The sequence below is a fragment of the Tauraco erythrolophus genome, chromosome 14 (genome assembly GCF_009769465.1).
Source record: "Tauraco erythrolophus isolate bTauEry1 chromosome 14, bTauEry1.pri, whole genome shotgun sequence".
Lineage (NCBI taxonomy): Eukaryota > Metazoa > Chordata > Aves > Musophagiformes > Musophagidae > Tauraco > Tauraco erythrolophus.
In genome coordinates, this window is record NC_141478.1 from 15,571,424 (window position 1) to 15,629,394 (window position 57,971).

The following is a 57,971-nucleotide window of genomic DNA, read 5'->3' on the forward strand; positions in this document are numbered from 1 at the left end:
TAAAATATGGGACTTTCATACCCACTGGAGGCTAATATTTTAAATAAGTATTTGAACACCATTAGGCTTTTTTTTTAATAGGAAATCCCAAAACTGAAAGGCTCGAACAGCTTTGAGTGCCAATTTTCTTGGTTCGCAGTTGATTTTAAACGTTTCTGTCTCTGAAAATGGAGTTAAAGTACAAATTTGGTTTGGAATGTTGTGATTGCCTCAAGCAGTTCAAGGCCATGTTGCTGCCAAAACAGGTGATCTCATCATTCTCCTGTGCCTTACTTGCTGATCTGATAGAAAACAGCTCATTTTTTTGCTGGATCAGTAAAGCTGTGTGACTGCATGGTTTCTGGCTCACAGAAGGAGCAGGGAGCATAGTACAAGCTGAGATAACGGGGTGGTAGAACCATTGCTTTTGGGGATAATGCGTTATGGCCTACATTTTTTAAGTCAGTTGGTAACATAAAACATTGAAGTGAACTAAATGTCTTTCAAACCAATCTATTCAGAACTCTTTAAAGTGCTTGATCCTGTAGCCCGATGCAACTGGATGTGACCACTCAGGGACTACACGTGGCTTTCCAGGCGTTTGAGAGAGGAAAGGCCTATGTAGATACAAAGGCTTAGGCTTGTAGTCTTAGGCTGAGTCTATGGTAAACTCATTAAGTCAGTTTCTCTCAGCTCTTGACAGCTTTCAAGAGAGTTGGTTGAAAATTACTCTTTTGCTGAAATTTCAAGTCAAATAACTTATCTGGGGAATACAGCGAATACACTCCAATGATATCCGTAAAACTTAATATCTTACTTAGTGGAGTGAATTTGTACCCGACTGTGTTTCCTGGGTCTTTAGTTTTGTGTTCTTTTGGACTTGCTCTAGATGATGACTGGATTTACTGAACTTGTCGATCAGTAAATGTAGCTGTTTAAGTTCATATGGTGTAACTGTAGAAAGTCAGTCTGTTTGTTTTCTGGACTGTTTGCAAATTTTCAGGTGAAGCTTTGCTGTTCAATAAAATCTGGTTTGATATGAACAGCAGGTAAACTTACCAATCAGAATATTGGTTGATATACCTTCATTGTTCTAAACTGCAGCTGAACTTTAAAGCTCTGAAAGATATTGATGGTTGTATGTCCTTGACTTTATTATCTGTTGTTTTAGCAAGTAGAGTATTTAAAAAAAAAATTATTGAAGTAGTTATTTCTTATATCCTGATTAATTTAGATATGCTGTTGTGATACTTGCTTCACAAATAGGAGATAAGAACTGATTTTATAAAACAATAGAATGATAGTCTTTTACCTGAGAACTTATGCAGAATCATTGCTTCTGTTTTCTGAAAACTGTATTTTTAAACTCCTCTGAGACAGTAAATAAAATTACTAGCAAGGCTATATTATTTAAAAGTAAAAATACTAGTTTGGCAGAAAACCTGGAATTAGAATTCTTATTACCATATATATATATATATATATATATATATATATATATAAAAAGAGCTTCAATTTTTTTATAAGTAACTACAAGGAAACAAAAAGCAGCCCAACAAACATGGTGAATCTCTTCCTAACTGCTGTTTAAAATATCTAACCTCTTTTTGTAAGCTTAAGAGTAAACAAAATGTTCTGTCATAACATTTGAGGGCTTCAGTAGACTTAAAGAAGATTAAAACTGGGCAGCTGTAGCTGTCAGTGCCCACAGCTGTCAGCTCCTCCACTGTATCAGATGCCAGAATTTTGGTCGTTAATAGTATGGAACACAAGGCTGACTGCATTTACCTGAAAGTACCAGTCTGCAAATTTTCATGGCTGAGGTATATCCTTAGCCATCAGACTCTTCACATGTTCTCATTTTTGACGTGGTGACGTGTATCAGAGGAGTGGGACAGACAGACGGGAGAGGAACAGCTTCATTTTAATCTATTGCTGTAAGCATGTCAAAGCCTGAGATGCCGACTGTGCATGTGTGTGTGGAAATACGACTGTAGCTGTAACTAAACAAGTAACATCGGCAGTGGTTTGTGTGAGGAAAACCAGCAATGCTTTTTTAAATTTAAAAATGTTTACAACATTATAAAACCAGTGTTTTTATGTACTGTAAAATAACTTTTTGAAATTATGTCGTTCCTGGGAGTATTATTCATTGTGACTTAACATCTTACAATATAGGATCTCCAAGTAAAGCGTTCAACTGTATGAACAGTAGGGCCAGCTGTCTTATTTTCTTGTGGATGTAGTGGAGATTTATATGTAAAACTTTTTTCATAGTTCCGGAGAGATAAAATGTTTTGTTTTAAAAATTGTTGGTTTAACACTTTGATTTCTACAAGGTGTTATCCTTTTGTATAGTAAAATTGGTTTATTAGGGTAATGCACATGAAGAAGACAAATACACTTATTTCTTTATAGTTTTAGAGACAAATTAAATACATTAATTGTTAATTTAAGGTAGATTATTAGTCTAAATACTGTTTCCACTATACACTAGCGGTTTGGGGGTTGGTTTTTGGGGGTTTTGGTGTTTGTTTTTTGTTTTGTTTTTTTTTTCCCCTGGTTATTTAATATTTTTAGCAACTTTGCAACATGTTTGAATGCACAGCTTTTGCAGTCACCCTGAAATTGACATACTGTAATTTATTGTTTATCTATTTTTTTATGCTGATTGATTTGAATCCTTTTTTTAAGGTTTATGTTTATTTTATTTTGACCCTTTTTTCTTGTTTGTTAATTGTTACCACTATTGGCAAATTCAGATGAACTTTACTCTTTTTATAGGTCTGTTAATACATACAGCTTTAAAGTGTAGTGTGATCTTTCATATACTAAGTAATTTAGCTAAACTTATCGGCGGCATTTCTAATCTTGCTAGAATTGCTACGTGGAGAGCCTTTTTAAAGACGTTCATGTGTTCATCTACTGCAGATGTATGCTACCAATTACATATAAATCATGGCGTCACATGGAAATATGCCATGAGTGATTTTAACTTACTTGGGGTAGTATCAGAACACTGTACTCTGCAAACTAGATTTTTCATAAAGTTAGAGTTCTGAATCATTTGTATTTTCTAAAAACATTAATTGAGACACTTTAAATGCTTGCTTTTTAGAAGAGAGAGAATTATGTTGTTTTTTTCACAGGCTCTTTGAAGTTTATTTGTTAGTGATTTTCAGTTACAAAAATCATGTTTTGTTAACACTTTTTTCCTAGACAATCATGCAGATGTCGTTTAAAAGTCTGAGAAACTTTATTTCATCATTTTTATTTTGCTAAAACTTGAAATTATTTTAATTCTTATTATTTCATTACATACTCATAGTACTAACTTCAGATCAACATTGTGTAATGTAACTAATATAAAAATGGAAAGCGTAAAAGCTTCAAAATGCTTACTTTATTTGGAAACAACTTTTGAACTTATTTAAAAATACTGCTTTATTGTTACCTTGAGCAAACAAAGAACAATATTTAGACATTGATGAATGCAGCTGGACCCACTCAGCAGTTTAGAGTGGAGAGCTTGGTTTCTTTCCCACCTGCGGCAACCATTCATTAGATTAGTGTGGTCTGATTCCCTTACAGTGTATGCGTTAAGTTACAGCTCTGCACAGTGCTACCTCTTTTCCTCCTTTGCTTTCTTAGCCACCATCAGTGCAGCTCAGAAGCTGATTTCGGTGCCCTAGTCAAAACCCCACCAAATCAATGGAGATCTCTTAATTGACTCTGTGTGATTAGAGTCAACTTCTGCTATTTTTGCTTTGTCATTTTTGTCTCAGCTTATACATTGAAACAGTGTAATTAATGTGAGATGCTATGAGTATTCAGAGAAGAAGGAAAAAAAAAATATGGAGAAATATGTAGAATGGAGGCCCAAAATAATGAAGTGTATTGGTTCTTCCTGTTTCCTTCCATTGTTCTTGTTCCTTCATTTTTCTACTTCCCTTAGCTTTCTCTGTCTCGTTTTTGCTTTTCCGTTGTACTATTTCTCTTCCTACTCCAGGAAGACTTAAGTGGAGATCAAATTCATGGTGTCTGTTTACTTCTCTTTACTAAGTGAATTTAACCCCTGAATTAATTTTGGTGAATTTAACTAGTTCACCAAATCTTTCAATATCTAAGGAATACTTTGACAGTGAGACCTCTTTTTTTCTGCATTAAAATAATCACTTGATATTTAGCATTGTATTGAGAGAAAGTTATGCAGATTCCTTCAGAGAAGTAAGTCTACTCTTGAGAGGAGCAGGAATTAGTTTTTAGGGAGAGGAAGAGGTTTTTGACAGGAGCTATTCTGCTAAAAAGAAGAATTGGGTGGAAACTAGCATAGTATGAGTATTGGCTGGAAACTAGCATAGTATGAGTATTGAGCCAAACTTTTTAATCCACTGTCAGGAAAAAATGGTAACTCTGCTGTTGATTAGAATATCTGAGAGAGATGGTTCATGCTGAGATACACACAAGAGTGAAACTGGCTGCAGAGGTGTGTTTTCCATGAGACATCCTGTTGTTTCAGTTTGCTCTTGATTATTCACCGTCATTTAGTGATCTTAGTTTTGTCAGGCTTCAGTGATTGCTCAGCACTCCGGCTCAGTTCAAAAGTTTATTCCCTCGGGGTTTTGCATCAATCTGACAGTCTTGCATTCCATTCTTTCATAGACACAGCTCTTACTGTCGCTGCATTGACTGCCACTAAACAGTTGGCTCATAATATGCAACAGATAGTAAAGTAAAACTACCTACAAAACCAGCCCTTACAGAAAAAAAGAATGGCCTTTAACATTAAAAGTGCAGGTAGAGTCCGATTTATTATTTTCTAAAACTGAAACAGTTTTGACACATGGAGGGTGGAGTTAGCATTCCTATTGCTTCTGAAAAAGGTACTATCAGCCTTGGAAATACTAGCAGTAGTTTTCCATTTCTGTTGCACAGCAAAGTATCTGTTTTAAAATAGCTACTGGAGTTTTCTGGAACAAGCCCGCAGTTGGATGATTGTTAAATTAATCTGTAGGAAAGTTTGTTCTTATGGATGACAATGAGATAATAAATGAAAAAGTTTATTTTCATATGTCTTTAGAAACGAATATTGAAAACCAGGTACATAAAAGTGCAACTCAAAGACATGAGGATATTAACCTTCCTTGCAGTGCTTTACTTACCTAAAACTGCCTGGTTGTGTTTTGCTCTCCTGAGCTTATGTTTAAATGTTTAATATGGCTGGTACTAACTGCTTGTGAAGAGTACAGTCTTTCAGTAAATATGGTGGAGATACCCAAAATAAAAGCTGCTTTGGTTAAAAAAATTGCACTAGAATTGCTTATATTTGAAGTAATTTGATTCTAAAGCAACTAACAGCTCTGTGTAGGTAATCTTAACTGTTGTTATTTCTTAACATTTACAGTCATAAGATAACATTACATTGATCCAGAATCAGTCAGTTAGACATTTGTCTTTGTATCACAATGCATTAACTTTGGGCTTTGTATAGCTTGTATATTGGTTTCTCTGCATGTTACTGTTAGTCTTCGTAGTCACACTGAATGGTGGAATAAAATAATTAATGAAATAATCTAAAGTATTTAAAACAATGACTTTTTAAAATTTTTCTTCTATTCAGCTATAATCCTCTGATAATCATGGAGCCATATTTTGCTGGTTTTAAGCACGTGCAGCGAGACTATGAAGTCACTCTTGAACTCGCAAGTGAGGAAACTCAAAAAACTAGAAATGCACAAAATTCTAGGACGGGGTCTTACGGTGTCAGTATTAGAGTCCAAGGAATTGATGGACATCCTTATATAGTACTAAACAATACAGAAGGATGTTTGTCAGAAAATCCTTCTTCTGGAAAAGAACAGCAGGTCGTTTCTCAGACTGAAAGCAAGCCAACCGCAGACTCCAATACTGCTTTTAAGTTGGAGGACGAAAATAGTGAACACACAAACTTTTCTGGAACCCAGCACGTGCAACCCTGTATGCTTAAAAGCCTAAAGATAACCAGCCTGGATGAAAAAGAAAATGGAATATCAGATTTTAAAGATGAAACAATGAAATCCTCCAATTTGTTGAACTTTCAAAGACATCCTGAACTTTTACAGCCTTATGATCCTGAAAAAAATAACTTGAACTTGGAAAACTACCAATCTTCTGCGTGCAGTAAATCTAAATCTTTTGCAGATGAAGATAAAACTGAAGCAAAGCCTTGGATTTCCTCATCTAAAGTAGTGTCCCTACAGAAAACGAATATATATCTTGCAGAACCAACCAAAGCAAATTCAAAAAAGATACATTTGAACAGATCAGTAGAAGACCAAAATAAGCATCCGTTGGATTGTTCTAGTAGTACGATCAGCCCCAATGAAGTGTGTGTTTCAGAATCATTTTCATTTTCAGGAGGATCCCCATGTGTTAGTCCCACTGCTTATCCGGAGACAAGAAAACCTAGACCAGATGTTCTTCCCTTCCGTAGACAAGATTCAGCTGGGCCAGTGTTGGATGACTCACGAAGATCTTCGTCCTCATCAGCTACTCCCACTTCTGCAAATTCCTTATACAGATTTTTACTTGATGACCAAGAGTATGCCATCTATGCAGACAATGTTAATCGGCATGAAAACAGAAGATATATCCCATTTTTGCCTGGAACTGGCCGTGATATTGACACTGGTTCACTTCCAGGAGTAGATCAGCTAATTGAAAAGTTTGATAAGAAAGTTGATCCTCACAGAAGAGGTAGGTCAGGAAAAAGGAATAGAATTCATCCAGATGATCGTAAAAGATCAAGAAGTGTTGATAGTGCCTTGTCGTTAGGGCTTGATGTAAATTCAGATTGTTTAGGTGAATTCAGTAAAAGCTTGGGTAAGTCAACTGAGCACTTGCTGAGACCATCTAAAGTTTGCCTTCACAGGCAGTTATCCAGAGATCAAAAGTCACCTTCCAAAGAGGTGAAGATTTCTGCTCGAAGTATTGGAAAACTGCAAATGCCTGATAAAGAGACTCAGAACAGCAACTTCAATTCTTTGCAATACCATAAACAAAATGGAGCTGATACTGAGAGCTTGATGTTTAGGTCATCTACACTCCCAGGACAGAATAAAAGAGAGGAAGCTGGAACAGTAACTTCTACTTTGTTGTTGCCAAACCGAATCACAATTCCACCTGATTCAGGAGCCAAGAAGATTTCTGTAAAAACATTTTCATCCATCCCTAATACACAGGTGATTTTTAATTTACTCTTTGTATTTTGCACTCTGGCATACTAAAGCTTTCATATTGTTAAATGCAGAAGTTTTTGCTTTTCGTAGAACAACTTCCCATCACACCATACTTCCAAATGGGATAGCAGAGTTGTTCTGGAAAAATGTAAATACAAAAACTATTCGTGTAGTTGCAGGTACAGATAGCAGGTGTAGATAACACTGTTTATAAAGCAGTATATTCTTGGGTGGGTGAAGGAAGATGGTGGGGCCAAAGAAGATTGTTGTTAAGTGGTGTTAGGATGGTTCCTAAGCATAGATGCACAAAAGTAGAATGCTGAAATATATGTAATTCCATGCAAAATTGTATTTTCTTTCTTTTGGTGTTGGAGTAAGCTTTCTTATTGCACTAAGCTGAAACTCCAATGGATCTTTGTGAACTTTAGGTTCACAGTATGTAAATTATTTTGTAATAGAATAGAATGGAGATCTTCAATTGTACAGCTTGTATTTACAACCCTATAGGATTATATTTTTTGATATTTTATCTTGTCCTTTTAGGCAACTCCTGATCTTTTAAAAGGGCAGCAAGATCTTGCACAGCAAACGAATGAAGAGACTGCTAAACAGATACTTTACAATTACCTTAAGGAAGGGTTAGTAAACGTAGTTAACTTTTGCAGAGGAGATTGTATTTTCTCAGTGTTTGTTTTCTGTTACATTTGAAATGTGAAACTGTAAAGTCAAAGCTATAACTAAATGAAAGGTATGTTTCATAATTCTTTCTCATCTGTGTCCTTTAAGGCATTATAGGATCTCAAAATACCTAGGCAATCAGGACTTACATAAGGTGTTGTACAGGATTTGATTAAATGTACTTGATGTTTGTGAATCAGAATATACTTTATTTTCAATACTTACAGAGTTAAACTTCATGTGATATGGATGTTCATGAAGAATTCAAGTAATATGTCATGGGAGTTTAATTTTGTGGGTTTTTTTAAACAACAAAAATGTGTTATCTCTTAAGGCTTGACAGAAGCTCTCCTTTTGCTATGCATTTAATCCTTTGTCCACTTTTAACTCTTTTAGTTGGTGTTTTCTAATGATAACTTATTTAAAGCTGAGGGAAGGAGAAATGAATTAAAATATGCACGATGCACTTAAATTTCTTTGCATTCCTGATGTGGCAGGTTTCTTTGCGTTCTTGATGTGGTAGGTTCTGGGAGCTGTTGAAGTGTTATTTTATGATGCAGTAGTCAGGACTTGAAAAACTTAATACTGATTTCTTCTAATTTCAGTATGTTTGAATAATACACATGCTGAATACCTGTCTTTCCAGATGTATAGACTTGACGAAGAGAGTTGTAGTTAAAGAATTTCAGTGATTTTTAAATTATTTTATTTTTAATAAAACTTTTGAAATATGAACAGGAATATATAACAAACTTTCTTTAAAGGGTTTAATGAAATCACAGTTGATTTTTGACTTGTTCATATTAGATTTTTTTTTAATGGTAATGATTTTCAATAGTTTAGACATTGAATTTGTTTTGATGTTAACAAAATAGTACCTTTGATCATATTGTTGCTTGGTTGTACTGTCTGTGTTTTAGAAGTGCTGATAATGACGATGCCACAAAGAGGAAAGTTAACTTAGTTTTTGAGAAAATTCAGACTTTGAAGTCAAGAGCTGCTGGAAAGACACAGGTAAATTTTTTTTTAAGTTGCTTTGACTTGTTTCGTAGTGATACAGAGTATTTTAATTTGTAATTTAGAAAAGCAGTAATCTAGGATATTGTTTAAAAGCCATATTACAATGACAATCTGCATGCTGAAAACTTTTTGTTTCCTGCTATGTGGTGCACTGTTTTTTCAGTTATAAAGCAAAGTAAAGAAATGCCCAGTTGTTGCAGTGATGGCATGAGAAGGATTAAATTCTTACCTTTGATGATTATTTTATCCTGGGCTATAGTTAGTCAAAATGAAAATAGAAAACACATCTTAAGAAATTACCAAAAAAGCAGTGTTTGAAAATCTGTCTTGACATTCGAGCGTGAATCCCTTTGATGTCTGTTTTGTGTAATTGATGATATCTTAGATTTGGCCCCAAGTACTTGTGATTTAATTCATATGTTGCCTAATTCGATTTTTTTTTTAGGTTTGTATATTTTCTGATTTTTGGCAACACGCCTCACGTAATTACCAAGAAGTTTTATGAAAATCAAATCATGGTTCCTTTGAAAATACTAGCTTGGCTTGATGCATATGAAAAGCGCCTGGTGAGCTCAGGCAGTTGATGCTTCACTTTATTAGCCTTGCTTGCAGCCTTACTTTAGATTTTAAAAAACAATTGTCAAAGAACATCTTGGCTTGTGGGAATAAACATCTCTGTTTAATTATAGGTTTCGAATTCTTCAGCTGAAGTAAAAGCATTAGTGGAACAAAAAGCAGAACTTGAAAGGAAAGTGGAAGAATTAGAGAAAAAACTGGATCTAGAAATTAGGGTACGGCACTTTGTTGTTGTAAAGCGTTTGACTGTTTCAAATATACTTTTCTAACTAAGCGACAACTGATCAACCAGCTGAATCTTTTTTGCTTCATGTTCTTTTTAATCCAGATATACCTGTGCTTTTACAGTGGACTGTTTCTTTTAAATGTAGTTGCTCGTAGTATAGTTTAAGAAATCTCCTTCTTTTTAAGAAATCTCCTTCTTTTTAAGAAATCTCCTTCTTTTAGTATTTGAGAAGGTGTTTGGAGCAGGGAATAAAAATTTTAGGCACATGCCCTTAAAATTTCTTAGGTGTCTGCAGAGGTAACTGTCTGTCGACTGCAGTGAGACAGACATGGAGTGACAGACAAATTGTGTTACTCATTAGCTGCTGTTTATTAATTACAGCATTATTTTTGCAGTGCTGAATTCAAAGTAATTAAGTACAGCCATGCTCTGAAGACATGAGAAGGACAGCTTGATTTCTTTTGATTCACATTTTGAGTCTGTGATAAGAGTCAATATAATTGGAACTGATTAGATAGTACTCAGGAAATTTCACTTCTCACATTACTAATAAAAATCAAAAAGCAATACTTTGTGTGTTTTAATAAACATTCCAAGCTTTCAATATTTGAAAATTAATAAGCACTTCTACAAGTGAAAAATATTAGTGTCTTGAAATGACTTCTTTCATATAATAAAAAAGAGCCTTTAATTTATTTATGCTTATTATTAATTTATTTATTTATGTATATTATCTTGCTTAATTTTTTGTGTACAAAATTCAGAATCAGCAAAATTCCAAAGAAGAGAGAGATGCGACACGAGCAAGCCTGAAAGATCTTCAGTTGCAACTTGATGAAAGTATATGTGAAAAAGAAGCCTTGAAAAGGCAGCTGGAAGAAAGTGAGAAGGAACTCAGGCAAAACCTAGAGGAGTGAGTTAATTCTAAAGAAGTTATTTATTGGAATTTGTACTTTTTCTTAAACCTTTTAGATTAAAAGTACCTGCATCTTCAGAATATTTTGATGGAATTAGAGTGACATTTGTTATTGTAGGAAACATTTTTACCATTTAAAAACTGCATGTTTTTTAGAATATCTGGAAGGAAAAGAAAATTACTGAATTTACAGTCTTCCTCTTAGTGCTAATTGCTTTTAATATTCTACAGTCATAGTATATAATGCAAGTTTTCAAAATAGAAAACACTTGAGTGCTTTTGTCAAGAATAGAGTAAAAGGTTTAAAATAAAATAGAACTTTCCTCTTAAATATCTATTTAAGAGTTCTCATTTTTACCCCTCTAACATTTCATTTTTCTGTCTCATTATATCCCATTCCCTTGTGGGGTATATAAGAATAGATACTTGTATCTCTTTAGTAATTGAAAGAACAAATTAGTATTTCTACAAATTAAAAAATCCTGTCTGATTTTTCCTGATGAGGCTTTTTCAAGTGAAGATGGAGCAGGAGCAACACCAGACTGAGATCAGAGATCTTCAAGACCAGCTCTCTGAGATGCATGATGAACTGGATAACGCAAAACATACTGATGAAGGGGAGAAAGAGGTTCTGATTGAGGTTAGTTATAAAGTACGAGAAGGAGGATGAAAAAATCAGAATTATTGCATAAAAAGTGGGAACCAAGATACAGGGAGAAGAGATACATGCCTTAACTTTTCCCATTCTGTCAATCCAAAACAATATACCTTTATTAGGTGACCTAAGAAAGCATGTTCTAATAACTACATTAACACTGAAAGGAATGCAAAATATAAGTACTATTGTTTTACAGAATAGGAGAAAAAATAATATAATGGTTGAGGGACGGCTGTGTTATTCACTACTGCCAGGTAATAATCTCAGTCAGTTTTAACAATGAGATAGGATTCTGGATCAGAACAGGGAAGATCAGTTTAAAGAAGGTGTGCACACTAGCAAGGCCAAATGTGATTCAGACAAGAAAGTTAAAAGAACTCACCAAAGCAGCTCTAAATTGTTGACTCCCTGTTCATGGGTCCAGGGAGAGAAGAGAAGAGTCTGAAGAGGAACAAAAGAGTTATCAGTTTTCTGTCACCTTGGGATAAAAGAGGAATTTGCTGTAGCCCTGGTTATAGTAATATACTGCTGATGAAATAGAGAACACTGCTTATTAAAATTGTTGATAAGAATGTGTAAGAGTATCAGTGCATAATGGTTCAAGAGCAAGATTAAAACTCAGAGTTATCTTAATATTTTGTAGTACCAAAACAATTAACTTCTCTTAACACTAATGCAAAGAACTAGCTTAAGGAATGGAAGTTAAATGTTGAAATGCAAAATAGAGAGCAAAAGCATGGACAGTAGATCTCAGGAACATTAAAGAAAGACGTTTGTATGCAAGACATGCTGAGTAGAATAACTACGTTTTTTTGTGTAGGTGAGATTTGATTACTCTCTGAAATTACAGTCTTAAATCTCAGGCGCTGCAGTTGAAAGTTGTACTTAAGTAGGGGAATATCTGGAATGATGGTGATAATACTGAAAAACATTACCTGTGAAGAAGGACTTCAATCTGAATGGAGGAGCAAGAGAAGAGTCAAAAGCGTATCTTATATAATGTTGCTATAAAGGAGATAGGGATTTTTTTTTTTTTATTTTGTCTGGAGTTAAGAAATAAGAGACTCAACTGCAGAGATGTAAAGTAAGTGTTGGAAAACATTTTCTACCGATATGGATAATTAAACAGTGGAACATGGCTATCTGGGATGGTGGTAGAATCTCTTTAATTGTAGGCTTTTAAGGACAAAACAGATAATGTGTGTCAAGAATGGCTTAGAGGTACTGATCCTGCTTCAGTGCAGGGGAAGTTTATGTTCTGTTTTAAAGTGTGATTATTCACATCTTGAGAAATACTGAATTAGATAATTCTTGAAGCTGTATGTTTTTGATTGTTGCTGTTATTTTATTGTATGTTTGTTTACATGAATGTGTGTGTATTCTTCAGATTCACTGACTACTCACTTCCTTCCCAGCAATTTGGAGAGGGCAAATGACTTCTAGGGTAAATGTGCTGGGAGGAGGAAGGGTGTAAAGGCATGGACTCAGTTGGGAAGCACTTGCAGAACCTTCATTTGACTCCTGCTTTATTTATAGAAAGCATAAGATACACCATCAAAATCTTTCCATAGTTTTGCAGCATCAGATATCTTGACCCAGTATATCAGCTGTATATTATACTTTAATAATTAGTGTTTAGTAAATTTTTAGCTTACTATAAAAGCCACAAAAAATACATCAGTCATATGAAACAAAGTTGGCCTTGAGGAGCTTATACTTAGATGCTTTCCTTCTCTGAAACACAAACAGAAAATCCATTGAAGCTATTTGTCATGCAATTTTGTTTAATTTTGTTCTTTAGGAGCTGATGCAAATGAAGCAGGATCTGCAAGATGTATTAATAGCAAAAGATCAACAAGAAGAGGTTTTGAGAAAGAGAGAGAGAGAGCTTACAGCTTTAAAAGGAGCCTTAAAAGAAGAAGTATCTAGCCATGACATGGAGATGGATAAACTTAAAGAGCAACATGATAAAGAATTGCTCAACCTACAACAGAGCCTGGAGAAAGCAACAGAGGTGAAATAAGTGATTACAATTAATCTCTGCAGGGGAAATCATACCTCTCACAGATGTCCCATACTGGATGCTTTCAGATACTAGTATTTTCTTAGCAAAATAAGTAGGTGAAGTATTGAGCTAGGAGATTCTTGGCTGCTGATAATGTTTTATTTTGTACACTTATATAATGTTTTGATTGTTTGTCCCAGCTGAAGTTAAACTACGATGTATGCTTAGAAATGTCCATGCTAATTTGTCTTTTACCCACACCTCATCGGTGTTAGGTGAGTTGCAGTTATCCTACTAGTCATGGCCAGAAACAATGTAGAACTGAATTAAAACTAAGCTTGAAACTTGAAAAAAAGTTTCCAAAGCTTTATATGCTGTATGAGTGAAATAGGAGCACATATGGAAGACGCTGGATAGATAATGTATGAATCAATTCTGATAATGAGTATTCTTTTAAAGGATTGTTTTTAAGTGTGCAATTTTCTTCACTGTTTAGAAAGTTGATATACACTGGTTTGTTTATGCAGCCTAGGACTTCTACTTGAGATTGTTTGGCTTTGCTTAAATGTGCTGTTTCTCTTTGTTTACATCATCATGAAGATATTTGACTCCTGAGAGCTGCTTGAACTGAATTCATTTTTCTCTTTGAGAGAAAAGTAGAACATTTAAATTATCATTTTTTATTATACAGTAATTGTAGTGACAGCTTAACCTCAGTGAACCATCTTTCAAAGTTACTGCATGGTAATTTACTGTATTTCAATTATGGAACTGTAATTACAACTGACAAGAAATGAAAGAGTAGTCTGTTTGGCATAACAATAACACAGTCTGGGAAATGGCGCTCTGACTGGGTTGCTGTGGCTTAGAGATAGTTATAAATAGCATTTATTTACTTGCATGACGTAGTCTATCTAATAGTAAATTTAATAAGATGTTCAAAAGTGAAATTTAATTAATTGATGTTGCTCTAAGCACTAGTTCTGCTTTTCCAATTATACTTTAAGTGATTTTTATTGTTTTTATTTAAAGTAAAACTTTATCACACTTAATTGAAAGGTGATTTTTTTTTTTTAAATCTTACCGGTATTAGTACCCTTAATGACTTTTTGAAGCCCAGCATTATCTCTGCCTGCTGGCTGAGATTACTTGTTGAGTTTGATATGTCATCTATCAGAAAAGTATAACCAGTCTCACAGAGGGCTAGATGAGTGATCTGCTGTGATCTTACATGTGATGTTAATTATTTTTCTTATAACTAATCTGGAATACCTAACAGTGTGTGTGAAAATCATGTTTTATACAAAGCTGCTTGCCCTGTTAAATTATTTTTTATATTACTGCAAACTGGAAAGATATATATTAGATGGTGAGATACAATAAATTTACATCAAAGATTAGTGGAAAGGGCCATACTGTTGTATTAATGAGGAAAACAGATGTGTAAATGCTGTAATAGTGGATTATGATACAGAAAATGTGGATACTGATGTTTGATAGCTCAATTTGTATCAGAGTTTGTATGTACAAGGTTGTTAGTTCTTATGTTGCTTCCATACCACCCAAATTGGTATGCTGAATAAAGGTGTTTTGTCATATGCGTTAGGCGAAAAAGGAAGTTTTGGCAGGGAGAAAGGAAGTGATTTTTGTGCTAGCATTAAATCATCAGTTTTTCAGCTGCTGGAGATGTCGTATAGGTTGGCAAGTAATGTACAGTGCATTTAGTCTGTGATTAGAATGCCACGTAGATCTGTTTTGAAATCATGTTAGAAACATACCCAAGGTTATGTGATAGGAGAACAGAGCGAGGTTATTTGTCATGTGCGATTCCGTTGTCATGCTCACTGATGTGGTGGTAGGTTGGGATTCTTTTGTGTGGGTTTTTTTTTCTTTTAATAGAGATTGTGATATAAAGTCACAGATATTAAGATATTAGTTTGCTACAGTTTACCTTTTTAACTCATTTTTGTGTTACATCTTTTGCTTGTGGTGGTCTTGAGATGGCTGTGATTGTTCTTACCGTCATTGTTTGGTTATTAAGACTGAGACCAGGCTAGTTCTGTTTAGCAATAGTAAAAGTTTTACTCTTCCACATAACATACCTCTGTGGGGTAATTATTACCTTTAATTTAATAATAAATTAAAAAATGAATGCCTTTCTAATTAAAAATAAATTTCTCTGTCATTGCAAGTGCTAAAGCAGAAAGGAATATGAATCCCCTCCTGGTTTTAATGTAGTACAAAAATTTATATTATTTAATCTGACCCTACAGCGTAACAGGCCAGAAATGTCCTACTTAACCATGAGTGCTCTGTTGCTATTGCAGTAAAATTTGGAAATAACTTCTGGAATGTAATACTCTAGGTAAAAGGTTGTTGCAAATTGCAACTAGTACTGTTCAAATTCCACTGAAATTGTATCAGCTCAGGAGTGCAGTTGCAAACCGCACAGCACTGTCAAATTTATATCTGTTTTGAGAAGCAGTCTGCACAGATCACATTGTTCAGAAGAAGCTGTAATCATCACATTATGAAGACGCTTATCTAAGCCTGACCCTGACAGATTTTTTCAGAGTTCATACTTCTCACTTTGTCCTCAAAATGATAAAACAGAGTTTAGAAGCTGATTCATTTATCAACATGTTTAAGAATGCAACTGGCATTGTTGCATTTAACTGACATGTATGTGTTAAGACATGTGGCATGATTAAAGAGAAGAAGGAATTTTACCAGAGCAAATGATAGGAACAGCAAAAGTGATTATCTTCTGCACATTACGAACAAGAAGTGTACTCCTTTAAAATAAGAAAAGTCTAAAATTTTTAGTATTGTAGATGAGAAGCAGCTTTGGCTTTGTTTTTGTTTTTTTTCCCCTCTGTCTGTATGCAGTGATTGTGAATTTAGCTGAATCTAGCACAGAGCTATACAGAAGTTTGAAATGAAAGTGAATATTGAATCTTTTTCTGCTTAACCTGATAATACGATATTTCTTCTTCAAAGCTGATAAAAATGTGTCACATAGAGCACAAGCTTAAAAAAAACTAGCTTAAGCATTGTAAATGATACTGATACATGCTCTGTGTGCTTTTCTTGTAGAAATGGCTTGGCATATATAGTTTAAATGTAAAATGAAAAATAACCAAATTTAGTATATTCTGAGAACCTATTTTGGAATACTACTGTACAAACACCAAACAGTGGTTACCCAAATTACTCAGAGTAAAGTGAAGACATAACTGATTGTGGAGCTTCGCAGAGACACTTCGGTACATAAAATGACAGTGAAATTTAATGTATATAACTGTAAAATTACATATATGGAAAAAACCAATAGTATCCCAACTAACTTGTGCCACTCTAAGGTGAAATCTTGGCGTTATAATAAATAATAGCTCTATAAAAACATTGTCTTGATCGCAGTGAAAGAATCAAATTATATGATAGAAATTACTTGGACATAAGAACATCATTATGCCCTTATATACATACATCCTTACTTGTTGGAATCTGCACCCTGACAGCTGTGTCTGAGTCTAGTTTTCACCTCAAACAAGGTACACAGCAATTGGAAAAGATTTAGAGAAGATGAACCAGGATTTCAAATGCCACTGGTGGGTTTTTTCTTTCCTCTGCTTGCCTGAGGCAGCTTTTACCATGTTGAAATTACGCTTTTTTTCCTGTTTCAGTGGTAGAACTCCTGGTTGGTAACTGATCTAAACTGTATACAGAATCAAAAGAGCAGTGGAGTGACTGGCCCAAGTCAATGTTTCCTCTTTCATCACTTGCCTCCCTCTCCCTTTCATTTTCTGCCTTCCTTTACCAACTCTCTAAAAGCCTGTTATGTTTTTTGATTGATTTCTGTTGTGATCCTGCAAACACAGATGGAGTAGGGAAGAGAGAGGGAGGTGCAGAGACAGAAGCGTGATGGTGGAAGGAAGGCTGCAGACACTCGTTAAATAGGCATCATTACTCGAAGCACATATTTTAGAACTGTGTATGGAAAATCTGGGAGACAGATTTGATTTCTTTTGCTGTAAGTATCTGTTCTGTGCATGCAAAGAAGTTGTTTGGTAATAGCATCACACATGTTTTTAGGCCACCATTAAATGAAATACCAAACAAATTATGGAATGTTAGCAGTGTTGTCAACAAGAATAATAAACATGCCTCTAAAGCACACTGAAGATGTAACTTGGTGACTTTGACTTCGGTGCTAAAGCAAGCTTTTTAAGTTCCAGCACCTCTGGTCTTTCATTTCTGTGCAATTTATTCCTCCATTTATTTAGTGGAGACGTGTTTGTTTGGATGCAGACCATACCATGAAGCTACAACTAAGTGGTTTTTATACTGTGTGTAAAGTATAAGAAAGCCTCTGAACCAAATTGTCCTGCAAAGTTCTATTTGAGTTGGATTGGGCCACATCTAAACAAGACAAAAAAACCCCCCTAGACCTGTTTTATCTGTAATCACTTCACCATTGTGAACCTTATGCAGCCAGGACTATTTCAGTTACTCTGAGTTGAGAATGGAGATTGCTTGTTTGTGGAGGTTTTTTTGTTACTGAAAGTTGGCAAGAGCCTGTGCAGTCAGATACTTCTTTAATACCATCAGGAGGACCTCTAATCCTTAATAGCAGAAGACAGTGTATATATGTTCAGGTGGTTTGTCCTGTGAAAGTACATGTTTGTTTATGTATGTGTGTGAAGAGTTTGACTGTGTAAGTCCATTCAGTAGGGTACAATGTGAACACAGAACTAGTTAATATTTCACTCTAGTCTTTGCAACAACTTCTGACCTTGAAAAAACTGTTAGTATAAGCCGGTCTCAGTATGTTATAATACATAGCTAGGAGGATAATCTGACATTGATATAGCTACTGGTTGAGAGGTTAATGCTTTCCTGGCTCTGGATTTTATAACTGTAAATGTTAGGTCATGCCTGAATTGGGCATTTTTATTTAATATGCTCTGTGTTAAAAAAAAGAGTGCATTCTCAATTTTAAAATGTAGGCATTTAAATTTTTCGTTACACCTCAAATGAAAACCTAAATAGTTTTGGAAATAAGGATATAATACAGTTTAGATCAGTGAGAACGGCCTTGCAAGAAAACAAGTCTTGTCTCTAAACTGTTACAAGTGAATAATTTTTAGCTAGTTAATAGAATGGCTCTAGCTAAAATGGAAGGAAAGACGGTCTGACTTGCTTGTAAATTTGTACACTTGCTTACTGAATAATCTCTTGAAGTACTGCTGAGAATTCGAGCTGGTTGCAGCATACCTCACTAAGATAAAAACACACTGACCCTTTTAATAAGTAACTAATAATAGTTACCTTTCAAAGGCATAGCCATGTCTTTAAGTAGGCTAGGCCTCATTTTGAGATGATGGGAAGGAAGAATTAATGTAATCAGTTTAAGGTAGAAAAGCAGTAAGTAAAGGCATTTAGACCATTTAGTCTCTTTCCCAGAAGTTTTGGGCTTTTTTGTTTGATTTTATTTGTTTGTGGGCTTTGTGGGTTTTATTTGGGGGGTGGGGGAGCAGCAGCACTGAGCGGTGTGTGATTGGTAGCCTAAAACTCCGTTTTGCTTTTAAGGAGTTTTCACATTCCTTTTTTAGAGGTATGAGATTTTATTTTCCATGCTATCCAATGTTACTGTGTTATTCATCCCAGGACTTCCAACTGACTTAAGGAATAGTGTCTGAAGTTAGAAGAATTGCTTAAAGGTACAGAGTGGGGAAAAACACTGGAACTACAAACAATGCTACAAACAGAAATAAAGACCTATTATTTGCATTCATGAGCTTTAAAAACTAGATTACTATATCTGAACAATACTGATTTCAGAAGCTCTCTTTACTGAAGAGCTAGTAAGGATTACAATTAAAGAGCTGTCGCTATGTTGAGACTCACTATGTTTGTCTTTTTCCTTGGGTGTCAGTCTTGGAGTGCAGGTTGCTTTTGTTTTTTTCTTTCTTTGGAAATCACCTGAATGTTACCTAGGGAAGTCAGTGTCTGGTTGTTTTGTTTAAACTTGATTTGTTTACACACACAAAGGAGAGGAAAAGACAATAGAAAAAGATTTGATATCTCCATCACTATTACCCCCTCAGGATCATCTGAGGGAGGTGGGTATACTGAATCCCTGAAGCCACGTGAAACTTTTTACATATAGTTCAAGAAGTTAGTCCAGTTTCAACCTGAAAGGTGGCTCATTAGACTTTAGAGTTGGTTTCAGCAGACAGTATCTTTCTTGATACTTTAAGTGTTTTACACCAGGAACAGAATGATGTGAGCAGCCACACTATTCCCTTTTTTAAGAAACTTTTGGAAGATTATCATGGCATTTACTTCGATTCCACAAGTAGGAATATTGAAAGAATATTTGGAAATCTGTTACTTCCCTTAAAAAACCTGTTTGTGCTCTAGCTCGTTTTGAATGGAGATTTATTCTTTAGATTTGTACTTCTAGTATGACAATTAAAGAACAGACAATTAATTGGTTGAATTCTGGTTTACTTAGTTGAACTTCATTCTGAAATTAAATCTAAAAGTTTTTAGAAAAATTGACTGAGTTGTGCTTAATGAACGTTAAATCTAGCCGAAAGTTAACAATTCTAATAAATTGTAAATGTGATGCTTAGCTTCCTCTCACTTTAGCTCTTCCTGCATTTTGTAAAAGGACTCTAAAGGTCCTGTACTGTGCAGTCATTGCTAGAGGGGAATTTCACCAGCTGAAACACTGAAATCAGCCAAACCATTTTTTAATGATCAGTTACACAACCACTCTCATGTCTTTGCCAGTGTCAAGGGTGTGGTAAAAAGAGGTGTGGAGCCACAGAACATTTTCTGCATTCCTATCCAAGAGGGTTTTTTTTTCTGTTTTCAAGTTGAAATAGAATATTTCATTTGCATCTCGAGGATCCTGTTTGTGTGTTCTGTTCAGTTTCTTTGGGTTTTCACAAAAGAGAATGGTGGGAAGCATTTCGATGCCTTTTGTACTAATTGAGCTTCATCTCTGATACTTTAAATCTGTTCACTGCTTGCACCAAAGTTGAGCATAAAATAGCATATAAAATAGATTTGCTTTACCAAGATTTCTGCATCAAAGGAATTGGAACAATATTTATTGCTTTATTTAAACTTGGTCTTGACTAATTTTAATATATTTTAAAGTATTTCTGGCAAATATAGAACTATATACAAGGACACAAACCCAAACTTTTAGATTCATTTCTTGTTAGGCAAAACACCTGAAAGGAGCAGGATGAGAAATGAGGTAACTGAATTTCACTGCTGAAGTTCACTTATGGAGAGTAATTTCCTTAGGCCCAAAGCTGAAACTAAATGCTGCATGCACTTGAACTCCAGCGGCTGTGACTATGTGGGCTCAGATAAGCAGACCTAGGCTAGATAAAACTTTATAAATCAGGTGCACATAAAAAATCAAACAGTACACATATATATGTGCATGCATTCTCTCACTTTCTTCTCATCCATCTGTTATGAGTCCAAAGTAGCTTTGTACTCGTTTAAACAAAATGTTAAAATATTTCGTTTATCAATGTTTTTGAGGCTTTGGTCTGTTCATGCACTCAGTATGTACTATTAAGGACTTCTTCTGAAGAAAAAATTATATGGATTATTTCACAAACTCTGGTTCCTTTTCTCAACATAGCTGCAAGCTCATGACTAGTGTTATTCCCTGTATTAAATATAGGGAAGCAAGAGGCAGAGATTACAGTCAAAAGGATCCATTAGTTGTGCATGTTCAAATTGAGGTGCCTAGGTTCACATAATGGTAACCATTATATAGTCCTTGATATATTCAAGGTACAATTTTTACTGACTGCATTTGCAGCTCTGCACTCAAGATTTTGGAAACCAAACTAGTGTCTCAAATCAAGCACGGAGAAAATTAAAGAGCATGCAGTTATTGATACCCTCTGGAACATTTTGGTCGAGGAACTTGCCTCTAGAGCTTTTTAGCAGAGACAAGAATAGACTCCAGGTTCTCTAGGGCTGTATTTGGGTACCTTAGCTGTGAAACTATCCTTTCTCTTACTGCCTCACTTGTATCTGCAGCATCCCTTTATTTCTGCAGCAACAGCCTCTTTCACTGTAAACTCTTGACTTGTTCTCAAGCTGATTGACTAATCCTTTAAGCTTCAGAACTGAAAATGTATGAGAACTGTTAAAAAATCACAGCGGTTATTGAGCGCCATAGATTATTTTCCTCCATGAATGGTCATTTTTTGTGGTCAGAACTGATTTTTTTTTTTTTCAGTGGACCTTTCTATTTTAGTTTGATAACTTGTTTTATTCATGGTGGTTTGAGTCCACTGCTGGGCTAGTAAGTAAAGCTACTGCATGTGCAGTATGGCACAATGACAACGTCTGGATGCAGAAACTTATCTTCAGGCAGTCCCAGAGGACTGTGTATTGGGGGACTTCATCATTACAACTATATTTTCCTTTTTCTAGAGAGGCCTGTTTTTCTTTTGTCAGCTTCTTTCAGAAAATTGCAGCTCATTTCCAGCTTCTTAATCTTTGTAGCTTAAGTCTGCTGATAAGGCTTGCTCAGTCTTAATGAGTTTAAATATGATACAATTTGAGAAAGCATAATAAAATATTTCATGTGTTCAAAAATAATGAATGAGAAGAAGGTATGAGTGTGTTTAAGAAGTCTGCAAGGATGTGGATATTAAGAGGAAGATATTATTCCTTCAGAGATTGAAGAGATGGAAACCTGAATGTGAAACAGGCTAAACATAGGGAATAGAAGGCACTGGATACCCTAGAAGACAGAGTGAGGACAAACAGATTGAAAGAAAAGACAAAGCAAATGCAGGCGAACAAATGTAACAAGGAAAATGCTATAGAATTTTTACCTTACATAAATATAATTCCATAACATAACATAGTAAAAAGTTGGTTTACTAAAACATACTGCCACAACTAGCAAGTGGGCGTAAAAAGAAATAAGCATGGTTTATATATCATAGGGAAGAACCTGCAGTCTTGGAATTGAGATATGTTAATTTTGAGATCCAAAGAGCCCACATCAATTGATACAATTATTTTTTTCCCTTGTTTTTGGAGGAGTTTGGAGGTTTTTGTTGTTTGTTTGTTTTGTTTTGTGTGGCAAATATATCTGAATATACAGTATTTCATTCCAGTGTTTGTCTTCAAGAATCTTGTTTAACCAGTTTTGTCTGTTATGTGCTCTATATGTGTTTATGCACATATCTCATTTCGACTCTCTGAAGAGGCTGATCCACAGTTCTGTGAACTAAAGATCATGTTATATTAACAGCATGTTTGTTAATGTTTCATATTCAACTTAAATCATTACTTTGTGACCTTTACCCACTTCTGTTACCATGGGTTAATTTTATATAAAATTAGTTAATGTGATTGCCAAAATTTTGCCAACATTGCCAGATATTAAATGTAGCGATGTAAAGGATTTATCAATTAGTACCAACAGGAGTCATTAATTGGTGTAATGCCATTAAGCCTTAAGGACCTTTTGTTAACTCACACTGTTTACATACTGCAGCATTACAAATAAGTAATGTGTGGACTGAAAGATATGGATCCACAGCATAATCTGTGCGTGTGAGTTCTCCCTGTCTGGCTTTTTTCCTCTTTTTTCCTCGTTTGTACTTACTAGCCCTATAGTGTTCTGTTATCCTTTTGCTTTCATCGTCGTCGCTCTAACCCACTCTAATTCAATGCTTTTGCAAACAGCTTTCTACTCCTCTTTTGAATGTGTGAGCCAGTCGCTGAATTTTAAATGAAAGCTGTGCCTTCTTGCTCATGTAGACAGAACCAAAGAGAATAGGATTACCGCTGGCTGTTAGCAAATGCCATCTGTTGTACAGCTTAAACTTTCCATGCTATTGCCACTTTCAGTTTTAGCCTATGAAATGCAATAAATGGCATTCAAAAGTGTATCAACATACGTAGTAATTTCGCTGCAGTGATTTTCTTATCTTCTACTGGCATGTTTTAATAGGGGAATTTTATGCAGAGTATAGTGGGCCATCTCTAACAACAGAGTGGTAAATTTAATGTGTGATCTCTATGTGAATAATGTTGCCTTCTAGTTGCTTGGGGCTGGTTCAGTACACTGCCTGTTTGGTAGGGTTCCGTAGTCAAAGGAACTAACAATTTACTTCTGCTTCAGTAGTGTCCATGTATGATTTGATAGCTGCTGGCCTGAGCCTTATGTAACTGTTCAATGTGTGGATAGAGATCTCTTTCCACAGGGTTCTCTCCTAATGATGTTGGTACAAGGTCTGTCAGAACTATATTTCAGTGCTTATTTCCTTTGCACATCCTTCATTTATGCCACTGAAGAGCTCTGCATGCGATTCTCAGTACACTGGAGATAAATGAATGTAGGCTTTTTTCCTATCTAAACTCAGCTGTGTAATTTGACTCTTTTGGAGAAGTGATGCTATGTGTGCATTTTCTAATCAAAGAACATCTAAATTGTATTTGTGTAGTTTGACTTTGTTTAAATTTCAGTATCAAATTGGAGATACTCATGTATTGTTTTTTCTAATACCATCCTGAATGATATCCTGAAGGTGATCTTCCATGCCTTATGTGTATAGTGCAATTGTGTAAGGTAAACTGATAGGATAGATACTCCTGTGTTTCTTTTTAGTCTTTTCTGAAAAAAGTTGAAAAGATGTTGAAACAATAGTGTACAGTGAAATGTGCATTGTGAAGAAAATTTCTCCTACTGTCCCCAGAAGATATATAAGAAAAATGCCCACTCTCCAACTACAGTACGGTAAAGCTCCCCATGTATACTAAGAGAGTTTTCCTACCATCTTGAAAAAGTGCGTGTGTGAGAGTATGTATTTATTGTTGGTATTTTTTAAGACATATCCCTCCCAGGTGAAAGAAAGGAATTTTGTGCTTAACATGTTAGAGAATTTGTTTGGGAACAGTTGGTTCACGTGAAGATGTAACCCTTGTAATGATGCCAAGGTCGTTAGAGACCTGTGGAGATCTGCTGGTTAAGTGGTTGTCACTCAGGCAGCTAGAATTTTAGGCAGGTTTTACTTCTATACTCAATTTATTTCCAAGATTTTAAATTAGGTTAATAAAGATAATACTTGCAACCTGCCCTTTATGCTTCTCTGTCTTTTATATATATTCACATAGCATCTTTCTAACTTACTGAAATACGTAGTGAATACCTGTTTAGTTTAACTTTAGTGGCTGGAAGAGTATCTTAAGATACATACAGCAAAAGGCAGGCTGGAGCACATTGCTAGATATGACTGCATCAGTGTAGGCTGAACTTAATTTTGAACCTATTAGGTTAAATGCATATATATATATATTTATGTGTGTATTTATATATGTAGATCTGAGGGTTTTGTTTGGTTGTTTGCTTTTGTGTGTGTGTGTGTGTGCACGCGCTTGTAAGTAAATAATGCTTCTTGTGTTGGGAAAGTAGAGCAAACCATGGTAGATGAGGTAGTGGAATCTTCAGGTACGGTGTGGGTCTGCTGCAGTCCTCTCTTACCGTACAGCCCTGTGTAGGCAGTTGGATGAAAAAGAACAGACAAATCAACATTCCTTTCCCTGAATTCCCCAGCATGCCCTCAGCTGCTTTCACTCAGCTCCAGAAAGGGGAAGTGAGACAAAAAGGAGCCACTGGTGGAGTGCTTGCTAATTAGGAAAACTTTGTTTTATGCAAAAAGCAAAAATTAAAGGAATATATAAATGTTATTGACATTTCAGTATGTGAGAACTTAAAGCATCAACAGAGATTTATTTCAGAGCTTTTAAGTAGTTATGTACTTAGAAGAACAAGTTTTTTTGGTATTTTCTAAAGACGAGAACTTGTCAGCCTGCTTTTGCTGCCAGTTTTTGTATAAGTTCATTGACCTTCTAGACAGTCTGAGTGTTTTCTGAGTTACTGCTTTATCAAACTAATTTGCATGATTTTAAAGCTGTTGTTTGCTAGAAAACAACCTAGTGAGGGCACACTTTGTAAACACCCTTTTATATAACTTTGTTTATTCCTTTTGGGGGTGAGGAATGGAAAATTGGGAACTACAATCAAAAATAGCATAACTGAAAAGTGATTTTCAAGCTTTCATAAAATATTTCACAAAATAGTTTCTTACCAAACTACTCTGTAGGATTTCTTTTTGTTTTCAACCAAATAAACAGAATTTCACATGCAAAAATGTTATGCTTCAGTAAACAATGTGTAATTACCTATTGTCAACAGATGATGTAGAGGCCAAAGGTATAAATGGATTCAAAAATGATTAGAAAAATTAATACATGATACATTCCTGGAGAAAAACTGTGAGAGCTGGGAGTGTCATCGTTCTTCCTCTTTTTGTCCATAAATATCACGATGGTCACTGGAGAGAATACTGGTCTAGATTGACTCATATGTCTGTTCTGGTGTTCTTACTATTGTTTAAGGTCTTAGTATAGAAGGCAGTGAGCCTATACATGAGAACCAGATCTTTGTACAGAATATTGCTTTGTGTCAGACTGTGAATGCCCAAGAGCAAGAACCACAAATTATATCTCGGATTCTTTTATGTTCTTTGAAGGGGATTCTGACTGACAAGTCAACGAAAAGCAAAGATTAAATCCTTCCAGCTCTTTATTCTGCAGAATTAAATGTTTACAAGTACATACGTGGTCTGTGTTATAGTATAACAGTATAGATAGTATAACAAAATAGACACCTACTTCCACTCATGGTTTCTACAATACATGGTAGGATGTTTTAGAGAGGATAAGTGGTGAGACTGAAGTGATGATTAACTCTGAAAAATTACAGGCTGCAGCCAGTTGCCCTGCCAAAAAAAAATCTGTCACCACATGTGACAAATTGTGATGAATAGTTTATTATAATTTGTCTTTGTGCTGTATATTGATTTGAGTTTCTGAAAAAAATACAAAGTGTATCCTTTTGATTACAAGTTGAACTGGGTTGGAATAGGCAATAACTGAAAACCGAGCAGAACTTCTACTGAATAAATACAGCACCAAGCATGGGCTGTGTGGTACGCACATCGAGCTGCACCAATACCACTGTACCACTGTAAGGTACTTCCAGTTTCTACTGCTTGTTCTGTGCTGACACAGCGCTTTGTGGGACCATGTTTTGAAATAGTTTGGGATTTTTTTTCCGGTAACACCTTCCCCCCAGCCTTTTTTTTTTTTTTTTTTCCAGTGTCAAGATCTCTTTATATTTATATGTATGTATATATTACAGCTGACTCTGTTCCCTAAGTTGATTTACTCTGCAGTCCCACAAACAGTTGCATGGATGTAGACACTTCTATGCTAGTGCTTGGAATAAGCGGTGGGGTGAGATTGCCTAAATTTTGTGTTGCTATGGAAGATGCTCTTCATCAGTATGTTCTTCCTTAAAGGTTCATATGGCTTTTGATGCCTGTTAAGTTTTTTAGATTACTTGGAATTACCTAACAGTGGGATTTAGTAATGAAAATAGGGCAATAAAGAGGAAGATGTTAAGGTGAAAATATGTGATAGCAGACATGAGACTGTTCAAGTGTGGAATGTTACTTTAGCGTGTTGGTGTGCCTGAGGAAAAAACTGCTCCTTGTGTGTTCTCCCACAGTAATGGGAATAATAAAAATACATGCTTGTGATGCATACAGACTTTAAGTTAAATTCTTTGTTGTCATTTTAATGTTATATCCTAGCTATATTTGCTGTGGTGTCATATGAAACTTCTGTTGGAAAGCAGCATCAATTATTATTTTTTTTTAAACATGACATAATTTGTTTTCACTAGAGTGCTGCTGTGCTTGCCAGTGAAAGAAACGCTGCACAAGAGGTGCGAAATAGTATAGAAAATCAAGTCAAAGAGCTGACTGAGGAAAACGAACAGTTGAAGAGAACAGTTGATGAGCTAGAGAGTAAAACCGAAGAGTTGAACAAGCAAATAGATAATATGAAAGGAGAAGAAAATTCAATGAAGGGAAAAATACAGAGATACGAGGTAAGTTAAGAAAACGAGACTTGTAAGTAGTCTCGTTCCTGTTTGCGTAAGATACATTGTAGAACAAAAACTGACAAAGAGAAGGATGGGCAGTGTCACTCGGAAGGCTAAGCAAAACCAGCGGGTTGTGAAGAAGTAGGATACAGTTTGTTGACATGTATAGGAAAGATTTCCCTAGTGAAAACCAGTGTAAAAGCAAGTCACAGCTTGGAACTGGGGATCAGTGACAGACCAGAGTGAACATACTTTATAGCTCAGTTTACTTGTCAGGTTAAAGGCCTTGCCCTTTCCAAATGTATCTGATCGTATCGTTGTAGGAAGAGAAGCAACAGTTAGAAGAAGCTTTGAAACGTGCTGAAAAGGAGACAAAAGAATTGGTAGCCTTAAAAAGGTCTTTGGAAAGCCAACTAGAAGATATGCAGGTAAGAACAAGAACAATTTGGAATATTTAAATTTTAAATTTTGTGTTTAAATTTTGTATTACCTGTGTCACCATTGCTTTCTGCAGAGTAACATCTCATTCTTTTTGAAGTACACTTTGTTTCAAAGTCCAGACCTCCCTGCAACGTTCAAATGTTTCCTGCAAGCATCACATCATCTAATTGAAGTTGTTGTCTTGCTAAAGTCTTGTTTGTTTTGTTTAGTGGTGGGTTTGGTTTTTTTTACTTCCATGGATCTAGCAAAATTTTGGGGAGATGAATCAAAAAAAAACCTACCTGAAGTTTTATAAATCTGTTTTATTATTTTGAATGCTCATTCAGCTCTGGTTGTGTGTAGCTATTTACATGTAAAGGAATAAAAAGCTGTACTTGGATATAAATAGAAATATTAGTAGTAGACAACTACCAGGGAATTGGCTTCTCTTTTTATTTTTTATGAACCTGCCCTATTTGCAAATGTTGCATGACACTGGTATATTTAATCACCAAACCAGAGGAATTTAATACATATCACTAGGACTTGCAGCCTTTTAAACTCTGTATGAACTGCTCTTTCCACCTTGCTTCTTAGTCTACTCAGTATCCAGGAAAAGATGAGCTTTCTCTCAGATTAGCCTAGAAATTAATCATGTGGGGAATGCATCTACTTCAGAGCAGTGGAGAGGGTTATTGGCAATATTGTGTATGAGTAAAGATGGAATTATTCAGATGGAATGAAAATTCAGATCTGTTTTGTAAGGAGATGAATGTGTATAAATCTTTAAACTCTTCCTGTTGACATCACATTCTGTATCTGAAAAAGTTGCAAACCTAATCTTTCCTCTTTGTAATTCACATTTTACATGTACAGAAGAAGCATCTCTTGCTGCAGAATCATGTAGTTTAAAATTCTCTTAGTTTTGCTTCTAGAAGCAAAGTTTTCAAGTGATTGTATCAAATAAGTCAGACTTGAAAGTGAGGTACGTTTACATTGCTAGCGACCCTTTCTTAATTCAACAGATGTTTTCCCTTGTCTTCAAAACAAATTTTACATTACTGTTCTGAAAATCTTAAAATGAAACATCTATAAGTGGATTATAAACTGAGGGAAGTTGTGTTAACCAGTATGTTCTCATGGTTCAGTTATTATGGTAAAAAAACCCAACAAAACAACAAGAAAATAATACTATGTCTTTAAAATGAAATGTCCTTCAAGAATATAAGGTTTTAACAGTATGGGTAAGGAGGTTTTATTTCTACAAAATGATGGGTTTAAGCTGATATTTCTTGTAACTACATCAATAAATGTTTCATCGGGTTGGTTGGATTTTTTTCTTTTTAAATCTGTTTGCCTCACTGATTCTCCAAATTTGCTTGTATGTACTGCTGATAGTCTACACAATAACAATAGATGGCCCGTTGATCATCGTTGGCTTGCATTTAGCACTGTTCTCTGAGAACTCCCTTCTCTCACAGTCTGGCTTGACCTTCCTGCACAACGTGAATCAATGCACCATATGCATCTTCTGCATCTTGATTGGCTTGAAGAGCAGGTTCCTTCTTTTCTGTTTACGCATCCCTCAGGGCATCATGCCAAGTAATGCTGCCTCCAGGCTGGGTCTCCAAATTAAAGAAATCTAGGAAAGGTGACAGATAGAAGAGTCTGTCTTGTCATTTTATTCACAACTTATGTCTCATTTCTGGCACACCAAATGTAGTCTTTTTTTCTGAGTCTACTCTCTTCTTGTCCACCGGATACGAGCACTAACAGACTTCAGCAGTCTCTTTTGTTTAGAACAATTCAGCCTTTCTGTGTTTAGATTTTTGCTTGTTTTAATGAATAATGTTGTGCAGTAGGCTGATTTGGCCTTGTGTTACCTTTGACAATTTAGTCAACAAATTTTGGCACAGTAATAATGCTTATCACAGTGGAAATTTATTTCCTGTATTACATAATACAAATTACTTTTAATGGTGAACTAGCATAAGAAAGGCAATGACAATATGAATGAAATTGTAACAGTTAGTGTAAACGTAGCCAAATCTATTCCTCCTCCATCCCAAATTTCTACTTAGGAAAGTTTAAAGCTGGAATACACTTAATTGCTATAGACAATTTATTTTAATGTTTTTGTCTAAAATCAACCACAGTCAAGCAAGTATTTCTTGTAGCGTCTCATGCTGTGTTATAATCTCTGTCTTACGATAATCTCCTCTATGTAGTCCACTGTCTCAAGAAATGAAATACATCTTAACATTTTGCAACATTGAGAAGACTTTTGGAAGTTTCTTGAGAACTCTCTTGCGAAATGAAATAATTTAGTATAATTATTATGCTCCTTAACCATAGCATATATGGTTCTGCAATATATTAAAATATATCAGTTATACCAACATTGTGAAGGGCAGTGTCAAGTATTCTGTGCATTTCAATTGAACAATCAGAATACAGGATCCTTTCCATGGATGGAAGAGTATGAAACTTATCATTTCATTGTGGTAAATAGTGGAGGGACATAGAATTAGTGTTGCAGAGCACTGTAAGTTGAAATACATTCTTAATTTACAGTTACCAGTTCAAAGAAACTATTAATTTTGTAAAGAGAAGGTTCAACTAATATTGTTTGGAAAAATAAGGAAGAATCTCAATAATCTTACAGGTTACTATGAAAACAAGTTATTACTTTTGTTTTCCACACTTTGTTTCCTTTTCTTCTCAGCGTATGTGGAAATGTGTCCTATTATTATTTTATGGCTCCCTGTCTTCTAGACCACTACACGTCCACCAACCTGAAACTGAGAAATACTGCTGTAGTTAGCCTCACTTGCGCTGAAATAACACTTAAGCTTCTTCACAGAGTAATTAATTGCTACTACAGATTGGCTTTAATTTGGCAACTGACAAATTGTTTACTTGACTTGCAGTTACACTGTAAGTGACAGGCCAGCCAATTCCAGTGAAAAGTACACAAGGAACTAGCTAAATAATACAGATCATAATATGGACACTTATTCAATAGATTTTGGGAAGAAAATTATGCAGAATGGTGGAGTAAGAAAACCACCATTTCAAGCCAAGTAGAATTCATTAAGGCCAGAGAACAATCAGTTATTGCAGACTTTTCCAAAGAGAATGGTTGTGCATGTGAACCATCTGATCGTGAATTAAAAACTTGTTGATTTGGCAAGAAGCAACACTGCTGTAAATTTTTTTTCAGTCTTGTACTTTGTATGTACCCAGAGAAGCCTTTGCTTTCTCCAGTCACTAAAAAACGTGACCTACCAGAAGGTGAGGCTGGAAGGTGATAGGATCTTCACTGCATCCAGGAAATACTTAGTCCTGTGATTCTTAATGGCACATCAGATGACTCAGCAGATACTGATGCATCACAAGAGGGACATCGGTATGAGAGTTTTTAACAGATGAGGGGGAGGAGAGCATGAAGCACCTGAATGTCTGATGTCATGATACTCTGAGGCAGCATTGCTGCTATCAGTTTATTATTGAACTGGCTAAAAACAAACTCAGCAAAACTGAAATTCCTCCTTGGAAGAGGTCAGTTATGTGGGAATTGCATTTTCTATTAAAATAATTATGACTAGAACTTCACAACACTTTCTGATTTTTAGTAATATACTTAGTATTTGTTTTATCATCCTTCTTAGCAACAAACAGTAAAAATATACTGTTGAAAATGGGGAGGTGTAATATATGAAAAGTAAAGATTTTTCTTTTCAGGATGCCAGAATATAACTCAAAGGAGAAAAAGCTAAATTTTAGTTTGGCCATGTCAGTCTGTTATATACCTGAAAATTGGGCAAAAGTTAGCATGACCTGATGATGATTGGGGTGATCCACTGCTTGCATCAAGCCACCTATTATTATTTTCTTTAAATATTGTAATTATTCATACCTGTTATTCCTTTTGCAATTGCTGTAGTTAGTAGATGAAATTTATTCTCGTATTAGTTATCGATTTTTTTGTTTGATTGTTTTTTTGTTGTTGTTGATAATTCTGAAGTAGAGAGTGACCAGATTGGCTCTGGTGTTTACTTCTCTTTTCAGCACACTGGAAACGCAGAACAGCATCCTGCTGCTGGCACCATCATTCTGCCACAGTGTATTTCACTGACCTGTGTCTTCGAAGTTTATTTCTTAAGGATGTGTAAACAAACAGTAAAGTTAAACGATTTGTGAAAGGCTGATGGATGGGGTTGCACATGAGGTTTTTATAACCTGTTCAAATATGGCACATTAGCAGGGTCTTGAGAATTCCGCAGCTTTTAGAGCTGAAGTGCTAAAGTTGAACCTCTTCAGAGTTCTTAAAATCTTTTGGTGTCAGCTAAACCAATTCTGGTGTAGAATTAGACTTTGCAAAACAACATTTATTAGCTCCAATGTGTTTTAAGGTTATGTATTCACTTCTTGGGCATCCACCATAACTCCTGTTTGTATCAGAGATGTCTCTTGTTGACAGGTTATACAGGAACATAAGAGAGACAACAAATCGCTAACTTCTAGTATTTGACAATATTCTGTCTTTTCTCTTAGAACAATTATTTTTTGAGATTCTGACCTATACTGCCTACAGAAATATCATTGTATTTTCACACTTAAAGTTTTTTGAATTGTAAATAAGTAAACATCACAGGTGTCAGATAATGAAAAATTATATTTCCTATATTAAAATGTAAAAAAAAAAGGTTTGGAACTCTTGTTACAATTATGGTGATTTTAATTATTTATGTTTTTCTGTTGGAACAATTTAAACTGTTCATAATCTGGTTTTAATCAATTTAATAGTGCCTCTCATAAAACCAAAGCCATTTTCTAGTGTCTATTTAGAGTATGGCCATTAAGTTATTTTATTGTGAAGAGAGAAGGAAGAGGTGAGAGTCCCAACATGCAGTTGGAAGATATCCTGCTTTTCTTTTATTGGAATGAACTAGTGACAGTCTGTTATTCTGCTGATGAACAGTATTTACAAGTCAGAAGTTGGTAAGTTCTTAAAACATCCTAAATGTGATAGCAGAAACATTTGGAGCTCCTGGTAGATGAGCATACAGCATAGCTTTGCAGTTCATTCAAAATTTAATCCTGATAATGAAGGTCTGGTTTGAACATTAATGGCAAAAGTTATTTCAGGAAGGAGATTTCTGTGCTAGGAGCTGCAAAGTTCTGTTTGCACAGTATCTATCACAATGAGACATCATCTTGGTTAAGGTTTCTGGGTGCTATAGAAGCACAGTAACAGGAAAAAAAAATTCCCAGTAGTTATTTCTCGCTCATCATGGGAACAGATTTGTATTTTATTTTATTTCTTTTACCTAGGAAGAAAGATTGTTGTTGAGAAAACTTAAGGGAGTATATAGGAAAATGTGAAACCTGAAATGGATACTGAACCTTGTGCAGGAGGTAGGATTTCCTGACGTGTGCAACTACAGAGGAACGTGTGCTTTGCATTTAACAGAATCAAGAAAAGGGTCTACATTTGGTCCTACAAATGTTGCAAAAATGTTTTCGGAATTTATAGAATGGATAAAGCACTGCATTGCCAAAATAATGTTTGTCCTATTCTGGCTAGCAAACTCTAACTCCATAAACTTTTTTTTTTTTTTAATTTAGGTTTGTCTTAATGTTACAACAGCAAGATGGTATTACTGCTGCATAGACAGTGTAATGTAACATTCCTTTAAGGCATTAGAAAAGAGAGTCTACATTTCCTTATATATATATTTTTTATCTACTACAGGAGAACATCTGTTGCATTTCACAGGAACGACAGCAGTTAACTCAGCAGTTAAAAGATGAAACTCACCAGAAGGAACAGCTAGAACAGATAAAGAGTGAAATGGAGAATGAACGATGGCAACTGAACAAGACCATTGAAAAGTTACAGGAGGAGGTATGAGTTCAGTCTAAAGAGGCTGCAGGAATGTAAATATCTAACAGACAGAAGCAAATGAGCTGCCAAATTGTAAATAATTATTTTTTTTAAAAAAACATGTAGAAGAATGTGAAATGCAAACTTTACTGTTAGTCTCTGTAATCTAGAGGCTATCAATAAAATCTTTCAGGGCTGGAACAGTGATTGGAACACCACCATCTCAAAATACTGTTGTAAAACCGTTCTGTTTTGTTTAAACAAGATCCCAGATTTGAGTTCAGTTTTAGTGTATGCTACAGCAGTATTTCAGAGTTTTATAGCTGATTCTCAAAATGTTACTGCATTAGACTTATTTTGCCATCTGTGTGTAAACTGTGCAACTTAATATTGATATACTGAAGTTTAACTGTACAGTTCATTATGCTAGTCAGCTGGAAGAACTGCTGACAGACAAAAAGTCTTGCCACACACACTATTAGAAAATAACTTTAGTGTTTAGTGTTTTCACACTTCTGCATAGAAATTCATTTGTTTGGGAACATGTTTGATTGATCTTTCATTTGAAAAAGTACACCGAGCTGAATATTGAAGCTGTGGAAAAAAAATTTTGGTGTAATAAGCATGATAGAACCTTTGTAGCACTATTTTTTAGGAAAAAAAAACTTATGTACTTTTTTCCCAGATGTCTGAAATGGTGGAGGTCTCAAGAACATCAACTCTGGAGCTTCAGAACCAGCTTGATGAATACAAGGAGAAAAATCGCAGGGAACTTGCAGATGTGCAGAGGCAATTAAAAGAGAAAAACCTTGAAGTAGAAAAATCGCGCCTGACAACCATGAGAATGCAAGATGAGGTAATGACTCATAAACTCAGTATCAAATTCTAACCTTTGACCTAGAATTCAGCTCAGATAGTTTTCAAGACAATGAATGTGTGCTATCTCAGTTCTGTGTACTTCATCAGGAGAGACTGATCTCAATCAGCATGCTTTTGAGTTTCATTCTTCATGATGATGACCAGTGTGTTACTTCTGCCAGGGAAAAGAGATTTCCTGTTTATGACAGATAAACGCAGTGTTTGATGAATGAATCTATCTCAAGTGATATGACAAGGATTCCATTGACGATCTGCTGCTCTTTTAATGCCTGCTACTGAAGGAATTGAAAATGTGGAAATATTCTTCAATTAGTGGAAAAAAAAAAAAAACACCCAGCAGTTATTTAGGAAAAAAAACCCAAACAAACCAAAACCAATTCTGACTCTAAAGGAGCTGACATACATTCTTCTCTTCCTTTGTATGAGCCAAGTTGCAAATTTAAATGACAAAAGTGTCTGTGCAACCAAAAATCAACCACAATCTTGAAGTGTCTGCCTCTTAGCATGTAAGTTTTGTCATAATGGCAATCCAGTCTTTAAAGATCTGCATGTAAGTGTTCTGCAATTGGAAAAGCTATGAGAATACACTTAGGACAGGCTTTTCTGTGTGTAGAATATTTTAATAGTTTGATTTTTCCAGTTCAGAACATCTCTTATGTTGCCCTCTCCCCTTAACAAACTTGTTTTAAATTCAGTTTAAAAGAAGAGCAACAGAAGATAGTATAGTTCCTATATATTATTCCATCTTCCTCCTATATTTATTCCATTCAGGAATGGAATAATTCCATTCAGGAAAGCCTTTGTAAAGGGATTAAGACTCATAATGAAATGTGAAAGATAAAACTAGAATATCGAGAACATGGCTCTTAAGTTGAATAAGTGAGAACAGACAGCTTAAAAGATATGTATATGTTTGCGTATATAATATATACACACTGTGTTAACAGTTATTATGAAAAATACTTCTAGTGTTATCTATTACAACTACAAAACCAAATACAAAGAAAAAATTTCAGAACAAAATAAACCTTCATTATTTGACAAAAAGATAGTGCAAGCACTATATAAAGGACAAAACATTACTGGTTGTGAGGCAATATTTAAAATCCCAGGGCTTTAAAAATGTAATATGGCAACTAGCTGCAAAAGAGGATACAACATCTGAAAATACAGGATAGGCAGGTTAAACAGCAGACTTTCTTGAGAGACTAAATATTCAGGACAATTGAAAGTCTTTAATAATCTCTTCCTCTTTTGTGTTTAACAAGAAGTACAAATAGGCAGTCCTCCCATTCAACGTGAAAGAGTCTGTTGTCTGTCAAAATCTTCTTGTCAGGACTTCGCAATAGGTAGCAAACTCTGTAAACAGTCTCAACTATATTATTTTAGCTTCAATGCTAAAATAAGCACTTGACTGAACAGCAGAAGAATATGGAAGTCCGTATGCTGAAGAAAAAAAATTCTTACATACTTGTCACCAGTTAAGTTACAAGCATAAGGAACAATCACAGTCTCACCTAAAACCCCTGTCACTACTTGTATTTTTTTTGAAAGTACTGTGAAAATTTTGGATAGTTTTATTGAGTACATGCTGTTGTTAGAATAGGAAACATTTGTCCTCAGCAGATAACCCTACTATATCTAAAAGTTATACTAATACATATGTATATGTTAGCAATTATGTCATTTGTAAAATACTGTCATTGAAGTGCCTCAGATATATAAACTACATAATTATTGAAAAGCTAAAGTATTTAGAAGTCTGAAAAGGAGAACAGTATAGCAAAAGTTCCAAAGATATAACCATTTAGAAAATTGTGAAAATTTTGGCTTGCTGTAACTGGGTAAAAATAAATAAATAATAAAACCCCCACTATGTATAATTGTCACTTAAGACCTGTAGTGTGAAGCATTCCTTTAGATCTGATTTAATCCAGTTTGTTTTCTTGGTGCCATCTTGTGGATAAACCAAAAATTACTGTGAAAAGCATATAACTCAATGCAACTCCTGCCATGCTTCCGGATCTGTCAGGTTGTTGTCAGTTCCCTTTACTGACATCTCTTGTTTGCAGAAAGTACAGTATAAATGTAGGACGATAATCTTATTGTTTCAGATGCGTCTTATGGAAGAAAACTTGAGGGACCACCAGAGAGCACAGGACGAGGCAATAACAAAAACTCAGCTGCTAGAACAGACTGTGAAAGGCTTGGAGTATGAACTGGAAGCCAAAAACCACTTAAAAGATGATCGGGCAAGACAAATCAAGCTAATGGAGGTAAAAGATATTTTAAGGGTTGGTTCTGATTCTTCTTAGAACTGATTAGAATAATTTTGGTATTTCACATGGATTCTGCCTGGGAAGAAACAAAATAACCTGATGTTCTTGAAAATCCATGTAGTTCTACTGCAGGAATTACTCTAGTGTATTCTAAAGTGAATAGTGCTACTGATCTGTTAGCATATCTATTGTAGCATTATGTGTTCTAAATTGCAATTGTTCTTTCATCATTTTAATTAACTTTCTTTTTAGTTAATTTTCTCTAGAGTTTATCAGGCAAAATTGCATTACATTTGTTTGTGAGCCCTCACTTCATCAGAACTTCAAAAGTATTTACAAGTGTAAGTTCTATTTAGCATCTAATGTCAATTCATTTCAGGAGCCTAAATAACATCGTTATTCTAACTACATTGTTACAGTGTTAGCTTCATAACTGTTCAGTTCAACTGAGCTGTCACTTGACTTTCATAAACACTTTTATACCATTGTACTCATATGAAAAGAAATTTGTCTTCTGAATGTATAATGTAACTTAGACATTCTAAAAATAGTCTCTAGAAATGTTACAGAATTTCTCTTATTTTCTTGAAATTGGTGACAGTGGTTAAAAAAGGAAACGAAACTTTTATTTTACTTCTGTCAGACAAACAAATTAATTTTAAAGGCTTATCTGTCTGCCATCTTTTTCTAGATTCTCTACGTGTTTTCAGAGGCATTTCACTTTTCAAACCTAGTCTTTCAGACAGTTTGAGTCCTTGAAGTTTAAGGAAGAATGCCCTGGTAGCAATCTGAAGAGGATGAAAAAGCAGTATGTTGAAATTACTTTTCTTTGTTCCACTTAGGACAAGTTATCTCACCTGGAACTGGAGCTTGATGAAGAAAAGACTAATTCAGATTTGTTGTCTGAGAGGATCAGTAGATGCAGAGAACAGGTACTTCAGGGATTTTCAGCCATTGTATAAAGATGAGGAAAAAGTGCTATTAGGATCACAAACAATATTGATTAACTAAACAATTAGCAATAGGGTTTATATACTATCCTTAAACAGAGTATGTTAAATCCAAAAAAACAAGGTTCACAAGCATGATGAAATATGCTCCTCCACATTGTCACAGGCCAAATTTTTCCTATCTGCAAAACTGACACATTGCATATAAAGACCAAGGACCAGCATCGTCCTCCAGTATTCTTGATGCAGTGAGCTTCATCGGGTAATCATTGATGCATGCAGAGATGATGCTATTTTAGACTTAGTTTTAGGTGGTGAGGCTATTAGAGAAAGCCTGGTTGCAGAAAGTATCTTAGATTGAAAAATCACAATTTTTTAACCTTACTGAAAAGTAGGTCAGCATAATAAACTCTCGATTTCAAAGAAGGAGGACCTTAGAAAATGGTGGAATTAATTAGTGAAGTCAGCTGAACTGGAGATGCCAGCCAGTTTCAACAGAGAGGAAGCTTATTTTCTTTACAAGTGTAAAAACTGATTAAGGTGTGTAAAAGATAAGATAGTTGGAAAGCATTTTCCACATAAAAACATTAGTCATTAGTTCCAGAATTGTTATATGACTAGATAGTCCAGAAAGGGAGGAGGAAGGATTTATTAACAGGTTGTGTCTCATGGGACAGAAAATGTAAAGATAAAGTGAGATTTGCCAAGCTGAGACCTATCACAGTAATTCAAACAGGTTACAGAAAGATTCTTGAGGGTGTAAGTAGAAGAAAGATGTTGTAGAAACTGTATGATGAGGTATCAAGATAAAAAGTAATCCAGGTATGCCTCCTCAAATAAACTATTATTTTGCCTCTCAGTTCAGTGAGGCCAGTAAATGAGTAGGCTGGGGGAGGTGCACCATTGAGCTGGAAATCACCAAGTCTAAGAGAATTGAGAGTTCATTGTTCTGAAGAAAGAGGCCTTCATAACACTATTGAAGGTTTCCGAAGAACTGATGTATGAAATTATAGGTCCTGTAAAAAAGATTTATAACAAACCAGAGAAGTAAAGAATAGGGCCTGATGACTGATAAGAGTACCCAGAGCATCCATGGTCGAGTGCTCACTACGATGAAAGTTTTTGATTCGTCTATGGGCAGTAATATGGTGATGTGGCTGTCTTGAAATATAACAGCCTAGGCAATGTTCTTTGCCTTAGTTTTACATTCTGAATATGTGAACTGATATATAACTCATTACAGCATGTCTACTACTGTAGCTTTACATTAGGTACTATACCTCATTAGTAATTGTCTAGAAGTCCAGGACACAATTTGCATTGAGGTACAACTCACAATAGTCTGTTCTGTTTTCATTTCTCTTTCTTTCTCCAGAAAAAAAGAATTGCTGGCATTCTTTTGAATAACTTTAGTTCCAGAGGGAGAACAGAAAGTAAAATCTATATTTCTGTGTCTTTTCAATGAAATTGTGTATTCCACTGAGACAGCTGAGGAGTTTTAAAGTGAGGTAGAGCTCAGCTTTCTTTCATGCATCCTTGAAACACAAGGCACCATTACTGCTTTGTTGGGACTTCAGTTACTGAGATTCTATTTGATTGCAATATAGCCTTTCTGCTAGTATACCATTGATATTGTACAGACTCTGAGTCAGTAGATGAAACAATGTAAAGGACCCATAATAATGTGGTGTCATGCTATTGTTAAATTAGGAAGCCTTAAATACTAGAATTTGTGCCTGTGTTGTAAGCCTGGGGTAAAAAAACCTTAGTCATAGCTGCACTAGTGGGTACTATAGTAAATTAATTTGCTAACTGAATGGAAACTTAAAATACAGATGGGTGACCAGAATGTTACATAATAGGTAAAAGACGTGTTTGTTTTGAGGTCTGGAGTCTCTCATTTCACGCATGAGTTACAAAGGTTGCGTTGTTTTGATTTTATGCCAGAATGACTAAGTAGTCAAATTACTAAAGAGTATTTCAGGGTCTGCTAAGCATTTATAATGGCATGAGAAATTATGATGGATTTGTTTTGTTAATATCTGTATTTCTGTAAATGTTTTTTTTTATTATAAATTGTTATTTTAATATACTGATAATGAACTATAATACTCAAATTTCTGGAAAAAACAAACTGAAACAACTGATTCTATTTTACATAAAGCTAAATGTTTGAATAAACAGTGGCAAGGCTGATGGTTCACCTTTCATTTACCATGAAATGTTATCCTTTTTTAATTTAAACACCCTTTTCAATCTGGGAATGGCTGCATGAGACACTGTTCTTGTCTTTCGTATCTTGTTCTCAAGAAGTACCGCAACCAAAGTGGAAACAGTAAAAAAATCTGGAGGAAAGGTGGATCATATCCTATTAGTTTTTAAATGATAAGGTATTAGCAGCTCTGGAAAGAGCAAAATGGTCCACAAACACATAGAAAGCTAGAGCGCTCAGCCGCCCTTTGAGACTAAAGCTAACAGAGACAGGGCACATTTTAATACATGGTGGGTTTTTTCCTACAAATCAGTGAACTGAAGTACCTCTTGCAATTTTGTTTTTACAAACGTAATTGAAAAATACCTAAGATACCCTCATCAATTCTTATATTCTGTGAAAACGCAAACATGAGTCTATTGACTTCACAGTTGTTTCCAGTAGGTGTGAAAAGTGGGCTAGTTACTTTCCATGACAATTTTAGAATAAATTAGAATAAAATTGCATTGACTGCATCATTCACTTCCTTTTGGTAAAGCATTCCAATGAATATCTATGTCAGCTCTTTACCTGACACCAGGTGTGGGAAGCAAACAAATGAAAATGTGGACATAAAGGTTGCTTTTCAATTATGAAGGATCAAGGGGCTTGTTTGACTGTAGCTTGTTTGCTTGTTAAATATTTTTTGGTCACATATTTGAGAATTGTGTATGTAGATCTATATATATATATGTGTGTGTATATATAGGCACATATATGTATTTATTTATTTTACTTTTCCCTACTTAGGTATTAACAAGAAACATAGGCTGTGAACCTAGTGAGGGATGGTAAACAATGGTGATAGCATCTAAAATATTAGAATCAAACTGCTTTCACTAATAATGAACTCAACAGCTGCCTCTAATCCTAAAGCTGGCACAAAATTCTGTTACGTCTAATAAAGCTTTGTAAAATATGATACTATTGCTTTTCTCAATTCTTTTTTGTTAGCATTCTTCAAATCCAGCTGTGACAACTGTTCCCTTAAGCTGCAGAAAGTTTATTCTTTTAGCATAATTAGAATATATTAGATATAGAAAAGGTAGAACGTGAAGCACAGAGCTCTGCATAGTACATACCCAGAGCCTTACCTGCTGTGAAATAAGTGAAGAGTTTGAGCACGTTTTGGCAGGCAACCACTTTTTTTCCTTTGTGCATGTTAATTATGTGTTTACTAATGAAAAGCGCAAGGAGATAAGTGAAAACAGTTTCCACCACTCCCAGCAAGAATTTTGTCCTGCTGCCCTTCACTTTCTACAAGCTCTTGTATATATTTGCACGTAGCTTTCTGATCCTAATCAGATATAGTACTTTTTCTCTCTCCCACTGTTTTTCTGTGAGGTTGCTTTTACCATGAGGTGTCCAACAACAGTAACAGTCATCTTGGAAATACAGTAATTGTACTCTAAATAATTCCTTGATTTGAGATCTTGGGAAGGTTGCACAAATTTGTCATGGCCTTTGAGCACAGTAAGAGCACAGTAGAACTATAGAGTGGTCCATTAAGCAAGTTCCTACGTAAAACAAAAACCCTTTCTTCAATTAACAGTTGCATTTTTTAATTAGTCATTCATTTTACTAAAAATTTTGCTTTATTTTTTCTGTCTCTCTTCATGGCTAAAGCAATTACAGCAGAATAAATTCTGTGTAATCCCTCACATTATAAGTTTTTTCATATATTCATGAATAAATGCAGCTATTGTATACATGAGTGATTCCAATTTTTGTATATAATATAATATTTTAATATATAAACCAATATTTTACTCTATAATGTATAGAACATTATATTTACTGGGCTTCTATGCAACAATGTGAGCTTTTAGGAAATTACCCAGCTGTTGAGAACACCGCCACATGCTAACATTTGTAGTCCAGTAACTGGACCTTAGTTTTCAGGAATGCCTTCTACTGTTCTGAAACCATACTGTGACATAACATATGCAACTGCATGTGTTGCTACCGTTGTTTGTATTCATATATTCATTTCAAAGCTACAGAAACAGTGTAAATGACTTCTTTTAAACATGTGATTAACTAAAAATAGATCTTTTAATAATATAATGTCGTAAAAAAAAAAAAGCCTGAGGTAAAACTTTGTGTGCTGTACTTGTTTAACCTTCACATTCTTAGTAGTGCTTTTGGATTTTTTTATGCAAGAATTCCCAGCGGCTCTTGAAAGACCTTTAGTGAGATGAACCTGTAACTTAGAGCTGCTTAACTGTGATGATGTGTTTTACGAAAGTTCAGATATAACTGTTGTAAAGCAGGGAAGAATGCTGTGGGCACTGAGACCTTTGTCAGTCTTTTTGCAGGCACAGTAATTGGCATAGATGTTCACCGGGTGATATTCATCATTGTGCAGGGACTAGCACCAATGCTGTGGTAACATTTGCTGTGCCTGCAAAGGCACTTATAAGGACTTGAGGGCATTCTCAGCAGGAATGAGAGGCAAGAAAAGTATTTGGGCACTACAAACAGTTTTCTTTAGCCCTGAAGTTTCAGTAGGAGCTGTTAGGCAGTCAGAGTTTCTCTTTGATCCTCAGTATTTTTTTCCCAGTCCGATAGTGAGATAAACCAAATGAAATTTTGTATCTTTATCTTGATTCTGTATTGATCAGGTAGTTTTTTAACATCTTACATATGGAGAATATACTTTCCTTTCTGGAACATCAGACTGATCTGATGTTCCAGAGCTCAGTTCCCTGCGACATGATGTGTCTCTCATGCAACATTTTACAGTCCAGTTCCCTGCTACAGAATATATATACTGAACATCAGCAGTACCCAATGTGGCTGGAAAATGCCTCGAATAAGCACTGGGAATAACATGGGATTCCCAAAGTGGAAAATTTTTTTCAAGATTGTAATTGTAAATTTCATCCGAAGTCATGTGTATGTCTGGAGTTCTAAGAAAGAGAAATTTTTTTCTCAGTGCATAGGTATATGTAGTTTATGTATATGTCTATATATATGCATACACACGGTATCATATAGATGAATGTAAATTAAATATTTCATTAAAATGTCTGTCTTTTCTTTCTATAATAGATTGAACAAATGAGGACAGAGCTACTTCAGGAAAGAGCTATAAAGCAGGATTTGGAGTGTGACAAAATTTCATTGGAAAGACAGGTAATTAATTATGTCTGGCATATCATCATGCTAGCAAGGTAACAGACTGAGTTCATTCAAAATACTTGAATTAAGTCTTCTCTTAGTATTTTTTTCTTTCTGTACCCCTCCATTTTAGCTTGAGGTTTCTCACAGTTTATACATTTCGTATGCTAAACACTTATACTATGCATACATCTGTTTATATAATATAATAATAAGACATTTTTATCATGAGTGCAGACATTTGAGGATCATTGTCTATACATTTTAGGATCAAAGATATTAAAAATAAGAAATTTGACGGTAATATGGTACGCTTCTTTTAGAATAAAACTGATATCAATATAGGAGCTTTATAAAAGCACATATACAGAAATGACTATAGAAAATCAAAGACAATTATCCAGTTTAACTGTAAATCCTTTGACTGCTTTGGGGGGAATTGTTCTTCAAAGTCTTAACAGTACTTCAGGAACACTGTTGAAGGTAGATCATAATTTCAAGCAATTATGATTTTAGTTGAGCATTTTCTTCTGTAGGAGAAAACAAATGAAAAAATGACATACCTCTGAAAGAAAGATACGGATTTGATGGAGAATTGTTGCTCTCTGTTGTCTAGGAAGGAATATGACTCATGTTTCAATATCTGTGATGGAAAGTATATTAAAAATATTTCTAGCTTTTTGCAACATTTAATTCTGCCCCTCTGTGGTTTTCGAAAGCACATTACTATTATAGCCCCTAGCTGAGATCCAGAGAAAAGCTATCTTAGCAGTCATAGTATTACTGACAGTCTCAAGAACATAAAACAGATTGTAATGTGAATTTAGAGAACATGTTTTTACCAGACACCTAATTTCATGCCTAAATTATATGAAATTAATCCCATCTTAATTGTTTGAGAAAAAAGAATGCCACCTACTGGTATATCCGTGCACATCCTTATGCTTTTCTATCAGCTTTTTTAGTGTTTGAGATCTGAAATCACGGTTTGAAGTTCTAAATTGTTTTTAGTAAAGCACAGTAATAGAATATGTTTGTGATAAACAGTAAATCCCACTGACCTCTCTTTCTTTTTCCATATTTACTACATTAAAAATATACTGATCACCTTATGTTTGCCTGCAGAAATTATTTTGTGTTAAGGTGATATTTATTAATATGAGCATATGTGTAGTAATCAAGTATCTTCCAACTATAGAACAAAGACTTGAGGAGTCGAATCCTTCACCTGGAGGGTTCTTACCGATCCAGTAAAGAGGGACTTGTTGCTCAAATGGAAGCAAGGATCACAGAGCTAGAAGAACGACTTGAAAATGAAGAGAGGTGAAACTAGTTATGTTAAGATCGAAAAATCCGTGTTGTTTGTTAATATGGCTTCTTGCTAATATCAAGCCTCTAATGCAATTAACTTGATATTTTTTTTTCTCGCAAGCATTAAATTAAAATGGTTACTGTTTCATACAAGTATTGCAAATACTCTTTTTGACTAAATGCACGCTAAAAGTTGCCTTATAAATTTAAAAAACGGGCACAGTGTTAACATGGTTCCATGCCTCATTGTTCCATCAATATCTAATATCAGTAACAGCTTAGAAATATTAACTATAGTTTAACACTTCCATTTTCATGTTCACTTCATTGTTTAATCTTGGGGAATGTTGGGTTTTTTTGTGGTTTTTGGTTCGGTTGGTTTTTTTTTTCCCTAAATATTACTCCGGAGACAAAGAAATTTCCCTTACTGGTTCTTGCTTTTGAACAATTTCTTTTATGTTGCATTTGATCAGTAATCCAAGCAGAGGTGGTTAGTATTATTTATTCTTAGAAGATTACTAAGGAATTATGTCAGCCTGATTGGAAGCCTGTCGGTTGTTTGTTTGTTTGTTTTTCTAGGATAGAGCTAATTTCCAACTAAGTAACCGCAGACTTGAGAGAAGAGTAAAGGAGTTAATGTTGCAAGTAGATGATGAACATCTCTCATTGACCGACCAAAAAGACCAGGTAGAGGGAAAGATTAATATGCAAATATCTGATATTAATCCTACTAGCATAAATCATCATATATAAAAGATATGAGAAGAATATAGATAGATACTGATTACTCTGTTGTTTATGAACTCCCATTAGTGAGAATCGCAGTTCCCATTGTCATCATGTTCTTTTTGTCTAGTACTAAATCGTTACTCATTTCTAAAATTATGAAAAGGAAGCACTTACAGGAGCAACGCTATAATTATTTTAAGAAGTAAAGCCAATAACAGGCAGTATATGATCCTATAACTACTATGCATCAACATATGATCTTATGAATACATACAGTAACAAAAAATATATTTGTTTTACCACCATAAATTTCGTTTAAGAAGTTATTTATTGTTAAATATAGGCTAAGTATTGCGTATATGTTGATTAATAAGTATTAAGCATATGTTAATAAGTATTAAGCATATGTTGATATTCTAATAGCAATGTGCTCTACCATTCCTGTGGTCTTGTTGATTCTTTGCTTAAAACATGGTTTGTTTCAGTACGTAACTGAAATAGTTAATGTTCTGCCTACAGAAGGACAGTATGTTTCAAATTGCAGACATCTTTTAAGAGAAAAGTCTTTAAAATCCTCTGAGTTTTTAAAACGTATTTTATACTATCTGTCTGGTAAAGTTGCTTAACTTAGACACAGTAATAGCTCGAGTCCTTCCCCTGTTGGTAACTGACTCTTGCTATCACATAATACTGTCTTACTCTACTAAAGCTATGTTTGCTTGTTGCTGTTTTTTTCTTCTTAAAAAATTGTATCCCATCACTTTTCTCAGTCTAATGCTGGCTTTCAGATATTTCTGAAGCATAGGATTACAGTGTCACTACACTGGCAAGTTGTGTCTTTATTCTCCCTCTCATAGATGCTGGAAGAATAAAATTCCTTTATTAAATAGTCCTCTAATCAGCTGACATGTAAATATTCAGTTGAGTTTACGTTTGAAAGCAATGAAACGTCAAGTTGAAGAAGCTGAAGAGGAAATAGACAGACTGGAAAGTGCCAAAAAGAACTCCAGAGAGAACTGGAAGAGCAACTAGACATGAATGAACACTTGCAAGGACAGCTTAATGCTGCAAAGAAGGAATTAAGGTAGGATGACTTGTCAGACCTTACAGTTAGTATCACATCACCACTCACAAGATTGATTTCTTGTTCCTGTAGTCCATAAACTGAGGGCTTCCTCTAACAAACTAAGTTTGTCATAAGCAGACAGAGTTTGAGACAGACCTGTGAAATTCTTCTGCATTTTCTTTCTCTGCAAATGTTCTCCAACTCTTTCCAGGGTGCTCTAGGTGTCTAAACCTTCTTTCCAAGATCTGCCCGCTGAATACAGTCATTTGAGGCAGGGAATAAAAAATGGAAAAAGGTGGTAGGACCTCAACACTCTTACCATTTGTAGTAATAAAAATTTCCTGGTAATGACTGAGAGGTACAGCTATCCTCTGGTAGTTTTCCTCAGCCATCTTTGAACGTCTCCATGTGCAAAGTTTACAGTTTCCCCATCTCTGTCAGTTTAGTTAGAGGTGCTTGAAAATGTGGTTGATTGATCTTCATTCTCTTCATGTTTCTTTCACGTCAGACGAAGTCTATAACACACTACCCAAATTTCTTTGACATCCTTTAAAAATGTAATCCTACCTGTCAATGTTTTAAGCTTTATGTAAGTGTTCTGCATGTAGATGTGCAGTTTTAATAGTAAGATGTGTGTTTTTGTTTTAGTAGACTGAAGAAGTCGCCAAGTAAAGTGTTGGCTGATTCTGATGATGATGACGATGATGATTTCAGCACGGATGGAGTGATAGTCTCTCGTGAAACTACCTTCAGGAAATACCTTTTCAAAAGATGATGACACAAAAATCTAAATAAGTATGAATCTGTGATTCCTTGAAAGTACTGGAAGAATAACATAAAAATCATAAAGAAACTGGATATTCTAGAAGCCAAATGACATAAAGGGATTTAAGAGTTGGGAATATAATATTTCCATCCATACTGTGCCATTTCTTAATTTAGATCTCCACTGTTTATTATAGAAAACAGGATTGCATTCTAAAACAGCTATAAAACATGGAGATTATATGTGGAGATTATATATATATATATAACTGCTACTGAAACACAGGGATAATGTTTCACATTGGAAATGTGATTTTGCTAAAATTCTGTTTAAGTAAAAAGCCATTTGAAAGTAATTCAAAATTAGTTCGTTAGTTACTAAAAGCTTTTCCCTAAAATTAAGGAAACCACAGAAGATTATTAATAATTGTAAGTAGGGGAAATTATGTATGAAATGTAATATTTTAAACATGACCTTTTATTGACTACTTTAGTTACTATTTTGTAAAGTTTCATATTATATAAATCAGTTTCATATGTAAAGTACTTAAATTTATACTGAATGCTATATTGGTTTTAACTAAGAAGAAAACAAATGAAAATTAATACATTTTGTGCATTACAGAGCTGATCACAGTTCCTGAGCCAGGAAGTACACTCCCATTTAAAACCAGTGCAAGTTTTATTTATGTATTCTGTGTATTAGAGATCAAATCTTAATCTGCCTGTTGACTTTGAAAGACCATACACTCTGCATGAGGATGAGGCTTGCCTACAGCTTTTTGTAAACTTTGTTTACAAAGCTCTCTGTTCTTAGTAGGGAAGGATAATAATAAGGTCATTTATCACCTTGGCATCTTTCATTTCCTCCAATGAACTCCGTACTGCCAGAGGCAGAACATAGAGGCCTGCTGGTTTGAGGGCATCAGGACAGGCTATCTTAAAGTCTCTAAGGAGTCCACTCATTCCAGTAAAATACTTGTTGTCTTTGAATAGTACAGGCTTAAATCTGTTCTTTACTCGATCCCAAATTTTATGTGCCTGGGCAAGAAATTACACCAAGGAAACCAAAGCATGTAATCTGATTTTTCCTTCCTAAGCTGTTCTTGAGCATCTATTGTGATTATATTGCCGTATATGGTCAATATCAGATACATATTAGTACTGCAGTTTACAGAAGTGTCTGCATTTTGAGTAATCATCTGTTCAACAAACTTTGCAGGAAATTAAAAGAAAAAACCCCCAACATTGTATAATATAATTGTAAAAAATACTTTAAACTGGAGTTTGCTGGAAGCTTCTGTTACTCCTGTAAAAGCTCTACTGAAGAGGACAAATGGAACAGCTCTGAAAGTGGGGCTGATAGACTTGGTTTAAGGCAAAAGTCTAACAAGGGCCGTATCTGTTTTCGTGCGATTATATGAATGAAACCTCCTGCCTATGGGATCAGAAATATATTCATGCATAGAAGATGACAGACTCTTTTGCCATGTAATTACTTTCAACTTGATTTTGATGGTTTGCCATACATGAGAAATAATACGAACCGCATAGCAGTAGTACTTTTTTGCTGAATCTTGTATATCTTTTCAAGTAGCATGCATCATACAATTTTTTTTGCTGTACTAGCTTTACTGTTTTGACAACAATCAGCCTTTCTTCCAAGATCTGCACTATACTGTACCTGACAATCATCATATAACCTGCTGTGATTATTTTTTGTTGTTTCGTTTGCATGTTTATGTAGGCTTAACTTAAAACAACTGATTCTGATCTCCAGTGCTCTATCCTAATGTTCATAGATGACTATTATTTCAAACCACTGGAAAAAAAAATCACTTAATATGCATCTACCTCCAGTTACACTGAACTGTAAAAGAAAAATTCACGTGAATAAGTCAGTCAGCTCTTTCAGTTCTGTTTTGTATGTGCTCATAGCTGATGGCAATCAAAATTCATATGGAAGATGCATGTGTTTAAATATAACAAGAAAATATTATCTGGGAAATACTGATGCTGTAAACAAGTTGCTACATTTTATTCTTTTTGGCTAGCTACTTTCTTTGTAACTTGTAAAGCAGGTGGCAGGTGTAATATCTAGAAGACTCCTTATAATAAGTTAGAAGGAGGGAGACGCATTGTTGCAGACACCTAGTGGGAGAGATCCTGCTTTTTAGGCCTTCTTCCCTGCTGTGTCTTCATAGAAAGAGCTGGTCTTTAGTTCGTTCATTTAGACTTGGAAATGACATTCCCCTCTTTAGAGTTCTCAAATGAGATGACTAAAATGCAAGAAAGTCTTAAGATGTTGAAAAGGGTGTTTCAGCTCATTCATAAAACAGTCAGTAGCTCTGTTTCTCGATACATGCTAGCTACAGTGAGGGTAGGGTCTAGATCTTGATTGCCACAAAAAAAACCCAGTTGATAACAGTTTAAGGATGTCTTATTTGTTCACTCCATCTGATGGCGGTTTTTAATCAAAACTCATCTTAAGGTTTAGTTTAGAAATATGTTCCCAATGTTTCGATGTAATCTAATTTTAAAATAATTTCAGAAGAGGCTTTTGACCTGTAAAAGGAAGCAAGAGGGAGAATATGTGAAGAAACATGGTTGAGGGACATTCAGTCCCTTGAAGTTTGTACAAACATCAGTGTTTCTGGTGTGTTGCAGAGACATGGCTTGAATTCTGAGCTGTAGAGCCTTTCAGTTTTCTTTGATGATATCAAACCTCTCATAAACAGACCCAAGTTAAATCACTTTTGATATAAACCTAACCTGATGACAGTGGTTAGGCTGTTATACAGTGGATGCTTCTATCTCAGTGTAAGTAATCTGTGATGAACAATGAACTTTTTATCCTCTCTGGGATTAATAGCCTTTCATACCCCACTGAGATTTTGAACATTTTTACATGGTGAGAGATTTTCTATAAAAACAGTATTTCGTCTCATTAAAATTCTATTCTGCCTAAATTCACCTGGTCTTCAAACAGCTGTGTAAGATTAATATGGCTGTATTCAATTCCTGACAGCTTGTGCCTTAAGAGGACTTATATGGTCATTTATAATTCCTGGGTTTGAGAATCAAATCCAAGTTCCATTTTGAGCATTTTCACTGATCTGTTATACTCTGGCAGATCCTCTTGTTTTTCTGAGCCTACTTTTGTAAATGAGAGAATACAAATTAACTTCTACAAAGTGTTTTGATGTTTTAAATCATCAACAGTTGGCAAGTGCTCCAAGATCTTTCCATGGCAGTTGCTATACGAGGCAAAATATGTAAAGGTAAAACAAACCAGCGAACAAAATCCTCCTGTCCTCCATAGACTCTGTGCTCATTGTCCAAGTAATAAAATTAAGGATATTCATCACATAAAATGGATTTTAATGCACTTGAGTTTGGAAGACATCTCTTTTCATAAAAGCATTAATGTCTTTCAGACATCATATCTCTTTTTAGTGCATGGAGGAAGAAAAAGGAAAAGTCATGGTCTTCTTGCTGTCCCCTGTAGTACCTGCTTCCCCGTGCTGCACTTTATTTAAGGAAAACCCTATACTGTGCAAATACTTTCTTAATTCAGCATTGTCAGTTGTTTTTTCTTGTTTAATCACCAGGCAGGTTTTCCCCCCACAATGTAGTCTTTTGGTGATGACTATAACTTGTTCATTACTCTGCATATTCCTCTCATTTATCTTAATTCTTCTCAACATAATTTTTTCCTTTTTCCCTGATTAAATAATCTGTTCTGATTTATAGCTGATTTTTAAACTATTCCAGAAGCCATGTGCGTTCCTCATTTTTTACAAACCAGCTGTGTGCTTTGCTGAGTGAGCTCCACAGTGCAGTAGCTTCAGCTTTTAGGCCTTTTCTGGATCATGCAGCATATTTCAGTAATTAAATGTTGATACTTTTAGCTTACTGGAGCTTCCTATCCTATGAGTAGAGCTACGTATTTCAGCTGCATAATTTCTACCAATTGCAGTTACCAAGTAACATTGCAAAATGTTCAAAGACTTTGCTGAAAGAGCAACGTTCTTTAGAGATGGCCAGGGTTTATAACACATTAATTTGTTCTTTTTTTACATAAGGTGCTGATTAAGTCACATATTTAATCCTCTGACCCTACTACATTAGTGTGGGGAAAATGTCATTGTTATTTCAAAATTTATTCTTGAGCACTGGGCTATTGAGAAAAAGGTATAGAAATTAATAGAAAGGGTTTTTTGTATTCTACGTTTTTTCTTTTAACATGTAAGACAGCAAAGACTTAAAAAGAAGAAGGGGAGTAAAGTTCAACAGAAAAGGTCAAGTGCAGTAGTGAATTTGGCTCACCTACCTCAGTAGAAGTATGACAGTCCTTTAACGGTTAGTACCAGTGAACCTCATGTGAGGTCAGCAGAGACTCTATGTTTTATGTAAGAAGGAACATTTGATCTTTTCTCCACTTCTAGTAACAATCTGCTGTTTTATTCAGATCCTGAAGCTTCACACCATTAGCAGAAGAACAGGCAATAAAAAAAATTTACTTACAGAATGAACACAGGTGGATGGTGAAAGTTCTCAAAGTTGCCAATGGGGAAACTGTAGGAACACTTCTATGTGAGTGCAGTGAAGGGGACTCATTACAGGTAACTTGGGTTTTTCTATACTTTCTGTATACTTCTGATTTTTCAGCAGAATTGGCTTTCTGAACAATGCTTTACATATTAGGTTACAAAGCTATTTTTATTAGTTTCAAGCAGTCCTTTTACTTCGATTGTGTGCAGTCTGGCCAGGATGAAACCTACCAATGGCATAATGGGAAGTACAGGAGAAAATATAGACAGTAAGAAAGATCAATTCAGGATCCAGTTCTGATGAATTTGATTTTGACCTTCCCTTTGGTCCTCTTAAGGAGCCTGGCACTGAATGTTGCTTAAACCATCTTAAACCTCTAGATACCTAACTTTGGCTGGGATGGATATAAGATTTTATTTCCAGGGAAAGACTGTAAAGGTTCAAGATCAGGATGGTAGGGAGCACATCGAAGTAGTGCACATTGAAATAGCGCTAGGAAATGCCTGTTTCCTGTATGCGTTTGCAGAAAAGATTCTCAGGAGAGTCCAGCTGACACAAATGATAGTGCTGAAAAAGGAGCAGCATATGTTTCTGATATTTCTGTGGATGTACTGTTAATGGAGACTGATTAGCTGCATACTTCTGTGCAGCATGGGTAGTTGTGTTTTGCAGAAATGCTTTCAGCATCTTCAAACCTTGGATACACAAATATTCTGATACTGCCCGTATCAGAAGCATCTATTTTGTGTGACTCACTTTTAATCTTACCCTTTTTCCAGAAAGAAATTTTGTGTGCAGTTCTGTGTTTTCCCTTAGATTTGGCTTTTTGTCAAAGATTTGTTTACTTCTGTGTCTTTTTGTGAGAGAGAAAGAAAACATTGCTGCCCTTGGAGTGGAAAGAGAGACAAGACTGTTTGGGACTCGTCCCTGGGAAAACTCAGTCTGTGCCAGAAATTAAATCGACTTTTCTAGGAAGCAGTTCCACTGTGCATGGGAGAGCTGAGCTGTTGACTAAAATTTCACCGTTCACACCCACAGAGCTGGCTATTCTCAACCCAGCCTGGCCTTTATTTTCCTGGGAGAGATAAGGACTGAGACCTGGAACTTGACTTGGCAGAGGCTGCCAGCGTGTGATTTCTGTACTACAGAGGAGATTAACATTGATATACTTTTAATTTTGTTATTTAAATCTTTTGGTTCAAGTACAGCAAGTACTATTAAGGAAAAAGCACTCATTGGATATTCGTGTCTAGAGCATGCAAGAGCAAATGTGCGCACACACGCGCTCTTGCAGGCAGAGAGACGGGCGTGCATCACTGCAAGTGCTGTGCCAGCTGATTTGGTGCCTGCCTAAAAACATAATCCCGACTGTTTAGAACTGATACACAAATTCAGTGGCTACGGTCTCACTGTGGTTACTGCAAATCCTTACCAGCGCAGGCCACCTTCATCTGAGTTCTGGCATTTTCCTGGATGTGTAAAAAGCTTTTTGACAGGGTCCCAACAATCCTCTTAATTTGTCTTTTAAACACTTCACCAAAAGGAAAACAAAGGAAGCTGAACCATCCAGAGAAGACAGGGTGGTCTAATAGTTGGAAGTAGAGCACTGGGATCCAGGAGGATTCTGATTTCTTTTCCATTTGAGCTGCTGCTTCAGTCCTTAATCTCCTCGTACTTTTGTCAACATGCCTAGAAAATGGGGCACAAAACTAGACCTTGAAAACTTGATACTGTGTCTGCATTGAAACTTCCTGGATAAAAATGTTAGGAGGAAATGCCAAGGATCTGATTTTTCAGTGAATTTGCTTTTTCAGCATATCTGCTTTCTGTGCTGTTTTTAGCCCTCTGCCCTGCAGTCTGTGATACGGTTTCCAAGTGGGGAGCTGTTTTACCTGCCATACATCTGAGATTGAAGATCTCATGCTAGCTCTGCAGTAACCAGCAGGGTCTGTGGAGTGTCTTTGCTGCATAACTACAGACTTCTGTCTAGATTTCCTTGCTTTAGGGAGAGTTTCAAGTTTGTTTTTCTTCAAAGAACAAAATGTTTTATTGTGTAACAGGTAGAATAGCTATGAAAAGAGGGAAAAGGAAAAAATAGAGTCCAATAAAACTATGTAAAAACCATAACATCAGCCAAGCAAAGCAAGGAAGCTTCCTGAATCAGGCTATGTTTACTTTAAACACAGCTCACTGTGACTTGCTATTTCAGTACATATTGTGTATGATACCCAGCTATTTTAAAGATAAGATCAAATTCACAATTCCGATCAAAATGTCTCTTCCAACTGTGAACTTCTTAAGCATTACTGAGGGTCATACTGGAAGACCATGGTCTGTGTGGTGCTGTATGTGATACTGTCTAAGGATAAGTATTTGTCAGGAGTCCAAGGGCAATCTGAGCCTCCTATAGAGCTCAAGAGAATTAATCTTTTTGGTTTGCTTGGCATCCTTTGACTAGTAAACTTTTTTGAATGGGCTGAATTTAATAAGCATTGTGGGATAAGTGGAGAAGAGAAGAGAAAAGAATGAGTAAGAAGTAGGGCCACTACAGCTGCTACCTGTATGAGGGAAATGTCATGTATGCATACACTACACTGGTACTATTGATATGGAGTGGGGATAGTAGAAGGAAAACTGCAGTCTACCTAATCAACCTCTTTTCTTGTTCTGCCCTTCTAGCTGTTGCTGGCTTCTCTACTGAGAAAATGAGCTATAGTGGCATTGGGAAACAGCTACTCAGTAAGCTAGAGTCTTTCATATTCTCTGCAGGAAAAAGGTAGCAGTAAGTTTGTACATACATAACAAACCAACTCAAAATGCTCACAAGCTCAACCGTTTGTTTTTAAAATTAAATGTGTTCCATTCAAAGACGTGTCTGTCAACAAGTGTATGAGTGCAATAGGTCCCACAGAAGTATTTTTTTTCAAAGACAAAACTGGATTTTCATCAGACCTGTCACCCAGTGACAACTACCACAAAGCAAGCCGCAGCACTGTCCTTGCTGGGCCAGCTATTTACCACACAGTAGCCCTGCAAAGGTGCAGTTAAGTATCACAGAACTACCAATTTGTGCTATGCTGTGGTGTGCTTTCTAACATGGTACCTGGCTGACCGTCTCTCTTGCACTTCCCAGCTGTGGTCCTTCCTTCATCAGTGACTAGTGCAGCTGCTCTGTTGGAAGACCCATGGCATGGCATTCAATGCACCAGAGCAGAGAGGACGTGAGGAGTCCTGACTACCAAATGTTTGGAAAACATAGAGTTAACATCAGCTTATTCACAGCAAACACAAGTTCCTAGGTGCTGACAGAAAGGTCTGGCTGTTTGATAGGTGGCTGTTGGGACATTTTGCTTTTTTGGGCAAATTTGAAGTTTGGGGGGGGGGGGGGTGTTGTTTTGTTTTTCGTTTTGATCAGAGGGGGGGAAAAAACCCCACTGAGTCTGGAGAGGTTTCTCTTCTGATTGTGTTCTCTAGGTGTCTGTTGGATCTTCTGTCTCTTGTTGGTGAAATCTTAACTACATGTACAGAGCCTTATTTTAGTTATGTTTTTAGCTTACCTTGTGTCTACAAGTAAAGTGAGAGGCAGGCAGTATCTGCAGTCTACTGTGGTGATGTTGCCAGGCTGGTAGCACAAGAAATCATAGAATCATAGAATGGTTTGGGTTGGAAAGGACCTCAAAGATCATCTAGTTCCAACCCCCCTGCCATGGGCAGGGAAACCCTCCACTACACAAGGTTGCTCAAAGCCCCATCCAACCTGGCCTTGAACACTTCCAGGGATGGGGCATCCACAGCTTCTCTGGGCAACCTGTTCTAGTGCCTCACCACCCTCAGAGTGAAGAATTTCTTCCTTAGATCTAATCTAAATCTCCTCTCTTTCAGTTTAAAGCCATTACCCCTTGTCGTGTCACTACATGCCCTTGTAAAAAGTCCCTCTCCAGCTTTCCTGTAGGCCCCCTTTAAGTACTGGAAGGCTGCAATGAGATCATCCTGGAGCCTTCTCTTCTCCAGGCTGAACAGCCCCAACTCTCTCAGCCTGTCTTCATAGTAGAGGTGCTCCAGCCCTCAGATCATCTTCATGGCCCTCCTCTGGACTCACTCCAGCAGCTCCATGTCCTTCTTGTGTTGGGGACTCCAGAGCTGAATGCAGTATTCCAGGTGGGGTCTCATGAGAGCCGAGTAGAGGGGCAGAATCACCTCCCTCGACCTGCTGGCCACGCTCCTTTTGATACAGCCCAGGATACGGTTGGCTTTCTGGGCTGCCAGCACACATTGCTGGCTGATGTTGAGCTTCTCACCCACCAGCACTCCCAAGTCCTTTTCTTCCGTGCTGCTCTCAATCCATTCTCCGCCCAGCCTGTACTTGTGCTTGGGATTGCCCCGACCCATGTGCAGGACCTTGCACTTGGCCTTGTTGAACTTCATGAGGTTCTCACTGGCCCACCTCTCCAGCTTGTCAAGGTCCCTCTGGATGGCATCCCTTCCCTCCAGCGTTTTCACAACACCACACAGGTGTCATCTTCAAACTTGCTGAGGGTGCACTCGATCCCACTGTCCATGTCACCAACAAAGATGTTAAATACTGACCCCTGAGGAACACCACTCGTCATTGACCTTCACTTGGACATTGAACCGTTGACCACAACTCTTTGAGTTCGACCATCCAGCGAATTCCTTATCCACTGAGTGGTCCATCCGTCAAATCCATGTCTCCATGCACTGTGGGCATGACAATAAACACTTGTCTTTGAGCTTATTTGAGCAAAATAATGAGCTTTTTGTACTCGCGCAATTACCGCTTACCTAGCCTCTTGTTGCAATATGTTTGTATTCACCTGCAGGGCTTTTACTGTAAAACTTCGCAGTGCTGTTTCCAGGAAAGGTAGGTGCTTATGACTCAAAGTGGGATGACAAAAGCCTCGAGGGCCTGTGTATAAACTGCAGCATCTGTACATGTCAATGTGCCATCAAATGAATGACGTTAGAAGTTGAATCTGAAGGGCAGCACAGGTGGCAGGAGGAAATTGAATACCTGGGAACTTAGTGAGGTAGGGAGCCTGCCTAGATTTGTTCTGTATGGCATCAAGCTTACCACCAGTGTACAGGATGAGTAACTCCTGGATAGAGTAGATCTCCACACTGAGTGATTAAATAGACCTGTACCTCCTACACCTGCCAAGCCTGGAGCATGAGATAGCAGGTAATTGAGCTTTGATTTCACAATTTTTTTTAAGTCTTGTCATTTTAGCTTTTCTTCTCAATAACATAAAGATACCAGCCTGCCAGCCACAGAGCATATTGGTGATACGCACTGCGCAAACTGCAGTTACACTTTCCTGAAGTCTACGTGCAGTGACGCGCTGCTGACCGCAAACACTGCAGGCACCAGCCGTGAGGCCTTTGGAGGATGCTCTGCCACCGAGTGCAGAGAATCAGATAAAGGCAGCACGTTTTAACTTTGATTGGCACTCTATCTAGTCAGTGCTATTGTTCTCCTCACCTTCATAATTTTACAAATTTAGAAGTAACATGGAAGGAAAAAGGGAGATTGATACCCATTAACTTTGCTGCTCCTCTGAAATTCTTCTGTGCTATGCAGAGCTTAACATTTCTGGCTCTTGAGAAAAATGAAAAAAAAAGTCCACAGTAAGGGAAAGCTGGTGCAAGATTTCTGGAGAAAGAAGGACTATTTTTCCACGGAAAACGTTTGAAAATCTTAAACATGGGAACCGCAGTCATGACGGGGACACTTCGGAGAAGCCGTTCCCGTCCCCGCAGGTGGCAGCAGAGAGCGGCGGCCGCGGGGGAGCCCCGCCTGCGGCTCAGAGGGTCTCCTGCAAATGCGGGTCCTAATCCCGTTTGGCAGGTATGGCTTTTAATACGTCGTGAACTGCGTTAAATGACGCGACGCCCTCTGTATACCACGAATGTATGCATTTTGCCAAAATACAGGGGTGTGTTGCAAAGAATCTCTCACACCCATGAAGCTGGTGATGGCGTCACCAGTGTGGAGGTGATAAATGGCCCACTGGCACTACTGCAATATTTTGTTGCTGGCATCCTTCAGTATAGTGAGGATGGCAAAATTCATCCCTCTGCACTGCTAAGCAGCCACTGTGGCTGTCATTGCAGCTGAGGTATTGCACCCTCCCTGTTGTCTTGTGTTAATTATGCCCTAATAGTGCACCTTTTGTCTTGTTTTCCCAGGCAGCAACTGGCATGGAGCCAATCGCAATGCTCAGTCTGCAAAGAGCGTTCATATATAAACTAACCGAAGAGAGATTGACAAGCTAAAAAGGGTATCTTGAAGCTTTGGAATCTTGAGATTGAGCTCCTGCCAGAGCACAAGTTTCTTGCAAGAGGGGGGAAATTATTTAATCCTCCTTCGATATCATTTCTCCAGCAATGAAATACAACAGCCAGATTGCTATTCAAGCAGTAATCTGTACGGAAAATGACCTG

The 57,971-nt window shown here is 36.0% G+C and overlaps 1 protein-coding gene across 1 annotated transcript; it reads left to right on the forward strand.

Moving 5' to 3' along the window:
- The first annotated feature begins 5,618 nt into the window (after positions 1–5,618).
- On the forward strand, positions 5,619–46,981 carry CGNL1 (cingulin like 1). Its single transcript, XM_009989999.2, is given in 20 exon segments — positions 5,619–7,199; positions 7,740–7,834; positions 8,795–8,888; positions 9,584–9,685; positions 10,461–10,609; positions 11,117–11,252; positions 13,072–13,284; positions 27,092–27,298; positions 27,616–27,720; positions 33,471–33,623; positions 34,288–34,458; positions 36,596–36,757; positions 37,603–37,692; positions 43,016–43,099; positions 44,283–44,407; positions 44,974–45,082; positions 46,046–46,124; positions 46,127–46,208; positions 46,839–46,917; positions 46,919–46,981. Coding segments are annotated over 20 exon segments (3,879 nt in total).
- The last annotated feature ends 10,990 nt before the right edge of the window (positions 46,982–57,971 follow it).